Consider the following 60,948-nt stretch of genomic DNA (forward strand, 5'->3'; position numbering starts at 1 on the left):
TCAATGCAACATTTGTGCATGTCCTAGTAGAAGCATTTGTTTCTTGGGAATCAAGACTTCAAACCAGCAGAGCTCAAAGTCACAGGGATTGGAAGCAAAAACAAAAAAAAATCTGTGGGCAGACTATGAGATTTAAGAGTGAGAAGAGCCATTCTATTTCCACCTCTAATTCCCAGCCCCATGTAGTCTGGCTATGGGAAACGCAGGACTATATATTTGTTTGTGATTCAAAATGTAATCTACATCGTTTGAGGAAGAAACTCTGTCCTCTCAGGGTGTAATTTCTCAACTGGTACCATAACTGCAGTAAGTTATTGCATCTTTCTGTTAGGCCAGCTGCTTCTGGGGGGTGAAGTATGTGGTGTAATCCCATGGGCATGAACCCATTGCTGCACTTCTTTTGAAATGACTCTCTTGATCAGCAGCCATGTTGTGTACAGTACACCATATTTTGTAATCACAGATGTTTCTGGCAGAAGGTTCTTGGGCAGGAAAGCAAATATGTACTCAGAATACATGTCTCCTCCAGTGAGGAAAATTTTTTCTCCCCTGCATGACAGAAGGGGTGCAATGTAATCAACTTGCCCCTGGGGGCTGCCCCTTGGAGAGTGGTGCCATATCAGGGGCTTAGTTTAGTTGGCAAGTTAGGCATTCAGCAGCGCTGATAGTCAGAAAAGCCCTGTTTAGGGCACCCACACATAGTCCCCATCTCTGCCATTATGGCTACTTTGTACATAGGCCCATTAAGCAAGCACTGGAGCAGCTGGAGAAAGATTCTAACTGAAAGCCACAGTGTGGGTGATTTTGTCCCCCTTCAATCAAGGGACTCTTCATCTGGAACTGCCTTAGGTCTAGAAATTTGTTGAGAGGTCACTCAAGTCAGGTTTTTGGCCACTAGGCTTTTTATATAGATCAAGCAACATTTTAGTAGGCTGTCATCATTTTCATTCCTAGGTGTACCATGATCAATTAGTCCCACTAAAAATCCCTAGGTTTCAAAAGAATGATTGCCACTATGCCTCTGTTGCTTTTTATAATAAATATGGTCTTGTCTCTGGTGGCTATGTTCTGTTATTTGGCTTCTATTTTAAGGGAATGCCATCCCTCCCAGTGAAAACAGGGAGCCCAAGTTACAGAGACATCTTTCACCACTACATCTGGCTTACAGAAAACAGCCACCATGGAGTTTTTCAGAGATGCAAGTGCTACCATCAGAAATTTATTTTTCATTGTCTAAATGAATTGTCCTCTGGGCTCTCGGGTTGATGTATTGGGGGTAAGTGTGTGGATCTCATGTGATAAAGTCACTTCATTCCTTTCTCCTTAAGTCTTGAATGCTTTTCTCTACATCTTATCAGGGAAGTCCCAGCATTCCAACCTTATTAAGCATATGCCATTTTTTTTTTTTTTTTTTTTTTTTTTGCTGCATCGAGTCTTAGTTGTGGCACGCGGGATCTTCATTGAGGTATGTGGGATATTTATCGTTGCGGTGCGTGGGCTCTTCGTTGTGGCGCTCTGGTTTCTCTTTAGTTGTGGCATAAGGGTTTTCTCTTTCTAGTTGTGATGCGTGAGCTCTGTAGTTTGCAGCACGCTGGCTCTCTCGTTGAAGTGCGTGAGCTCAGTAGCTGTGGCGCACGGGCTTAGTTGCCCCACGGCATGTGGGATCTTAGTTCCCCGACCAGGGATCAAACCTGCGTCCCCTGCATTGGAAGGCGGATTCTTAACCACTGGACCACTGGGGAAGTCCCTAAGCATATGCCACTATTGAGTCCAAGGTTGAATCAGCCAACCAAGAAAATTTTAGAGCTATTTCCAGTTGTAAGGGCTAATACATTAAACGCAGAATATTTAATAAATGTACCCAATAAATTTGATTTGATAAAGTGCTATACTCTATCATCCTTAGTCTAGCACCCTTAGAATATACTCCTCCATATATTTCCCAGGTTTCTTCCAATACATATTACCAAATCTTGCACTTCTTTTAGTGTACAAACGATTTCTTCCTGAGTCAGATTTTGTACTTGTCTCCTCTAGGCAAAGCTGTGATGTGACCTTAATTCTGAGTCCGGTGGCAATAAAGAGTGGTTGGGATGGGTCTTGAGAGGAATGGGCATCTCTTTGATGGCAATTGCTCCCAGATAAAATTGCTATCAGGTTTTCAAAAGCACAGATGGGATGGCTGATTCCATACATGGCATTGCTGAGCTACAACATGCCATTCACTGATTAATCTGAGGAAATTCCTGTCAATCTCATTAGAATTGAAGAAAAGTATCTTACAAGTCATTTAATGGAAATGTGTCCTTCTCACCACCCCCAGCCCACTCCCACAGCTACCGTATTTCTTGTCTGAAGTGGTTCTCATCTGATGCACAGAGACTGCTATGGTGCCATCTAGTGGCAATTGCCCTAGAAACCTTATCTTCTCATGCTTCTGTAACAGGTGGAGAGGACACAGATTCACATTTTCTGTGAATTCTCCTAAAACTAGATCGATGCCCAGAGGTTGGGATGGGTGCATCGCAGACTTTCTCAGAGACGCAGTGAAACATAAAATCATCTTTTGAAGTTCCTACCAGAGCTGAAGACTGGACAGAAGAATGTTCTGCTCAGCTGGCCAACAGAGTCTTTCTTTGAGGCTGAGCTCAAGTGAGGACCTGAAAGGAAAAACCAGTGGAGTCCAGGCCCACAGATGGCTTTTGCAGAGACTCACGCGCACTTCCCCCCACGCTATCCAGGACCAAGTATAATTGACATTACAGATTACAAAGCCTACTGCACATAGGGATCACTCATAAGTATGTGAGGAACATTAATTATCGTGCCTTCCTCGCAATGAGAGCAAGCTTAAGATACTGAACTAGTTTGAGGTTACAGAGATACAAAATGGCAGAGACAGGCAAGCCAGTCCAGATCTTCTGCCTATGAATGCTACATCTGCCTCTCTTCACTGTTCCTTAAGGTGCCCCAAGCTGCAGGCGGAAACAGCCATGGGGGCCACCTTGAGGCACCCGTTTTCAACATACAGAAAGAGTGTTTTCTGGGAAGAGAGAGCAGTTTTCTCGCTCCCTCTAACAAGACCTACTCCTGGGTTCACAACGAGTCAGGCAAGTTTGCTTCCAGAGCCTTCTGCTTTCCTTTTCTGTCATCCAGGCACCTCGTGTGCCCCTTCATTGGCTATGCCCCTGCTCCCAGGCCTTCCTTTCTGCGGCAGCCCCTCCAGCGCCTGTAGCCTCTCTGCTACGTCTGCCCTGTCCCTTCCTTATTGTGCCACAAGGTGTCCTTAGTGTCCAGGGACCAATGTCCTGCTGCAGACACTCGTCCGGACCACCAAGCCCTCCAGGAAGGAAGCTTCACCCTCATGGCAGCAACTTCCGATTTTCTCTGTGTTTTAACCGACTGTGAGCGCTCTGGTCATGGAAGCCTAGCTGTGCCCCTCACCGTCTCCCCTCACACACTTACTTGTCTCAGTTCCAGAGCTCTCCTTGCTTAGTCTTTTGCTACCTTACCCCTACAAACACACACACACACACACACACACACACACACACGAAAGGCCCTTCTCACCTCTCCCTGATTCACTGAATTGTATCCTTCCTTCAAGGCCACAATCCCTCTGTGTGCACAGCTAATTCTGCTCTGAGCTTCTGTGTCACATCAGTCTGTATCCATTTTTTCTGGCCCTAAATCAGCAGTATATACTGAATTTGTTCATTTAACGTAGAACTTTAAAATCTGGCCCCGACTCCATTTTTTTGCATCATCTCTTTAATAAAAAAAAAAAAAATTTGCCATCACCTTAGAAATTACAATTAAATTGACTACCTCATCATCTTTCCATATATATTTATTTCTATTTAGTTGCCTCATTTCAATGTTTCTTCTCTCCTGTTCCCTAAAAATATATATTTTGCACCATTCCTATATCCCACAAAGTGCTGAGACCTGGGAATTCTGTGGTGAACAAAATAGACACAGTCCCTGCCTTCATGGGGTTCACACTCCCGGGCAAGACAGATATAACACAAGTAAACACAAGTCAATGTATGATTACAGATTGTGATTAGTGGTTTGAGATAAGGATGCCGAGAAAAATAGAAGGATGCCTATTATTAGGTTGTGAGACCAGAAAACATCTGAGGAAGGGGTGTAAGTAAGTTAAGATGCCATGAAAGAGGAGCCAGCCAAGGAGAACTGAGAGAAGAAAGATCCAAGTAGAAGGAGCAGCGTGTGTGAAGGCCCTGACAGAGGAAGGAGCTTGACACATTCAAAGAAAGAACTGATAAGTAGTTATGTGTCTGCAGTGAGGTGAGCAAAGAAAGGACAGTGGGGTCGGGGATAATGTGTGGAGGCTGAGTCTGCGCAGGCCAGGTCTTGAAAGCCATGATAAGGAGCTTGAATTTAGTCTACATGCCATACAAAATCATAAATTATTTTAAGCAAGGAAGCATGATCTGATTTACTAGCAGATGATTGAATAATATGTAGAAATGGCTTGGAAGGGTTGAGAGTGGAAAAGAAAGGCAAGTTAAGAGACTGACAGTGATCCCGATGAGAGATGATGGTGGCTTGACTAGAGGCGGTGATGGAAAGGGAACCCATTTCAGAGGTGGAACCACAGGACTTGGTGATGATTTGTACCTAACTTTAATTTATCCTTATTGTTCTGGAACACATTTTTTACCAGTTTGTTCAAGGAGTATCCTGGGAACTTTATTTTCAGAGTACACATATTATGAGTGACAGTTTGCTCAGGTATAGAATTCTTGGGTCACACAACCTCTTTCCTTCACAATTCAAGGAAGGAATTCCACTGCCTTCTAGCATTTAGAGTTAGGAGAAATCTGAGGCATATTTCTTTATAGGGTTTTGGTAATCTTTTAGATTTACAAATTCTACATGAACAGGTCTGAGAGTAGTTCTTTTATTAATCTGCCCACCATGATGTTATTTAGCCTACCCAGCATCCATTCCCTTTTCCTCTGGAGGCAGCAACCACATTATCCTCTGGGAAACTGTCTCTCCCCCACCTGCAGTCCATGTGGGCACTGGATAGAGCTGAACACCCCTCATTCTAGGAGGGGGAGTGTGCTACCAATGAAACTAATGCAACAGCACTTCTCAGACACCTGGACTGATTCAAAGGTGAGTACATGACTCAAGCCAGACCAGAATCAGTGAGAATTAACCCAAGGTTAATGTCTCAAGTATTAGAAGTAGACAAGTCTTTCCTCCCATTGGGCTTGGAAAACTAGAAGAATATAAGTCTGGAGCGATTGGGTGCCACCCCATGGCAACAACATACCCAAGAAAAAAGCCAACCCAGAGGAAAACCAGAGATGGAGAGATGGATTCCTGGTGAACCTGTGGAGTTCATTATATGAGCCAATAAAATCCCTTTTACTGTTTAAGCCAGTTTGAGCTGGGACCCTAACACAGCGCAAAGATTCTTAATTAATACGATAAGCACACTCAATTTCAAAAACAAAATTTTACTGAAGGCTAATAAATGTTCTACATATGGCTTCTGCTACAAATGATTCTGTAAATTATTTTAAGAACTCTTATTACTTGTGGGTTGGCTCTTTAATACCTGTCTTTCACAATTATTCTATTCTTTCATTTTCATTTCTTTATCTTTTGCTTTTGTGTTCTAGGAAATTTATCTTGAGCTGATCTTTTACTCACTAATTTAGTTTCCTGCAGTGTCCATTTGTAAGTCATGGCTTCCATTTTAGAGTTTAATTCAATAACCATGTTTTCCAGGCTAATAATATTTTTTTCCACTTGTATTGTTTCCTTTTCTGTAATGGCTTATTCTAGTCACACAGATGTAAACTTTTTTAAGCATCTAGCATATGGTATTTTTGATAAATAAACAAAAAATAAATGGAATTGTCATTTATTTTCCTGATCAATGATTTTTCTTATCATATTGTTTAACTTTCCTTAGCCTCTTTGTCTTTATAGCACCCACCATCTGAAATATATATATCTCCCAGGACCTTGAATAATGCCTGGCATAAGTTGACACTCAACAGTTCAACATGCTGGACATGGAAATAAATGATGTAAATGCATTAATTTGCTCACAGTATCCTTGAGAAAGTAAACTAGCACAGAAAGATAAATAACAATCCAAGACAGATAATTGAGAGCTATCAGAAATATATACATGATTAAGAGCTGAATAATTGTATGAATACTGGTGTACTCTAGAATCAGAGCCAGGTGTGGGCAGGGGACATCAGTTAGTGCTTGAATGATCCGAACAGTGTCCACAGACAAACCCAGGATTGAGTGCAACTTTGAGGAAGGGGTATGATTTGGAAAGGAAGGAAGCTGGTGGAATCTTCTTCCAGAGCATTCCTCCGGTATTCAGGTCACCCCATCCAAAGCAGTCAACACCCGTTCAGTCCTTCAAGGGCATAGCTACTTTTCCTATGGTGTAATGGAATTTCAGGGCCCAAACATATAGAGAATTTTAGGTTGAAAAAATTCTTCTTCTCCTCCACACCCCCAGTGAAGGTGCAGAAAGCAGACAAGGAGCCTGGTTCTTTGGTGGGTTGCTCTCTTGTTTGATTCCTGGGTCATTGTGTCAGGCATCTCTAGTCAGCTACACTTTTTAAACACCAAATCTCCTCCTGATTGAGCTTGTGCTGTGCCTGGAAAAATGATGACATTAATAAAAGCTTGTTATTGAGACTAAAGGTGCAACCTATGACTCAGATGATGCAAACTTGGGGAGACATCATATGCCCTAATTCCTTCTGTCTCTAGTCACTTGCAGCTTCTCACTACCCATTTGATTCCAATGAACACAACTTGGGGGTTATACACAGGTAGGGAATGGAGGTATGGAAAACAGATTAAAATCAAGAACAGAACAAGTTGAAATGGTTAACACTGAAGCCATGGAACGCCCGTGTTGGAAAGGACTTCAGGGTTCATTGGTTCTACTCTCCCAGTGCAGGTCCTCTAATCCTTGACTTGGACAGATGTCATCCTCTGTGACTTCCAGGACCTGGGAGCCCATATCCTGCAATTGTCATCTGCAAACTCAGCAGGCCGATGTAAATGACAAGCAACCCATATTTAAATATAATGAAAATTAATATATATATATTATATTCAAATGTATAAAACTCTTCTGGATTGTACACAGCTAGGTAAGTCCCTGGGCTGTCCTGTAAGAGAAATGAGAGGTAAAGCTTTTCTGAGCTTCCTGCCATGTTATGGTGGGAACGGAAAGGAAAAGACAGAGATGGAGCAAAGAAAGAAAAGGTGACTTGATATTGTAATATGTAAGCTGGAATGATTTTCCCTCTCACCTTTCTGGAGTGGCTTCCAAATGACAGTCCCTGGAGCAGTGCCAGGCCAGATGCTCCAGAATCCCCAGGGAGCTTTATATGGATTCCTAAGTCCCAGCCCTGAAAACCTGAATTTAGTAGAGCTGGGGTGAGGCCTGGACCACACTATTTTTAAAGCTTCAGATTGTTTGGCAGTGCATCCAGGTTGAAATTTACTTCCTTAGAGAAATCTGGCCTCTGTTATCCCTGGTAATAAAAAGCAAAACCCAAAATACTACAGTCCCTAAAATTCATGCAAGCAGATATCTCTTATGTCCTCTGGCAGTGTTTTCTGAAATCATATTTTTGAATCACCTAAAGCTGGTCGACTAATACTTCCCTGCTCTCCCCAACCCTGGCCATGCCCTGAAGCATCACCTGAAGCCCATATCTGGGCCTCTCCATCCCAGCTTGCCCTCTGTTGCAGGCCAGCCAAGATGCTGACAGGAACAAAAAATGACTTGTTTTTGAGAGTAAAGCTGTGACTGAGATGACGCACATGAGCTCACGGAGGGAGACTCTCACATCCGACCTACCTTCCTCCGCCCACAGAGTCACGTTGCTATTCTAACCACATCACTAATTCCGAAAGGCGGGGACTCCAACACAAGCCTCCAGGTTAATGCCTCTGACTGGGGAAGGGACCTTGAAGGCATCCAGCCCCAAGTTCCTGGCACCTCAAGTTCTCTCAACACTAACGGCTAAAGCCCATGGGTGTAACCGTGTTGTAGAATCTCTTGCTTGTTTAGCAAGTGCTTGTTTAGAAAGATAGACTCCTGGGTTTCACAAAAAAAAGCGTTCTGAAAATCTGCCTTTTGAACAAGCAGGAGCAGGTAAGTCTGAGTGAGGCTGATTTTGAACTTCACCCTTTCAGGACTAAATCCCTAAAAAGGAAAATATATGAAGACAAGAACAATTTCCCCTGCTCTCCCAAAGCCATTGCTCCATCTCTTCTGGAGATCTGGGCCAGGTCCCCTATTTTTTGACATTCCCCTCACCTTACTACCCATTATATTCCTCAGGAAAAGTTCTAATCTGCCGGAAGATTGGTCTTTTTTTTTAAGGCTAGCGGTTAACCTTGCCTGGAAGTCCAGCTCCATCCATCTGGGTAGAGGGGACAGAGCAAGGAGATAGGACAAGTGGGCAGAACTGTACAAGGAGGAAAGGACAGTGTTGGAAGAGAAGCCCAGGCTTGGAACTTGCTTATGTCAAAAAAATAATAATAATCCATACCCCTATTACGTCACTCAGAATCGAAGTATTAAGTGATGACTCACTCCTTAAGTTCTTTCCCTATGAGCTGGGTTGTGGAATCAAAAGATCTGAATTTAGTCATGGGTCCATCACTTATTGGCTCTGTGACCTCGGGGAAATTACTGAACCTCTCTGAGATTTAATTCCCTTACCTGTAAAACGGGGTTGATCATCTAACAGGGCTGCTGTAGCTTTAATGTGATAACACAATTAAAGTGCTTAACACAGGTTTTGGCATGTGATAGGCAGTCAAAAAACACTAGATATCATTAATAAAATAACTCTGTAATGTATTCCTTCCACACTTCCTTACTCTTGCTCCTCTTCACTTACTCTAGGCTCCAGCCAACCTGAATTACTAAGGCTCCCTAAGGCCCCGATAAGTCATGGGCTTTAGAGTCTAACAGAATTGGTCTAATCCCATCTCCGTCACCAACCCATGAGCTGATTGACCTTTCTGTGCCTCAGTCTCCTCCTCTGGGAATAGTAGCCCCCTCACCAAAATATTGTACAACAATGACCTAGTACAATGATGCATATGGAGCCAAGCACCATGCTTAGCACTTACCATCCTTCTCTCCTCTCCTTCCCTCCAGGCTCCCATCCTTGTCTATGCTCTCCTCCTTGGTGGCTTTGCTCATACTGCTTCTTCCACCTGTAATGCCCTTTCCTCATTTTCTGCTTGTTGGAATTCTTCCCAAAGTTGTCTTTATGCTACCCAACCCCAACAGACAAGATGCCGAGATGAACCACCCTTCATTAACAAATATAGTATTTATTGAGAGCCTGTCGTATGTCAAGTACGGTTACTAGTGCCTAGAGATACAGAGATGATTGGGGTTTAGTCCCCGAGCTCAATAAATTCAGTTGACTTAAGAACAAATAACTGTAATGCTATGAGGTAAGAGCAGTAACAGAAGTAAGTCTAAAGCGCTGGGAGAATACAGAAGAGGGAGCTCTTGGGTCAGATGGGTTGGGGAAGCCTCCACAAAGGCAAGGACCTTTGGGCTTGACCTGGAGGATGAATGATGTTTGATGAGCAGAGATGTGGAAAAAAGTTGTCTATGACTGTCCTGGAGACCTGAACATCTGAGCTAGCATGAGGGTCAGCATGGCTGGAGGCTAACTTGGAGTAGGGAGGGGATGGAAGCAGAGTTAGAAAGGTGGAAGGGGACCAGGGTGTGAACACATTGCTTTTGACCAGGGAAAGGTCCCAAGAAGTTGACCCCATTCCACCCTCGCCCAGGCATCTTGGGATAGTGGAGAACAGACCTGAGGTCCCACGAGGAACATCATCCCAGGACAGGAGCAATTTCTAGAAACCTAGCCTTCATTTTGTCATTGGCTAAGGGGTCATGGCCTGTAGGATTGTAACTCAAAGGACATGTGAGTATGGAGGCCCTCTGCTGCTGACTTTTTTAAAAAACTACAAAAGAACAGCTTTTCTTTTGATTTCTTAAAAGTCAATTGCAAAATTTAGAAAATCCCACTCCATCACAAGGGGATAAAAGTAGGAAGACTTGGTGCTTTCTGCGGAACATTGTAATTCGGGAGTGAAAATTTCATCTCTTCATCCAGCCATCTCTTCCTATGAGCCAGAGGTCAGCAGCCCCAAGGCCAGTGCAATGCTTCATTCTAGGGCCTTCTAGAGTATGTTCCTGGCCCAGAGTTGTTGCTGGTCTCCAGGCTCTGCCTGGTCCCATGCTTGAATCAGCCAACATCATTGTCCTCCAGATGCCAGGGCAGCTGCCTGTTGATATTTACCTCTCACCTCCTTGGCTTGGCACACAAGGCCAAGCAAGGTCTCTGGCCAACGTCACCATTCTTTTCCCCATGTCCCTTGTGCTCCATACACACTAAATGTCTCACCATATTCCAGAATGAGCAGCCCTTTCTTTCTTTTTTTTAATTGAAGTATAAACATTTACAATGTTGTGCTAGTTTCAGGTGTACAGCAAAGTGATTCAGATATATAAATATATATATGTGTGTGTATATATATATATTCTTTTTCAGATTCTTTTCCCTTATAAGTTATTACAAAATATTGAGTATAGTTCCCTGTGCTATACAGTAGGTCCTTGTTGGTTATCTATTTTATTTATAGAGGTGTGTATATGTTAATCCCAAACTCCTAATTTACCCCTGCCTCCCTTTCCCCCTTTAGTAACCATAAGTTTGTTTTCTATGTCTATGGGTCTATTTCCGTTTTGTAAATAAGTTCATTTGTATCATTTTTTTAGATTCCACCTATAAGCAGTATCATATGATATTTGTTTTTCTCTGTCTGGCTTACTTCACTTAGTATGATAATCTCTAGGTCCATCCATGTTGCTGCAAATGGCATTATTTCATTCTTTTTTATGGCTGAATACACAATATTCCATTGTGTATATATACCACATATTCTTTATCCATTCATCTGTCGATGGACACTTAGGTTGCTTCCATGTCTTCGCTATTGTAAATAGTGCTGCAATGAACATTGGGGTGTATGTATCTTTTCAAATTATAGTTTTCTCCGGACCAGCAGCGCTTTCATAATGCTTAAAATCTCCTTTGCATCTGCCTATGGGTCTGATCACTGTCACTCTCACCTCCCTTCCCCTGCCCCCAACCCCCCGCCAAAACACACACACACACACATACACCCCCAACTCACGCTCTCCCTGGCAAACTCCTACTCACTCTTCAAGTTCAGTCATGTGTCACGGTTCTCAGTGAAACCACCCTCAGCTACCCTCTTCTCCCCCACGTAGTAAATCACGTTCTCTTTGAAGTCTTACAGCACATCTCCTCCATCCTTTAATAACACTGTCTTGTTGTGCAGTAAAATATCTGATGATGCGTCTGTGACTCCCAAGGAAAGTAGGCTCCTTGGAGGCAGTGCTGGAGACTTACACATCTCTAGCCTTAGCACTCAGCGTAAAGTCTAGTTCCTAGAAGCACTGTTTGTTGATGGTCTCCACCACTCAGTTGGAAGCTCAGTGGGGTAAGGATTTTCTTTGTCTTGTTTGGTGCTGTAGCCAAGATGATATAGCCAAGATGGTGCCTGGTATATAGAAGGCACTCGATAAAAATTGGTTGAATGAATTGAATTTTAATCAACTCAAGACAATGTGGTGAAATAAAAGACTTGGCCAAGTTGTTTGAGTTTCTCGAAAATTTATTTATTGGGGGATTATCATGACTTCAAATGTGTATTGAGTACATGCCCAGTTTTTTTGCACAAGCTGTGAGACATGTGAAGATAAACAAGAAGCTTATAGATACGTGGGATGGGGGATAAAATGTTTATAAAAACAACACTCACACAAGGTAAGAAACAATAAGTGCTGCGGAAGAGGGCAAATAAAGTACTATGGGAACCCAGGAGAGAGACTTCTTCCATCAGATTGGTCAGTGGTCTTCATGGAGGACAACCTATTTGACTTGGGATACCATTTACGATATTTTCCCAGTGTGACCCTGGCAGCCACATGACCCTGGTCCTGGATGTAGCTGATTGGAGGGTGGCCACTTGCCCTGTGTCCCAGGAACTGGGATGGGAGACTTTAGAGAATTAACCAGTGTTTGCTGGTCCCTTGAATTAAAGACAAATAGTCTCCAGAGCAGTGTAGTTTTGGTCTTTTGCAGACTGCTCAGAGGTTCAGAGAAAACTGGCCTGGGGAGAGAACAGAATGCAGGGGCACCAAGAAAAGCAGAAAGGGGTGGTCGTGTGTCCTCAGCAAGCAAAAGGTGGAAGCCTGACTTTCTGATGACTTTTGTTCCTGGTTCCTGCCCTTGGTGACCTGCAGCAGCTCCTGCCCATAGATATTCTGAGACACCCCAGGCTCCTTACGATAAATACCTCCTTTTTGCTTCAGCTAGCCAAACTGTATCACTGTGGCCAAAAACTTTGTTGAAGTCTGTGAAGATGTGAAGAAATGGGCCACGGCCAGGATGGGGCTACTGGAGAAGGGGTGTGAGTGGAGAGCTTATTGACCTTCATGTTCACTCCACACTCCCTCACTCCCTTCAGCATCTCCCATCCAGGGGCCCTCCCCCTCCTCTAAACCTGGCCAGCAGCCCAGCAGCCAGGGACTGGCATGGCCCAGGCAAATGTGGTCTTGGCGATGTACGGGTATCTGGAAGCCAAGTCTTCCAGACCCCTAGAATAAACTGGGTATGCCTGGTCCCAGACAGTGACTCTACATCCAAGATCCCCATAACAGAAGCGACTCATCCCATGGAACAGAGTTCAGAAGTGTTTGCACACACGCATGCTTACAGACATCCACACGTGTCCATGGTAAGGACACATAGACTCGCACATAAATGCTCCCTCTGTATGTCTTCTTGGAATCCTATGAGTGCACACAAGCATCTATCTGTGGAGAAAAATCATAGAGAGTCATCATTACAAAGAAAGTAGACTCAGCTCCCACCCTCTGGTGGCTTTGAGGTCTGCAAAAGTGTTCACACAGCAACCTCTTTACAAAAACTTAACCCAGCTACTCAGAGGTGAATCACGCCTTCAGTCAAGGTTCGTACTGTGTGGGAGGGCTTCACGAGGAAAAGAAGGGTCTGTGGTGTTTCTCAGGGGGGTTGTGGGACTCTGACATTTGGCCGATCAGGTGGCGGAGGGGCAAGCCAGGTTTGATGGGGGCCCTGAGGCATATACAATTGGAGAGAGTGCTCTCTTTAAGGAAAGAAAAACATACGTACATATATATATATATATATATATATATATATATATATATATATGTATACATATATGTAATTACTAATATTAAAACTAGGTCCAGGGCTTTGGAAATGGCTGGTGCAAGTGAGAGACACTGAAGCTTTAGTTTGGAGCATGCGGGAGCTCAAACTTAAACTTCTTTCCTTTCTTCTGTCCTTGTCATCTCCATACCAACTGAAGTCCCCAGAGGACTGTGGTTCCACGAATGTAGCATATAGCACTTCCCTCATGAAGGTGATGCCTGGGTTGTGACGGGCCTTGGACAAGCCCCCTGCAGGCTAGGGAGGGTGAGCCTGGAGGGAACACCTAGCCAGATGAAGAACACCAGCAAGGCAGCTTGAGAGGGAGAGAAATGAGCCATTTTTCTCCCATTCTTGCGGCTCCTCTAACCCAGCAGTTGCCAGACTTTTTTAGCTTGATCCCTTTACTTCTACCTCTCACAGATCATTGCCCTTCCTCAACCCGCCGGACACAAAATCCCTTTCTATGCAGGGTCCAGGGGGGCGAGGGGAACTCACCTTCCATCTTGCAATTCCACCTCGAGCCGTGGCCTAGGGACGCAACGCAGCTGAGAACGTGAGCTTGGAGTCAGGCTGCCTGGGCTTGAATCACAGCCTTTTCTTAGCTGAGTGACCAAGTTATTTCAACTTTCTCTCTAACTTCCAGTTTCCTCTCTGTAAAACTGAGATAAAAATAGACTCCACCTCTTAGAGTTACTGTGCAAATAATTCAAGACAAATGTCTAACGCAGTAAATGCTTGTCAGGTTGACTCCCATGCACCATAACTCGTCAGCACTGCAGGCCAACAACAGTTGCACTTGAACGCTCTGGGCCCCCGACTTTCGTGAAGATTGTGCCCTCTTGTTGGAGAAGTCTCTTCCCTCGCCCCTCTCTCTGAAGACCTTAAATCATTTCTCAGACATACTGCCTTGGAGCAATAGTCAAGGAACTTAAGACAATTCTCCCCATTTTACAGCTCACTGAGGTAAGGCCCAGTGCTGCTAAGGGCAGGGCCAAAGCTTCAGAAAAAGCAAAAGCATGTCTACAAGTAAAACCAAAACGCCATGGCCCCTTAATATGATTCTCTGGACTGGGAAGCAGGTGGGGACTGTCCCCGTGGAAGCTTTGACTCTGCCTGGGACCCAGCTGGAGGGGCAGGGGTAGGCAGCAAGTGGTCCAGGGGCAGTCACCTGTCCCCACAGCCTGCAGCAGGTGTGTTCTGTTTCCTCCTTCAGCTCTGACACAGCACAGCCAAACATAGCAGGTTCTGGGTTCCCTGAGCCTTGATCAGCCCCTAGCTCTGCCACTGGTTTGCTCTGAGATTCAGTGCTTTTGTCTCTAAAGTCAGAGATTGGGCTTGATGACATCCAAGTTTCTTAAACTTCTCCAGAAATTGCTTCATCTCAAAGTCACTTGGAGAAAGAGTGAGAGCCCATGCCCCATAATGTTGCACTTCCTACAAACTATTACCCCATCTCTGGGCCCTCATCATGCCCCAGAGAGCTCTGATCCCTGAGGGCATATGGCTTGAAATGGCCAGCTGCCGTCATCTTTTGGCAGTGTTTGTGAGTGACAGCAGTGGGTCTGGAAGTGGCAGCAGGAAGATTGCTTAGGACTTGAGCAAGGAAAATAAAACAGGGAACTGTGGTGCTTCAAGTTGGAGGGCAATTTTTCAATTAATATTTTTTTAAGACACATAGTCTTATTTTTCAATTAATATTTTTTAAGACACATTTTTAAAGACACACAGACACCTACCCATTCCTATATTGGCAGGAAAAACACAGTGAGGGACTCAGAATCGAATTACAGTAGCAGAAATGCAGTCGTTTGCAAGAATAGCTGAACTTTCTGAGGTGTGCAATGCTGAAATGGGTGACCGCAGGTAAAAGTGGAGCTCTTTGGTGCCTCTGACTTCCATGCCTTCTGGAAGGATGGAACATCATGTAGAATATGATCCCTACCCCACCCAGCCCCCACCATGGATTCCCTTCCTTCCTGAGAATTCTAGAATTCTACATGGGTTGAGCAAGAAAGTGTAAAGGAGGATTGACTTGGCAAATGGAACAGGTTTGGCAATGAATGTGTCACAGTGTGACCCCAGACAAGTTACTTAACTTTGACCATTAAGTAAAAATCGAGGATGTTCACATCCTGTCCGGCAACAAAGCCTCTGCACTGTAGCGGGTGGGCCCTGACCCTTAGAGGTTGACCTCAGTGTAGGAGTCAAGGAAGGTTCTTCTTCCTCGAAGTTTTATCCAGCCTCACCCTCAGCACAAAGAGTCTTTGTGACCTGGGTCATCAGGCAACGCTACCCACCTCCTGGACTGTGAACTTCCCTGGGCTTGTAGCCCTGAGCTGGACGAAGGCTGATGATCCACAGGAAGAACATGATGCCTTTCAAGGGCCCCTAGAATGATGGGGGAAGCCAGCCAATGGACTCTGCCCCCCAGGAGCTGCCAGACTAATGAGGATGATAAAGAACACATTGAAATAATCCTACAGGAGCTCACGGAGAAAAAAAACGACACTAGGTGAAAATTAACATAGCTCGAGCCACCCACCTAATAAAGGATGGAGAATGAACTGAATTAATCAGAGAAGGCTTCTTGGAGAAGGTGAGTTTTAAGACTGGTAGTAGAAGGAATAAGGAGAAAGAGGCATTGATTCAGACACAATGGATAGAATGAGAGTGGGTTGTGGGGAATAACCTGAGGGAGGTCTCTGATCCCGGGATAGGCAAGTGCACAGCTATCCGTGTGTGGAGGCCATATGGGCTCACAGCAAGTTACTCCCAAGTCATGGGTCTGTCTCCCCACCTATAGAATGAGGAAGAAAGTAAACTGGTTTTTCTCTACAGCCCCTCCCAGCATTTTACAATGCTTCCCTAAAGTTTAGGGAAGAATTCATGGGTGAGTTGGGTTGGGTAGAGTAGAGAATAGGTGGGAAATAGTAGGGAATAGGCCAGGTTCTTGAGGCATCTAATCTGAGCATAATCTAGGTATATCAGCTAGGGCTGAGCAAACTCAAAGTCTACCCCGACCAAGCATCATCCAGGACTGGTCCCTGTAAAGGAGCCCCAGAGCAGAAGACAACATGCATATGTGACAGAATAAACCCAGCTGGATGCAAAGAAACTGAAATGTGTCAAGGAGGTGGGGCTGGGTCTAGCAAGGCACTACGGCTTTAAGGTGACTCATCCATCCCTTCTAACAACAGACCACTCCCCACAGACCTCTGCCAGGTAAACAGTACCAGCCCTGGAGGCCAGGGCTTACTCTAATTCTCAAATTCTTCAGTGAGCCCCAAGGTCTGGACCTAGACTGGCCCTTGTGTCTGAGCTGTTTGCACAGAGAGAAGAGAACCGCCCGAGAGAGAGGCCTCGTCCAGAGCAGGACAGCCAGGATTGCTTCAATAGCCACAGAGAGATGGGGGTGGGGTTTGGGAGGCCTTGAGTGGTCAGCAGAACACAAGGTTTGGGGGCCCCTCATCCTGCCCTGAGATTCCCAAAATTCTCCATCCCACATCACCTTTATAGGTATAGAAAGTAGGGAGTGTGGCAGGATTACAGCTTGTTAAAGCCCAAGGGGCTAGGGACAGGTCATGAAACGTGGTCCAGGGAAATCCCCAAACAGAAGTGCCCCAGCTGGTTTCCCCATCATTTTGGGTAACTTTCCATTGCCACACACCCACCCCTACGCCCTCCGTCTCTTATAAAGAACCTACTGTTCTCTTAGTGATCTGCTAAGTATAGGCATCAAAAGAGGCAATGAGCCCAGTTCCTAAACTTGAGAAACTACAGCCTGCATGGGAAGATGAACTTACATTCATGCCCCAAGTAGGGAGGAGCCAAGAGGGTATACAATAATCAAGGGCCAAACTGAAATATAAGAGGCTCAGAGAAAGGCATGTCATTGAACACTGAAGCAGTGGCAAGAGGCTCCATGGAGGAGTAGCATCTAGGGCACAGCAGCATGGCAATCAGTGAATGTCCGGAGACAAGAAGGCAGGAAGAGGGGTTTAGGGAGCAGGGGACGGAACAGACACAGAGAGAAACTGAAATGAAATAAACCACCATTTGTTGAGTGCCCACTCTATGTCACTCATTGTGCCAGGCGCTTTCCACCTGTTATTTCATTTTATCCCAACAAGAGTGGTAGTATCTTTATTTCCATTTTGCAGAGGGGGAAAATGAGGTGTTTATATGAATTTAGACTTGACCTGGTGGTCAATGAGAAGTCTCTGCCAGTGGCCAAACTGGGGAGGAGCTTGAGGGTAACAGTGATGGAGAAAGATCGGCCTGACTATGGTATCCAAGGTGCTGGAGAACATTGTCCATCTGCATCCTAAGGTCAAGAGCACATATGACCCGGAAGCCCTCTAGATGTCTCTGGGACATTGAGTGATGATCTATGACCTTGGGATTCACCCTCATGACTCAGGTGTTCTAGAATTAGCCTTCGGCCCTAGGACCTTTGCCCACACCTGGTGTCAGGCCGGCACTACTCTCCTTTGCCCGTTGCTCAGCATCTCCGTCTTGTCACCAGGCACCCTCCTCCCTTGCTCAGAGATTGGATGAGGTAAATAATCATCACTAACTAACTGTTAAGGAGGTCAACGAGGTGTTATCATCGCAGCCACCCAAACTGCTGCTATGACTAATCGAGCGGTGTCAGAGATTCAGAAAGCATTGATAATTATTATAATATTTTTCCAGCCTTTGTGTTTTTCCTATTTTTGAGGTTCCCAGTGTGAGCTGGAGAGTAAAAGGAAGGCCCAACCTTTCTTTCCCGGAATTGAGAGGGTGAGCCATTTTGTTTCAGCCTCCCACCCAGCCTTGTGGTAGGTGACTGGGTGACGGGGTGCCTGCTGGGGCCCTGCTTGACTCTCCAAGCAGCACCTTGATGGAGGTCTGAGCATCACTGAGCAATCTGGGGGCTGGGGTGAGTCAGGTCAGATGGGGGAATTGGAGGCGTTCTACCAGAGCGTGGCCGCTGGGTTGTGTCGTCGGGGAATCCCTCAAGGGAACCGTGGACCCGTGCTGACCAAAGCCGGCCTGAAGGAAAATCCTGTCTTGCTACATGACTCCTGATTCATAGCTTTCCCCTCCTGGGACTCGGCTCACGTGCTGCCTCATATTATTTTTAAAATAGTCACCCCCCAACTGCCTCAGACAACAAACTCCACCTGAGATGGGGAGACTGAAATGTCGGAAGCTAGAAAAGTCATGCGCAGAAGGCCGAGTCAGGTGCCAACTCCAGGACCTCCCAGGTGATTACCAGTGGCTTGCTTGGGCATTCCACAAGCACGTTCACAACACAAATCCTTCTGATCTGCTCTGTAATTGATCCTGAGAGCCCTTCATCCCTCTGTTGTTAGAATGCAAACCGTTCCCAACAGAGGGACAGCGAAAGGAACAAGGGAACTAACGTGAATGTGCTGAACCCCAAAGGGGCAGCCAGGGCAATCATGTTTTCATAATTACCCAGTTTTTCCCCAGGCCGGCCCGGTCCGAGAACATCCACCACTGTTGACTAAACACAGCGTTTAATGCTATGGGGAGGGGGCCGAGGCCATGCCCAGGTTGGGATTGGGGAAGGAGAAGAGGGTCCAAGGAATTCAGACCTGCCCCCCAGGCTCAGGAATACTCAGCCCCTTTCACTCCTGAAGTGGGTGGTGGGTGGGTGGTTTCCTTGTATATTATTTCCAGGGCGGACTTTTTGCTCTTTCCCAGGCTTCCTCAGAAGCTTAGAACAAACTTGGCCCTTAAAAGCCACAGATGTCACCAGGATGGGGCAATTCCAGAGAAGTAGGCATCTGCCCCATGACTGGCACTATTCATCTTTCATATTGGGAAGGGCAAATGAGACGATAAATCCAACCAGCCTGGGAAAGCCCTGGGCCTGCCCTCAAATGTGTGCACACACACACAAAGACACACACACACACACACACACAGCCAGGAACGCTCGTTTACTTAGATACCCTATGTGTGATATTACCTGTGAAAACTATATGAGCTTTCGTGGGAGGGTGAGAAATTGCAGTTATAACCTGTTTTTTAGTGTTCAGTTGGCTAATTACCTTTAAGAAAATGGGGCTTTTGTAGGAGGAGGAAAGGGAGCACCTGGTAAAGGTGAAGCTGTTGGCGAAGGAAACCACACTGAGGTTTGGAAACCACAGAGCTGAGGAGAGGGTCCCGGAGGGCTGGGCGTGGGGCACAAGAAGAGCTGGCACTCGGCACAGCATGCAGAGAACTGAAGTCAAAACCTGGGGACCCCCTGGATACAGCCGGCAGCAGGGCTGCTGGGAATTTGCCCAGCCTTGCCCTAATCATGAACAAACGTTCACTGATTAATTCTCTCTATCCAGTACTATAACCGTCCCTGGAAACAGTCTTCTTCTTCCCAAGGAGGAAGTGGAAGAGGTCAACCTGGCCCTCCAATTGGAATCTGACTGTTGCTGGATGTGACAGGTGATCAGCAGATGAGATGGTAAATCCAACCAGCCCTGGAAAAGCCCTCCTGTCCACAGAAGTCTCTCACACACAAGCACCGCACAGGAGAGAACAGCTTAGCAAGAAGGAGTGAGGAAAGATAGCAAATGTCATCTGTCAAGTCCCCTTAAACTTTCTGAAATGCATTCTAAGAGAAACCCCTATGCAATCCAGGCTCCTGCCTTCTGTTTTGCCAGCTCTGCCTTCAGGCTGCAGGCACATGCTAAGGGGATTCTGGAGACGGTAAAACCCGACCTCCCTTCCACAGCTCCAACTGCTTCTGTCCCAGCTGGTCTGGCCATGTCAGGGAGGGAGGGGGAGGGGAGGTGGGGCGAGAGGATGAGGTGTCAGAGGCCAGAGATGGGCATGTAAACCCCCAGACACCTGCCAGAGCCCTAAACCTGCGTCAGAGTCTGTCTCCAGCGAAAGGAAAGAAAGCAAGTGTGCCGCAACCAAATCACAGTAGCCAAAGTGGAAAATACAGCTCTGCCACAGGCCGTTGGCTCTGGGGAAAATTCTGCCGATGAACCATGTTGAGGCTCAACGTTGTTTATCTTCTATGGTTGCCGAGCTTGGGGTTTTTTTCTTACTCTTTTTCTATTTGGGAGGTGGCACGTATTTTCCTTTCACTGCAGTGGAGGGGGCTGCTGTTACATGCCTTTGGGCAGGCCGCAACCAGAGAAGGAGGCTGCCTAGAACCAGTGATGAAATCTCATGGAGCTCGGGTTTTCTTCCGGGATACTGAGAGGATGGTGGGAGGGGAGGACCACAGCCTTGTGACATTTTTTCTTTTTTCTCTCTTTTTTTTTTTTCATTTTATTGGAGTATAGTTGATTAACAATGTTGTGTTAGTTTCAGGTGTAGAACAAAGTGATTCAGTTGTGCATTTATATATATTCATTCTTTTTCAGATTCTTTTCCTGACATTTTTTCAAACTGACATATAACATCATATTAGTTTCATATGATGTTTCAGGTGTAATGGCATTTTTTAATTTTCTAAAATTATTGAAGCTACATTATTTATCTCAGTAGGGTGATATGGGTAAAGAAATGAACTGATTAGACCAAACTTCTAAATCCTACTCTGCCACTCAGGCAGATTCTTTAAACGCTCTGAACTCCATTTTCCTCATCTGTAAAAGGAGAAGATTAATATAGAAATAAACTAGAAAATAAACTCCAAAATCCCTCCCAGCTCTAATAGTTCTAAGCATTTAGAGTCAAGCCTTAACTGTATGCTTCCTGGCTATCTGACTCTGGGCAAGTCAGCTAACTTCTCTAAGCCATAGTTTCTTCATCTGTAAAACTGCACTAAGAACCCTGGCTTTGCCTTCCTCCTAGGGTGGCTGGGAGGACCAGATGATACTATACCTATAAGGGCATTTTGTAAACCTTTACACTCTAGACATGTTCAGACTGTTTGTATAATTTCCACTTACCAGGGCAAATAGTAGTAGAAGGTTTTAGTTATCTGCACCTCTTGGTGCTCCATGAAGCTAGCAACAGGCTTATAGAAAGCAGGAGAGGGGGTTTGTTGGACTGAAGAAAATTTTCTGAGCACCGGGATCACTGGACACTATGGAATCTTTTCTGAAAGGCCTCAGGAAAAGAATAGACAAGGATTGGTGCCAGGTTGCTTGGTTACGCCTTGAAAGCAAGGACTTAGGCTAGACGACTCCTACTTCTCTTCCAGTATAAGAATTTTTAAGTCTCCTACATAAGGTTTAGGCTGGGAAAATCGTCTACATGGACAATGGCCCTTTGGATTTAAACTGGACCATTTTTGATCTCTACAGCTTACTGGAATCGGAGAGAGGCTTCCTAGAAGATGCTTTTAGAGGGTGTGAGTACACGGGCAATGCTTTCTGAAGCAATGGGTTGGGAGGGTGGTTGGAGTGGGAGTGAATGAGGTTTAGAAGAAATGTAGAGGAATAGTTTAATGGTTTCCCAAAAGAAGTTGAGTGAGCAGGTATGGCTACTTTGAGAAAATTCTTACTCTTATTAAGAATCTACATAGTATAATTTTGTTTTTTTTTAAGGTCTAAGTTTTGGGGTCAAATATGGGTTCACAATTCTGCCTCAATCACTATGAACTCTATAACCTAGGGTGAGCCTCATTTTACTCTTCTTTAAAATAGGATTGATAACTGGATAACCTCTTGAGGTTGTTGTGAAACTTAAAGTGAAATAATATTAATAAAATGCCTGGCACATAGTAAGGTATCAAAGAGTAATAAAGGAAAACCAATTAGGCCAGGTAGCAGTCAACTGTGGGCATCAGCAGGGGTCCAAGGGCTCTTGGCCTTAGGTCAGGCTATGTCAAGTCCATGGCACACAGTAGACACACACTAGATGGTAGCAGGCATCTGGCATCAGTTAGACACAAAAGAGCTTCACAGAGTCACATACCCGCACAAGCACACACTCACGTTCACAGCAGATAAGATTGCTTAAGCTCACCATCTCCGGATTGAGAAGATGAATAAGAGGTCTGCAGACCAGTGTGTTTCCCCAGCCATGTCACAAGAAGGAAGGTCCTCAGTATCCCTGGGAACCCTGGGCAGAGGGGGATTTTAGAAGGAAGCTCTCTGAAAAACTCAGATTTCCATGGCTGTAAAGTGGTTGTATAAAGGAAAGTGAGGCCTGACAGACTGCACCACACAGGGCAGTGGGAAGGCTAAAGCCCAGGAAAGGGCTGTGGGGCTTGGTGGTTTGGGGCCTGGCTAGGGAGAAGACAGTCCTGGATCTGACTACTGCTGCTGGTTCTAAAAGCCAGCAGGGCCTCCCTCCTTGAGTCAAGGATAAGACCACAAAGGAGCTAACTCTTCCATGTCTTTGGCTATTTCATAACCTTAAAGTATTTCAACCTATTGGCAGGCCTCTTTGATCCTCTGCAAGGGAGGAGTCTCCCCATTGCACAGAGACAGAAACTGAGGCTCACTGAAGTTGGAAGACATCTCCATAACCACACAGAAGAAAGGCTAAAACGTAAACAGATCTCCTTCTCCTGGGCCCAGATCTCTACCATTTGAGAATCTAAAACCCAACTGCTAGCCAAAATGAGCAAAGTATTTACCCCAAGCTAGATTGTCTCCTCCCCATCCGTGGCATATGTGAAACATGGGTCCAGGCCCCCAGGACAAAATACACACAAACACACACAAATACATACATAGGAAAAGACGCTTCACAACTCTAGGTGGTGGTATACACCAAGTGTGGCCAAGTATGGTCATAAGCAGTGGAGGATTGCAAGGAAGGAAGGAAGGAAGGAAGGAAGGAAGGAAGGAAGGAAGGAAGGAAGGAAGGAAGGAAGGAAGGAAGGAAGGAAGGAAGGAAGGAAGGAAGGAAGGAAGGAAGGAAGAAAGAAAGAAAGAAAGAAAGAAAGAAAGAAAGAAAGAAAGAAAGAAAGAAAGAAAGAAAGAAAGAAAGAAAGAAAGAAAGAAAGAAAGAAAGAAAGAAAGAAAGAGAGAGAAAGGGAGGGAGGGAGGGAAGGAGAAAGGAAAAAAGCTCAGTGGGACCAGATTGGTAAAGAAAGTCTCATGGAAGAGTTGGCTCTGGAGGATTCTGTTGGATGAAAGCGTGGAGGCATGCAGTCATTGCAGACCAGTAAAGCCGCGAGTGGAAGCAAGATGCTGAGAGAGAACAGGGCATCTTCTGACAACAGGTGAGAGCCCTCTTGTTTTGGCAGCAACCTTGTGCAGAAAATCTGTGGGAGAGAAGGCTGCAAAGGCATTTGGAAGTGTGAATGCCAAGCTTGGGTGGCTGGGGTCTGTTCAGAAGGAACTGGGCAGCCACTGAAGGTTCCTGCAAATGGGACTTTGGTGATGATACTGGTGCATTAGGAAGATGAGCCTGTGGTCTGGAGAAATCGAAAATGACATAAAGAAGGCCTTCTGGCGTTCCTGGGGTTGAAGGGAACAACCGGAATAAAGAGTTAATTGGCTGTCCTTAGAATGGTAATGGCAGTAACTACCGGCTACAGCTGAGCCTCCATGTGGCCTTTAGCTCAGCTAGGGTAGGAAGCACCAGGGACCAGGGGTGGGGTCAATGTGAAGAACTCAGCAGCCTCACCATTTCTGCAGCCCTAAACCTCAGCTGCAGTGGCCCCAGAAGCCTCAACCCCAACTTTCCCAGCACTGCAGCCTACACAGGAGCAAGCTCTGGCTCCCTGTGGTCTCTTACATGCTATGCAGCTCCTCCTCCTCACCTCCAGTTTACTCTAAAGCCCTCTGATTTTACCTGAAATGAAACAGAAGCCCCAGCTGTGATCATAGTGACCAGAAGCTCCCATGCGCTTCTACCCAGCTCATCTCCCTCCACCAAGGGCTCTGCCTCCTTAGTCCCCTGCAGCCCGCACCCGCTCCACTTGCACCACTCTTTGGATGTTCAAAGTCATTTCAAGACGCCCAGAAGGGAAAGCACAATTGTGGTAGTATCAACAGTCATAGCTGTTCTGGTAGTCATGGTGTGGTAGGTGTAACATAGTTATATGGAAGCCGTGGATTGTCCGCCAGGTAATGGTCGTTGAGTACTCACTACGTGCCAGACACTGTGACAAGCTTTTATCCCATTGTATTCTCATGACCAGGAGATGGGTATTACTATTTCTTCTGTCTTACAGATATGATAGGGTTTCCTTGGTAGACATATATATGGGGCTCTGGATTCCAGTGGCAGAGACACCCGGCCAGTTTGCCCATGACAGCCCGCTGAGGATGTCCAGTTATCCCTTCCTTTCCACGTGCCCAGCCCCAAGCCCCCATCACCATCCCTTCCCAACACACAGTCAAACTTTGCAGCCACTTTGACCGGGTATGTGTTTGTGCAGGTAGCTTTTGCCTGAGGCACAGATGTTTGTAAGTCACTGTTTTGGAACCTGGAACAATGTCTTCATAGAAACTCCTTTTAAAAATGCTTTGTTCTTGGCCTATGATACAACTGTGTTATACTATAAATAGCACCAACCTCAGCTCAGGTTCTTGGGAGCTGGGGTCTGCAAGATTAACAAAAGGGAGTTTCTTTCTCCTACTGGATATATGACCAGCCTTAGGCAACATTTGAAATAGACAAAGTTGTCTTGGGTCACCTCTTATCACACTCTACTCCCTCTCCCTGAGACCCCTCTCTGGGAAGCCCCTGTCACTTTCCCCTCTGAGGGGACCCTCACTTGAAACCCCTCTATTGAAACCCCTGCCTTCTGCCCTGCTTGACCCAGAGCTCCCAGGTGATCTACTCTCCTGTCCACCTGTCCCAACTCACAACCCAGCCCTACACAGAGCCTGGCCTCTGGGGTCAGCACACCTAAGTGTTCTGCTTCTTTTCCATTGCTTCTTCCCCGCCTCTGAATCTGACGCCAGCGGCCCTCTAGAAGTTAGTGGTTACTTCATAAAGGATCTCTCCGAAGCAGAATCCTGAAGTAAGGGGTTCCTTACTCAGAAGGGTAAGAATGAACCAATGGCTGCCATTTGAGGCTATAGAAATGGGCATTTGTAAGTTAGGGGTGGCCTGTATGTGCTTTGCACCATCTACATGTTTGTGTCCAGTGGGGCTTCAGTCCACTGATCCGCGGAGCTTCCTTCATTGGCTCCATGAATCTGCGGCTCTGGCGCCTGCACGAGGTGAGTGTTCCTCCACAACGGTTTCCACACGATGGTCATATGTCCTGTTTCCAGCACTGGTCATTCCCCACTCTCTCCTCTCCTTTTCCCCGTGAGATATGACCAAGGGGCTGAAGGACCTCCTCATTGCTTCAAAGCCTGCAGCCCTGGCAAACCACAGCCTGAGGCAGCCCCCGACCTGGCTTGCCGTGCTCTGCCATGGGGATCCAGCACCCACACCACCGTCACCAAGCAAACCTGTTATCTGAGACTCAGGTCGTGAGCCAGCCACATGCAGAGCGCCTCCTCCTTGGCCATGGCCTGCTCCTGACCAACACCAAAACGACAGACATTTTACCTCCTGGTGCAGATAATTTCTTGAGAACGTGAAGGCCCTTCTGAAAGAGATGTGAAGCGATCTCTAGGGCTTTCCAGTAATATTCTTTCCTCCCAGAGACCGTCACTGTGAGAAATCCACTTCCGGAAGGTGCTCACCTCCATCCCACGCCCCCGCCGCCCCCCAGGCCTCGCTCTTGAGGAAAAGGTAGCATCATGTCCTCCCCGACCAGCGGAGGCCCCTCTCATTTCCACTGCTCTCAGCAGCTCTGACTCACAACGAAACTGCAACCTCAAGAACACTGGGGGCCAGGATTGCGAGAAGGAAATACAGGTGAACACACGCAAAGCTGCCCGAGGAAAAGGTTTTTGTTCCTCTTACAGAATGGCACTTCCAGGGCTGGGCAGCATCTCTGCACTAGAAACGGCCAGGGGGCCCCACGTCGCGCTGACTTCGTGGCTTTGACAAGGGGGAAAGGTGTGCATCGGAGTCACTCATGCCAGCTAACTCTTGCCAGGGAGGGTAGATGGGGCGGGGGAGGGGACCAAGAACACCACTCTGTCAAGCCTCCCACTTATAGATGCAGAAAGCAAGGCCGAGGGATGGAAAGGATGTGTCCAGGATTTCACAGGGGAGGCCAGGGCTGGAAGCCGTCCTCCTGGACGCCAGAGCCAGAACTCTTTCTATTATGGGGTTGACTTCTCTGCCCCCCTGGGACGTCCTCAGGGTATTGGGGTGGAGAACCTGTCCTGTTCCCAGACTTTAGGTCCACAAAGAGATACCTCCGGCTCTAGCAGCTGCACCTTCCCACGGAAAGGCGTGGACCACTGCAACTCAGGTATACTGACGGCTTGTTAAGTGCCGGGCACTCACCTAGGCACCTGTGTACGTGCACTATTTCACTCGGTCCCTACAATAGCCCCACAGCGCCAGTCATCATCTCCAGCTGGAGATACTGCAGCTCAGGGAAGCTCGGTAACTTGCCCGGGGTCACACCAATGGTAAGGGGCAGAGCTGGGTCGCAAATTCAGTCTGACTCGAGGGCCTACACATTTAACCACCACACTCTCCTGCAAAGACCAGCCCAAAGGCAGGGCACCATCATGTGGTTTCCAGTAACTGAATACTTGGACCCAGGGGGCTGTGGGGTGGCAAGTGAGGAAGATGAGTGCTTTGCTGTCAAAGATTCAGCCTTTGCTGTCAGAGGTCATATGAGTTCTGCCACCCAAGGGAAGCTTGAGTGCACAATTCTTAGCCACTCTTTCGTGAAACCGATCAGTCAACTACTTTATATCCAACTTTGTGCTTGAGGCACCTGACTAGGAACAGTCCCGAACCACCCAAAAGCCAGGCACAACGAGATCTTGTTCAATTTTTTTAAAGAATAATGTTTTTTTGGTTTTGGGGGGTTTTTTAACATCTTTATTGGAGTATAAATGCTTTACAATGGTGTGTTAGTTTCTGCTGTATAACAAAGTGAATCAGCTGTACATATACCTATATCCCCATATCTCCTCCCTCTTGCGTCTCCCTCCCACCCTCCCTTATCGCACCCCTCTAGGTGGTCACAAAGCACTGAGCTGATCTCCCTGTGCTATGCGGCTGCTTCCCACTAGCCATCTATTTTACATTTGGTAGTGTATATATGTCCATGCCACTCTCTCACTTCGTCCCAGCTTACCCTTCCCTCTCCCCGTGTCCTCAAGTCCATTCTCTACATCTGTGTCTTTATTCCTGTCCTGCCCCTAGGTTCTTCAGAACCATTTTTTTTTTCTTTTTTTTTTAGATTCCATATATATGTGTTAGCATACGGTATTTGTTTTTCTCTTTCTGACTTACTTCACTCTGTATGACAGACTCAAGCATTGATATATGTAATCATCAAGAGTATCAGAACCTTGCTGGGCTTCCTTAAATTTATTTTATAGTTTACTGATATGTTATTTTGAACTACATTTGAAGGTTGAAGCATCTTAGGGCCTCTTAGTCCAGCTCTGTTAAAAAAAAGAACTTGTTTCCACTCAGTGCATAGAATCTCCCATAGTCAGACGGGCAACCTGGGATCAAGCTTTAATTTGAACGTACCATGTCTGACCCAGTTCCTAAAAGGGTGCCCACGTTTCAAAGTGATTTCTGAATTAGCCAGATCAATCAAAGCCCACTGACTGTATCTGCCACTCAACTCTGCAGGCGGACAGAAGAGAATGGAAAGCAAATTGTATTGATTTGACTGGATTAATCCTGACCTGTTAGACTGGGAAATGTCTGCTTTTCTTTTCTTTTCTTTTTTTTTTTTTTTTTGAATTTTATTTATTTTTATATACAGCAGACTCTATGACTTATCTATTTTATACATATTAGTGTATATATGTCAATCCCAATCTCCTAATATTTTATTTTCAAGGTTTTTCTGAAAACTGAGAAAGCACAAGGCTAGCCAAAGAGAAAGCAGGTTTATTAACTGCCCCTCAGAATTGAAGGAGAGAGCAAGAGAGCGAGAGCGAGAACGAGAGAAGAATTAAAAGTGGAAATGGAAAGTAGAACCAAAAATAAGTCTGCAGTAGAGCCCCTCCCACAGCCCGGTGCCCCCTGACCGCCCCAGCCCTGAAACCTGATCCTGGGCCCAGGCCGGGCCCCTTGGAGAAGGGGATTTACAGTAACAGGTAGAGCACTGCAAATCAGCCCCCAAACTCCCTTGGGTTCTGACTTGAAACTACAAATTGGGCGTGTGAGGCACTGCAGCTTCCATGACACACGTGATGCTCACAGAAGCAGCTGCATCGTGAGCCGCTATAGGACCACACAGGCTATTGGGAAACTCTGAATAAAGGAGACGGCAGTGAAGCTATGGGCTTCTCCCTTCTCCCTGCAGGACAGGTGCCTGAGCGTACATCCTCCACCCCTTCCTTGGAAGCTAAACTTTGATCACCTTTCTCCCATTCATCCTCACCCAGACATTTTTGTTAAACGCTTAAGCCAATGGTTCTCAAAGTGTGGTCCAAGGACGCCTAGGAGGACCTCCCTCTTCCAACCATATACCTCTAGGAGGCTGGATTTTCTCACACGCTTCAACCCCAAAAACCTATCACAACAGATTGGCTGTAGGAGCAGATGTAAGAATGTAAGTTCCTCTATTAAACCAGATATTTAAAGAACTTTGCGACAGATGTCAAACTGTGCACTCTTCTCACTAAATGTGTTCCGACTTGGAAAATACAGTTATTTCTCATTAAAAATATGTTATTTATGTTAAGATGTAGTGGGTTTTTAAATTATTATTCCTTTAGAATATCATAAATTTTTTTTTTTTTTTTAAAGTTACTTGCCTTTCTTTTATTTATTTATTTATTTATTTATCTATTTATTTATGGCTGTGTTGGGTCTTAGTTTCTGTGCGAGGGCTTTCTCTAGCTGCGGCGAGCGGGGGCCACTCTTCATCGCGGTGCGCCGGCCTCTCACTGTCGCGGCCCCTCTTGTTGCGAAGCATAGGCTCCAGACGCGCAGGCTCAGCAATTGTGGCTCACGGGCCCAGTTGCTCCGCGGCATGTGGGATCTTCCCAGACCAGGGCTCGAACCCGTGTCCCCTGCATTGGCAGGCAGATTCTCAACCACTGCGCCACCAGGGAAGCCCTATCATAAATTTTTTAAAAAATTTCTCAGTTTTCCTTTCTAATATGATGAATATTGATAGATATAACCCAACAAAGTAGAAGCTCTTTGGGGTCTTCAACAATTTTCAAGACTGTAAAAGGGTCCTGAATCCAAATAGTTTGAGAAGAGCTGACTAAGGGAATCTAGGGCCACACTGAACACAGTGGCACACTCCCACTCCCTGCCCTGGAGAGTATATGACCTCGGGCTGGTATGTAAATGACACACTCACAGTAGAAGTGATGTGAGTCCAGGATGGAGGAAGCAGCTGGCTCTTCCCATGTCATGCAGTTATGCACCTAAGCACACGTGGAGTGGGGCTGAGGATTTACAGTCAGGGGTACATCTTAGGGATAGAGATCAGAATAGGCAAGATAAAGGGAAATCCTCAGCTCTCTGTTCTCTTGAATGAGGTTTCATGGAGGAGATGGTGCTTTAGGGGTACCGTGGTGGGAGAGCATACCAAACTATGCCCTTAATATCACTGCAGTTGTGTCTTAGAGACAGACAAAATACAGGAGAAACTCCTTTCTGTCTGCAAATATTCGAAGGCTTGAAATATTTCCCTAAGACAAAAATATCTAAGCAACACTCACCCCATCTCCAGCTTCTAATCATAGGGCTATGCATCCTGCAAGTACATAATAGATTCATAATTGTTTTATGGAGGAAAAACTTATTTTCACAGACTTTCAACTTCTCCTCACCACTGCTGCCCCACATGCTGTTCACGTCTTAGGCAACTGCCCCCAGTTTTTGGTGCTGCATGAGAATTCAGTGACTTAACACTCATCTGAGTCAAGGAATTAGGTACTGATCTGAGAAGAATAATACAAAAGGAATTGAGTTCTGAGTTCACCTTTGTCATTAACTGTCTCTAGTGCCTGGGAAAGTCACTTTCTTTTCTGGGCCTCAGTTTGCCCACCTGTAAAATAAAAGGTATGGATTAGATAATGTCTAAAGTCCTTCCTCTTCTGACATCTTCTGACACAGGACCTTTTTAATGTTCCAACAACCGTGAGGGATTTGGTTAACATCTGCCAGGAAGAGTATAGATTAGTAATAATATTGATATTTTAAACATGGAAAAGCTAAATGGGAATAGACATAGAGTTTGTGAGGGTAGGTGCTTCCCCAGGTGAATTCACCCTCTGCTTTATATGAGATAGAAGACAAACGTAGCCGTTTTACAGCTACAAAAGGTTTAGGAAGCACACACTCAGTCATGCAATCCATCAACAAATATTTAGTGTGAACCTTGGATGTCCCCAGAATTGTGCTAAGTACTAGGCAAACAACGATGATCAAAAACAGACGTGAGCCCTGCCCTAGTGGAGGGCAGTCTAATGGGAGAGATGGAGATCAATCAAGTGACCACATAGCCACGTGTGTAATTACAAACTGACATCAGTACTATAAAGAAAAGGAGCAAGGTGTCCTGAGGAGATATACCCAAATGACCTGACCTTGACTGCGGAATAAGGAAAAACTCATATGAGAAAGTAAGATCTAAGCTGAGAACCGAAGGATGAAGAGAGGGGGAAGCACAATCCAGAAAGGAGAAACTGCATGTGCAAAGCCCCCGTGGTAGGAGAGAGAGCATGGATCATTTGGGAAAAAACAAAAGAGGAAAGCCAATAAGGCTGGAATGCAGAGGGAAGTGGAGAACGCTGGAAGTTGAGGCAGAAGAAATAGTCAAGGTCAGATAATAAAGGGAGTTGTAAACAGTATTAAGAATGTGGGTCCTTATTTTACCCTGAGAGGGAAAGTGACACGTCATTGAAGGGTTTAAGCAAGGGGAGAGTCATGATCAGATTGGTGTTTGAAAATAATCACTTGGGATACAAAGTGGAGAACAGTTTGGAGAATGGATCTTAGAATATCAACAAGGCGCTTGTTCGGAGCCCAGGAGAGACAAGATGGAAGCTTGAACCAGAGAGTTGCTGCTGCTGCTGCTGATGCAAATGGAGAGAAGTTAGCAGATTACAAAGATGTTTATGAAGAAAAATCTGGAAGACCTGCTGATAGATTGGACATAGGTTGGTAAGGGAGAGGGAGGAACCAACAAGTTACTTCTAGGTGTCTGGCTTGTATGTTAGGTTAGATGGTGGTCCCCTTGCTGAGTTAGGGTGCCATGTCACTGGATGAAGCTGAGACGAGAGAAAGAAGATGATGAGTTTAGTCTCCAATAAAAAATCAATTACATAAATTGGGGGCCCAGTGCAAAATGAAAATGTGGAGCCTCTTGTTCAACAATTGTTAAGAATTTCAAGACAGTGACAACAGAGCAAAGGCAGGGCCCTTCCAATCATGGGGCCCTCTGAGTGACTACACAGATCACATGTCCTGCTCGGACACACTAGGTTTAATGTGTCAGCCATCCAGGGAAATTTGAGTAAACTAAATCCCATCAGAGGGACAGCCCTGGAGCTGAAGGAATCTATCTGTGCCCCAGGCTCAGGAACCCACTAGTTATTCTAGGTAGTCATGCAGACAGAGCAGAGACAGCTGTATCCTCTGGGTGGCAAGGACTCCAACACCTGGTGTCCTGGCCCCTGTAGCCAAATCTCTCACATGAGAAGTTACAGAGCACAGTGTCTGTCCCCTAAGGAAAATCCAAACTGCTTGATATGGCGCCACCGTCGTACAAAGGGGAATTCCACATTGGCTGTCCAAAGATCAGCCCTTCCGCTGTGGTTTGCAGCATCTGCCGGCCACAGTCCTCGGAAGGGCACCCACTCCAGTTTGCATAACCCTTGCTTGATTCGGCCTAGGGGCCAGCCCCAACTCAGGCTCCTTTTAAGGCTCTGACCCACCAGGACTTTATTCTGAAGCACCTCAACCACAAGGCCAAAGTCAAAGACAGAACCCTGTCCCCTGGGGTCCCACCCGGCCCCACTTGGGGGGGTGTGATGCCACACTCTGTGCTCTTGACCAGGCCTGTTGCAGCAGAGCCCCTGAGGAAGCCTCGGTCCAGGGAGCTGAGGAAACCTCGGTCCAGGGAGCTGAGGAAGGTTATTCAAGGGAATACTAGAAATTTCAAGCTGGGGAAACTATCGTACGTTCTAGATGTCCTGAAGAAGAAGAAATGAAACTCCCATTATCAGCCTTAAAATAATGATTACAAATGAGCACACAGGAGCCAAGCCCCCAAGGGATTCTTCATTGAGACAGTCAGCTCCCTTGTCCTGGGTGGGCACCTTCCCACCTGCTCTGCCTGCATCACTGACCTGCCTGCTACGCTTGTGGTGGCCCTGTTGACAGGCAAGCTGGCTGAACCCTGAGTCCAGCAAGCTCAGATTCCATAGCCTTCTCTTTGTGACTCCAGTGCAGCCCCACAGGGCTCCCAGTCTGTTCCCCACTCTTGGGTCTGAGCGGCAGAATTGTTGCAAGATACAGGACAGTTATACCAAGAAGGCTGCCATTTTGCTGAGCATGAGGTTAGCTGCGAGGTGATTCCTTATAAGCTCTTGTGCATTGTAGACCGCACCCTCCAAAATCTGTTCACAATTCTTGTCTGCCCGGAGTCGTCTGCAGCTAAAGTGGTGAAACTCATAAATGGAGCTTTCCAGAAAAATTATTAGGATCTGCCAGGCTGATATGCCTTTGGACCTTTAGCCTCTACCCAAGTCCCTCCTCCCTGACATCCTACAACAATTCATAGAAAAGCAGGAAGGCAGAAAAGCTGGGTTCTGGATGACATTGGAGTGCTGTACTAGCCTTGGACTGCCTACCTCTGAACTTCTTGTCATGGAAGACCAAAAAATAATATCCCTTTCCTTTTTAAGCCATGGTGAGTCAGACTTTCTTTCTTTTGCAGCTGAATATGAACATTAGGGAATATTCTGGAGCAGGGATGGAAGAGAAGAGGTATTTCCCCTCCCACACTTTCCTCTGATTTCCCAGTGAGTCCCCAAGGAAAAAAATTCATTTAAATTCAATTGAATAGGCATGTGTTGGACACTTGCTATGATTCTAGATCTGAGGGAAAATTGGGCTCAGACCATTTGCTCTCAAGGAGCTCACAGTCTAACGAGTGGCATTTGTGTTCTCTTGAAATCCACAGGGCCAAATGGTGCCCAGACTGACATATCATCCATCCACAGGTGCCTGCTCGCTCACTTTCTTCCCTACTTGGGCTCTTCCCTTGGACTGAAACCCCAACTCAAATCTAACATGCAGACTGTTGACATTTATGTCACATGACCTATGAGTTTGGGACTTTTCCCAGTGAATCCTAACGACTTTTCAGATGAATGGTACCTTCACAGTCTTGAGAAATAGGAATCATCTTTGTTGTTCTTGTTGTTTGGTCAATATATAAGCAAAGGGTCTTAACTTTTCCCAAGATGTTCACACGTATTCTCCTGTGTCAGCTTGACATCAGTCCTATGAGATATGTGGATAGGGAAGATATTGTTATCTCCATTTCTAAATTAAGTAATTGCATCAAGGAAGTTGCCTAAATGGTCTCTGACCATTTAGATTCTGAAAATTTTGAGATGAGAGAGGACAACAATTTCAAATCAACAGAGAAAGGATGAAAAATTCAACAAATGGCTTGAGGTAATTGGCAACATTTACCAAACATTCCAAAACAAATAAGGAAGTCAGAGCCTAACCCTTACCCTACCTAATAGCTTATGGAATAAAGAAAGATAGAAATGGCTCTTGCCCACCTCCCTTCTCCTGCCATTATGTGCATGTGTGCGTGCATGCGTGTCTCTGTGTGTGTGTGTGTGTGTGTGTGTATTTAATATTTCAAATTGTAAGAAGAAAGTGGAAGAGATACTGCCTGCCTTCCTGAGTTGCTCTGAGTGTTTGCCCACGCCCAGACCAGCCCTGGTCCAGGCTCACAGGGTACTCTGCTATGCCCGTCCCAACAGAGAAAAAAGGAAGTTGTGTCCCTGGCACCTTCCACGGGCCAGACCCTGTACTCGGCTCCAGATACACAAAAGATAATGAAACAGTGCCCTGTTTCAGGGAGCTCACAGCTGATTGGCTGAGGCAGTTGTGCACATGGATGACAGCGACATTTGTTGTAGACGTAGTAGTGGAGAAAAGCACATGGCACAGTGGCAAACAAAGGTAAGAGGGGGATCTGTGCTGCCTGGGTCCAGAAGTAGGGCCTCGTAGTCTGCCCTGGGTTTGGGTCCTCTGGCCTGACTGGTCGGCCAGACTGAGTCGGTACCCAGAACACCCAGCTCAGAGAGGGGTCAGCCCTACAGGCTGAAGCAGACACAGCCCAGAAAACCCAGGAGCCAAGAGGGAAGGAGTAGGGTGGAAGGGGTGCAAAACCCAGCGCCTGACCCCTTCCCTCTTCTTTCTCGTGGCAAAACTCAGAACTCCTGCCAGCCTTGAGTATCAACCCAGTGTAAATCTGGCAGGAGCAGCAATTCCTGAGTCAGTCACAACTATTTCTTTTTTTTTTTTTTTTAATTTGATTTAAGTACAGTTGATTTATAATGTGTTAATTTCTGCTGTACAGCAAAGTGATTCAGTTATACATATATGTATACTTTTTCATATTCTTTTCCATTATGGTTTATCACAGGATACTGAATATAGTTCCCTTCCACGCCTATTTCTAAAGGTTCTTTCTCCCTTTGTGATTCTTAGGCTTCTGCATCAACACTCCCCAAAGGGTTGGGAAGAGAGACTACAGTCCCCTGATCCTGACCCACAAAGTACATCCGCAGCCTGGGCTCTCTGCCTCCTCCCTCCCACTCCCTCCAGCCCAGCCCCAGAATGTCTGCCCCCCTCGTCTGGTGCAGTGAGCTTCTTTAATGGGGCACGTTCAGAGCCCAGGGCCACATGAGGTATCCCAGTGCTGATGCAAGAAGGCAAGAAAATAACAGAAACACTGGAGATATCCTACTTCTGGATCCACTTGTTACCTCCGCAGGCCCCATCCCATGTGAAGCCCAAAGGTCCCCAGCAGACAGAAGGCAGGTACTGCTGTCCCCTTGGGATAGATGGAAAACAGACACAGGGAGGTCAGGTGACTTGCCCTGGGTTTGAGTGGCAGAGCCCCAGCCTCCTGTCCCCCCAGATCAGAGCTATTCAGTGGGGCAGTGGGAGGAGCCCCTGCAGAAGGGGGAGGTCAAGGCACAATCAAAGGACTCCCAGACTTTCTTCATATCTGTAGAAGTAATGTCACCACACCATCCTTTCCTTCTAGCGGTAGTGCAACATTCCTCACCATATCTGGCTACTCTGCCCCTATACACATACACACACACGCACACACACACACACACACACACGCTTACATGTGCAAATCCAAAGCAAGACAACTAAGGCTTCTTTGGAAGGAGGACAAGGGATAGGTAAGAGGGGAGAAAAGGGCCTCCTGTCCAGCCTTCATGGAATCCCAACTTATTTTCTTTGTTATTTTTACTTCTTCCTCCCCATCTTTCAAATGTAAGTCTCCAGCCACTGAAACTCACAACCCAGAAGAAACCTAGTGACTCTTTAATCCAAATTTTCCATTCTGCACACTGGGGTCAGTGTAGAATAGGGAAAGGAGCACAGCCTGAGTATCAGGCAGGCCTGGGTGCAAATTCTGGCTCCCTCACTCAGCATCCATGTGCAGGGTACTTAATATCTGTGTGCCTCGGTTTGCTCACTGTAAAATGGAGATGAGGGTCATGGTGACTGGCAGGTACAGCTTCCAGTAAGCGTGGACTACTCTTACTAATTCCCCCTGAGGACGTGGCTAGCCAAGGAGGTTGGAGACATGGATCTGAGAGTCTAAATGAATCCAGGGCCAGAGAAGGAACCTGGAGCACATCTGACACCCTTGCCTGTCCTGTGGGAAGCTGGCCTCTTTAAGGAGTAGTCTTGGAACATAAAATGAAAGAACCAGAAGGCAGCTTTGAGGATATTTAGCTCACGCTCCTGTTTTCATTTGGGGAAGCTGAGGCCTGGAGAGCTGAGGTGACTTCCCAATCCAGTAAGGAGAAGCCTTGAGTATCAACCCAGGTTGGGGAGGGGGACCCAGTTATTTCTCAATCTCAGTGTATTCTGGAATGGCCAATTTGTCCACGTCATTGTGACCTAGGAACACGTGAATGGAACCCACAACTGTGGGTCCCTGCGCACAGAACAGCTGTTCACCCCAGGAAATCAACTTTTTTTTTTTTATTATTAAGAGAAGCTGAAAAATTATTTTAAAAGGGAGAGAGAGGTAGCGTCTCCTAAAAATAGCCATATGCAGAAGTTCATTTTTCAACCATCTCTTTTGCTTACGATGCAAAATTAAAAACTTTGAGTAAGAGTTTCAACGAATGCAAAGTTGGAGAGGTCTAGGGAAGGGAGGGGCTTTAATCAGAAGAAACTTTTGCCAGGAAATCTGTGACACTGTGGCTTTTTATGAATGGCGAGGCCCCACAATATAAAAGGGGGACACAGTAGGTGAAGGTCTACACAACAGGGGCTTGCTCTTGCAAAACCAAACCACAAGCCCGACTGAACGAAGAAGGCAGAACTCCACAATGCCCAGCTCAGCACTGCTCTGTTGCCTGATCTTCCTGGCCGGGGTGGCGGCCAGCCAACACCAAGGCACCCAGTCTAAGGACAGCTGCATCCACTTCCCAGACAGCCTGCCCCACATGCTCCGGGAGCTCCGAGCTGCCTTCAGCAACGTGAAGACTTTCTTTGTGAGTATGATGCCCTCCTGTCCTTCCTTCCTCCCTGGGACTGCCTGACAAGGCATTCTGCCGGAGCTTATAAAACCTCCTTTTCATTCACCTCCACCCCCAACACCCATTCCCCCCAAACTGAAATTCTTAAGAGTCCTTGGTCAAGCTGTGGGTTCAGTGAGTCAGTCTAAGCCCTGGTGCTGCAGTAAATTGTGCAGGAAAAGCTCACTTCAAAAAGGTATCTCTACCATCTCTCCTATGCTCGGAAATTTGTATAAGAATTCTCTGGAGCTCAATACTTCATAGGCTGGGAGAGATCGCGAAGGGTCTGATTGGAGGTGAAGATGTTCCCCATACCCTGTGGCAGGAAACATAAGTTGCCTCAGCTTAGAGGGCTTCCAGAACCTGAAAGACTGATGGTTTGGGGTAGCACCATACAGGGGGAAACCTGCATTAGGAGATGGTTCCCACTCCCAGAGAATTTTCAGCGCTGCAGCTGGATGTCGGCAGCGGGTAGACAGAAAAGCAAAGGGCGCCAAGGGGTTGGTATGGGGACCCTTGCCCATGTGACACAGTTTTGCAGAAAGAGCAGGACCCAGGCAAGCTTCTGCCTTGCCTTCAAAATCAGCCAGATTTTTTAAAGAACTTGATCCCAGGGGGAAGGACTTGATTTAACTAAGAGTTCCAGCACCATTGAATGTCCTGTTTTGAAAGCTCTCTTTTCCATTTTGGGGCCAGGTCTGCATTGATTAAAAAATCAAAAACTCTATAAATAAAAGGGCATGAGAAAAACAGTCATTTTCAGTATTTCCCCAAACCTTGGGTTCATTCTCCTTGTGTTCTTCTTGCAGCAAATGAATGACCAGCTGGACAACTCGTTGTTGAGCCAGTCTCTGCTGGAGGACTTTAAGGTGAGGGCTGGGTGGGGACGAGGGTGCGGTGTGCAGCATGATTAAGGGCGGCTCTGCTTCTTGCCTGCAAGGAGCTGGGTCCGCTTCCCTCACTTTGAAAAGGAGAAGTGGGAAGATCTTAACTCAGCACATAGCCAGTAGCTGGAGGGGGCTTGTTACCAAGGGCTTGGTCCTGGGGGGAGGTGGCTACTTAAGAAGGTCCCCGGGGACAAAGCCGTCCTCTCAAGCAGTAGATCTTCCTCCCGGGTCACCACCCACCCTGGCTTCCGCCCTTAGGGTTACCTGGGTTGCCAAGCCTTGTCGGAGATGATCCAGTTTTACCTGGAGGAGGTGATGCCACAGGCTGAGAACCATGGCCCCAACATCAAGGAGCACGTGAACTCCCTGGGGGAGAAGCTGAAGACCCTCAGGCTGAGGCTGAGGCGCTGTGTGAGTAGCAGGCCAGCTCTTTCCCTTGCAGGCGGCTCTCTCTCCTCTGGGGTCTTCCGGAAACATCCTCCCCAAACCCGGTTCCCACCCGGAGACACAAAGACACAGGCCGGCAGGCGCCCTCTCCCTCCGGCCAGGCGCCAAAGTCGCATCACTTGCTCATTTCTCTCTGAGCAGGGGGTGGGGTGGCTGCTAGGCATTTACATGTGAAGGTTTGCAATAGCTTTCCTGTTATTTGTGAGTCATTTGTGGGTTATTAGCTATTCCCCTCTCTCTACATGAAAGGGGCCCAGAGCTTCAGTCAGGCCTCCCTCGTCCTTGGGGACCTAGGACCTGGGCCCCGCAGGAGGGGCCAGAGGTAAGGGTCCCGGGAGAGGAAACTCCACTTCCCTCTTCTTCTTAACCTTTTGAGAGCAGAACTTCAAGTGGAGTCCAAATGACTGACAGGATTTTCTCTGGCATTTTAGAGGGGCCGGGGGCTACTCGGCCCCAAGCTACTGTCTGTGAATAATCCCCCAGGATCATTTATTTCTCCAACTGAAATGATACCCTCACCACTGGTTTCCTTTGTTCCCTCACTGGTGTTGAGAAATCATTTGGGCTGTATTTGTAGAAGAGGACCATGCAACGGGTTTGGCCGGCAGGGCTGAGACTGTGTCTCTGCTCCTCGGACACTTAGAAATGGTCCTCGGGGCTGGGACATAAGGAGAGGGACAGGACAAAAGCAGGAAAGGACAGAAGGGCTGGCTCAGGCTCTGCTCGGCGCTGGGACGTGCCAGGGAAGGAACCTCCAAGACCTGGGTGTTTGATGCAGCCTTGTAAGCGGCTGGGAGCAGCTCCTAGGGAAACATAAGTAATCTGCCTGGGCTGTGTTTCTTCTCTGTCTGGTGGGGAAAGAGGAGGTAGGCCATAGTCCTCACAGGAGCTGTGGAGAGTAGCCATCCAAGATGAGTCTGGCCTCTTCCTGCTCCCGGGTTGTCCCCCAAGCACAATGGACCCAGGACCCAGGCGCCAGTGTTGTTCACACTTTCTCTTTCCTTCCACAGCATCGATTTCTGCCCTGTGAAAACAAGAGCAAGGCAGTGGAGCAGGTGAAGAGTGTCTTCAATAAGGTGAGCCTGGGCTGCTGGCAGGGAGGGTCTGGGGACCATGACCTCTGCCCACTCCCGAGGGGCTGAGGTTGGCAGGTGCTCAGCAGGCCCTGAACTTCCCTCGGAGGGAGTGTGGGAACCCGAAAAATGGTGTGACCTCCTCAGCCAGTGAGGAGCTGCCATCTCAGTTCTGTTTGTTTTCTGTGAAGTGTTTTGGGGGGTTTCTAAATGACTACTCCCCGCCTTTGCAGGCCTGCGGGTTGGGCTGGCCAGCCAGCTGTGAACACAGTGAGCTGGGTGCTGGGGAGAGTGACAGAGGAAACAGAAAGTAGCTTGTTGGGAATCAAGTCTGAAGCCACACGTGCAGGAAGCCGACACATGAACGTGCACTTACAAACACACCCAGGGGTGCAGCCTGAACTCCCCCAAACTCAGAGCAGGAAGCAGAGTTCTCCCTTATGTGGACTTGGTCCCCCTCTCTTTCCACCTGCCAGTCATAGCTCCCAAGGTGCCTGAGAATGTCAGCTCTCAAACCAAGTGGGGTTTCACTCTTCCAACTGTCCATGAATTCTTCTACCACATTTCCCAGAAGCCATGGGACCTATGTCCTCTTCATGGGCTGGACACAGACACTGGGCAGGGTTCCAACATCAGGGGGCATGAATCCCCCGACAGTAGGCCAGAGCAGCAGGGCTGGATCTTCTCAATCCAGGGGTGAGGGAACATAAACACAAAAAAGGCTCCCTTCTCTCCTTCTCTCAATGTCTTGCTTTCAAAGTGGTTCCTCTAATGTCTTTTCATCAAATTTTGAATAAGCATCACGTGAGCACATGACCTTTAAAATTGTTGAAAAGGCACCATTTGAAAGACTGTGCTTTGCAAAAGTGAATGTTCCTCTTGCTGCCTACTGGCCATGGTCCAGGCCAATGCACAGCCTTTCCTGACAGCGGGGCATATCTTCAGGTCCCCAGGGTCTGTCCTTCATCTCCCAACACAAGGGAGCTGGTACAGCTTCTGGGTCCCAGGGTCATGACCATCCAAGCGGAGGACCCACTTACTTGCTCAGATGGGGTTTTCACTAAACATTTCTTACCTCCCTACACAGCTCCAAGAGAAGGGTGTCTACAAAGCCATGAGTGAATTTGACATCTTCATCAACTACATAGAAGCCTACATGACAACAAAGATGAAAAACTGAAGCATTCTAGTGAAGAAAACATCCAGGATGGCGACTCTACTAGACTCTAGGGCATAAACTGAAGATCTTCGAAATCTGATCCAGGGTTCTGGGAGAGCAGAACCAGCTCCCTGGAAAACCCTTTTGTACCTCTCTCCTAGAATATTTATTACCTCTGATACCTCAACTCCCATTTCTATTTATTTACTGAGCTTCTCTGTGAAATATTTAGAAAGAAGCCCAATATTATACATTTTTTTCAATATTTATTATTTTCACCTGTGTTTAAGCTGTTTCCATAGGGTGATACCCTATGGTATTCGAGTGTTTTAAGAGAAATTGTAAGTTATATAAGGAAAAAAAATTGTTCCTTGTGGAGTCAACTGCAGCTTCATTTCCAAGCCTAACCACACTTGACAGCTGTTGGGCTATTTTCCCTGATCTCCCTCTAATTTCTCTTGTCCCTGGGCCTGGGGCTCCCGGAGTGTTACAAAGACTCTTATGCTCGTAAGAAGAGAAACTAGGGAGCCCCTTTGACAATTAATATTCCAGTGGCTCTGAGGGATTCCCCTGACCTCATTCCCCAGCCGCTTCATTCTTGAAAGCTGTGGCCGGCTTGTTATTTATAACAACCTAAAATTGGTTCTAATAGAACTCAGTCTGAACTAGAAGCAATTCAATTCCTCTGGGAATGTTACATTGTTTGTCTGTCTTCATAGCAGATTTTAATTTTGAATAAATAAATGGGTCTTATTAAAATCATGTTATGGTGTCAGTTGACTTCTGTCTGGCTAAAAATATTCTCTCAGAGTTTCCAAGATAGAAGAGAGTAGATGAATGAATTCTACATTCCAGAGAAAGAAAGCCAGCTACCCTCTCCCAGAAAACAGGAAACCTCCAAATCTGATCAGGGAAAAGCTGTTACCCCTTCAAAAGTCAATAGCAAAGACCACCATATTCCTCCCCTAAACTCAGTCCTTTAAAGAATCATCCTTCATGATCATGCTGATTTTCAAGGCTAAGGATGAGATTCTGTACATACCAAAATTAAAAAGTAAGGCAGAGGAAGTTTTTCAGTGTGTTTTAGGTTTTGGTGGTTATTTTGTTTGTCTTCTTTTTTGTTATCGTTGTTTGCTCCTTCAAGTTCCAAAGTTCCAGGGGTGAATATTAATTTGCCTGTGTTATTGTGAGGATTAAGATAAAGTGCTGCATGTCTCCGGACTCTAGGAGATGGCCCTAGTGCACACAGTTGGCTGTTATTAGTATTCACACCTAAAATCTTCACCAAATCCTCCTGGAGCTGAGCAGAGGCAACAGGTTGGACCTAATAGAGTGGAATATAAGCAAATGAGCCCACTTGATAGGCTACACAAGGATTAAAGCTGCTGCATTTCTGTTCTCTCCTTGAGCCGCCAGACAAATGTGAGATAGACTGCTGACTGCGGTCTGTTAGGCGGGGCATGGTGGCTGGGGAAGCCCTACTCAAAGCCCTATGACTTGAGGTGGAGAGGGGAAAGAATGGGCTGAGTAAACACTGATCCCCCTCACACTCTGCCCAGGCAACCCTGGTCTGGGGAAGGGTGGGAGCCGAGTGGCTGTGGTCAGTTTTTCAGTAAGACCTGACTCACTTCGGTTAAAGCAACCATAGGAAGGAAGTGGGAAGCATCAAAGCTGAAATTCTGAGATAAAAGATTAGGGTTAAGAATGGAGGCTAGCTGAAGACAGTGAGAGAGGGAGGAAAGTTCTCTATACTGAAATGGAGAAGAAGCCATGAGCCCCTCAGCCGGGAAGGTTTAGGCGGTTAGGGGTCTCTGGCAGGCAATGTACGTTGACTTTGGTTTGAGGTTGGCACCTCACGTGAGGGATGTGGGCATCTGAAACCAATAGACAGAAACTCACCTGGAGAAGCCGCACAGCTGACAAGATGCTGACAAAAACTACAATTTCTTGAGCACTTATTTTGAGCGAGTCAGTACTAGGCATGAATGTATCAGTTATACTATATGGTATCTTATTGGTATTTTCTGTAAGAGGGAACTGATGCTCAGAAATGTTGATAGGGCTCGGCCATGTGGGTGATGTGGAGAAGGGACAAGTGAGACTAGCAGCATAAAACGCCTTTCCCTTTGTATCAATTATCTATTGTTGCCCTGCAAATTTAGCAGCTTAAAACCATAAACGTTTATTATCTCACAGTTTCTTTAAGTCAGGAATCTTGGAGCAACAAGGGTCTCTAATGAGGCTGTAGTCAAAATGACTGCCAGGGCGGCAATCATTTGAAGTCTCGACTGGGACTGGACAATTCACATCCACGATGGCACATTCACAGGGCTGTTGGCAGGAGACCTCAGTCCCTCACTGGCCATTGGCAGGTAGCCTTGGCTCCTTGTCACATGAGCTTCTCTGCATGGCTTCTTGAGTGTCTTCACGACATGGCAGCTGTCTTCCTGAGCCAATGATCCAAGAGACATGGCAAGGGGGAAGTCATGGTATCTTTTAGACCTAATCTCAGAAATCTCATACCATCATTTCTGCCACATTCCATTTGTTAGAAGGGCATTGATAAGGATAGCCCATATTCCAGGGGAGAGGAATTAGATTCCACCTTTTGAAGGGAAGAGTATCAAAGAATCTGTGGACATGTTTTAAAACTACTACACCCTTCTAAGTATTCAGAAGAAATGGCTTTGAGCTGGTTGGCACATCAGACTCCTTGATTGGTGAGGAGAAGGGGAAGATTTGGGTAGGCATCAGAGTGCATGGACGGGTCAGCATCATGGACACTGCCCTCCTTCAGTTCTCTCTTATAGGTTCAGTCTAATATAGTTACTTCTCTGAGCCTCAGTGTCTCATCTGGAAAACTAGCAAAACTTCTTTCCCTTTTTCCAGTGTTATGGACTGAATGTGTCGCCTCAAAATTCATATGTTAAAGCCCTAACCCCCAGTGTGATGGTATTTGGAGATGGGTCCTTTGGGAGGTACTTAGGATTAGATGAGGTCATAAGGGTGGGGTACTCATGATGGGATTAGTGCCCTTATAAGGAGAGACGTAGAGAGCTCACACATGTGTGCTCTCTCTCTCTTTCCCCCCACCTGCCCCTCCCCCCATCATCCCAAGCACAAAAAGGGAGATTGCGTGAGAACACAGTAAGATGTCTGTACCCACCTGCCAAAAGAACAGGCTTCAGAAGGAAACCTACCTTGCCAGCACCTTAATCTTGAACTTCCAGCCTCTAGAACTGTGAGAAAATTAATTTCTCTTGTTTAAGACTCTCAGCCTCTGGTATTTTGTTATGGCACCCTGAGCTGACTGATAAGCCAGATGTCATATAAGAGTCAAATGGAGTGTCAGGTATGAAGGTGTACATGTGTTTTGGATAGGAAGTGTACAGATGAGGTTTGGATGCGGATTTTTTTTCAAATCTTTATTCTCTAAGAAGAGCAACCACCTCATTTCCTCCCTTGTCCATCGGTCCCCTCAAGCAGAGTTTGGTTGTCAGTGGAGAAAGAGAATTTCTGTCTGTGGTCCCAGTTGCTGAAGTGAGGAGGGTGGGACCAGTAAGAGGAGCTCCCCTAATCTATGATGACAGAATGGTTACCCTATCTGACCACTGGCAGAATCAGACAGAGAGAAAGCAAATGAGTTCTTCCATCCTGGGAGTGAGGCACAATCTGGAAGGAAGGGAATGAGATCAGAGACAGAAAGAAAGAGGAAAGAGGAGGACTGGCCAGATGGCAGAAGCTGCCCATTCCACGGCATGTTTCCCCTCAAAACACTTGTGTGAGTGTATTTAATTGTGGAACATGGGAACCAGCTCTAGGCCTAGGGTGAATTAGGAAAATCAGACATAGCACTACAAGGAAATAGGAGCTGGAGCATAAGAACATATACCCAGAATTTAAAATGGCAGGAAGATCTTTGGACTCGCATAAGCTACAGAACCGGCTACAGAATGAACCTGTCAACTCTGTGTCTCTGAGTGGTTGGTGGGTCCCAGGTGATATGTATCCCATTATTCATATCTTTTTTAAAAAAAAAAGAAGCTAGTTTTTAAAATTTTTTACTTATTTATTTATTTAAAGCAGCTAGGTTTTTAAAAATATATTTATTTATTCATTTATTTATTTTTGGCTGCCTTGGGTCTTCGTTGCTGCACGCAGGCTTTCTCTAGTTGTGGCGAGCAGGGGCTACTCTTCTTTGTGGCGCACGAGCTTCTCATTGCGGTGTCTTCTCTTGCAGAGCACGGGCTCTAGGCGCGTGGGCTTCGGTAGTTATGGCACGCGGGCTCTAGAGCGCAGGCTCTGTAGTTGTGGCGCACAGGTTTTGTTGCCCTGCGGCATGTGGGATCTTCCCGGACCAGGGATCGAACCCATGTCCCCTGCATTGGCAGGCGGATTCTTAATCACTGTGCCACCAGGGAAGTCCCATTCAATACTCTTTTTAAGCACTAACTCACTTGATGACTTTGGAAATTTTACATGCCCTCAGTTTCCTCAATAATAAAGTAAGGATCTAGGTCTAGATCAATGGTTTCCAACTGGGGCCATTCACGTGGGTTCTTGAAGGCATTCATGGGGAGGGTGAGGATTGTTTTTGAATAATTTCTAAAATATGAAAAAGCCTAGTAAGAACCATACATTTGTCACCCCTACCTCCCATAAGTCTGTACAGGCTCAAAAAAAGAACTGCTACATACTGGGCTGAAGTAATAGCCACTTTGTATGGAAAAACAGGTTACCTCTTGCTGATTGGAAGCTCTCCTTGGTAGTCATATATCACATCTTTGATTAACAAAATCAGAAAATGGAATTTTTTCCTTAAAAAAATTTAACCAGCCAAAATAGCTTAAAATAGACTCAGGAAAATTGCAGTCCCTTGTGATCAAAAGCTTTAAAACCACTAAGTTCCCTTCAAGCCCACAGTTCCTAATTCCAGCATCAGATTCCTTCAGTCAGCCAGACCCATTCCCACCTGGACCCTCCTCCAGGACATATTCCTGTGTCTACAAGGTCTGCACTGGGCATTTTCCAAACAGCTTCCCAGTCATCTGCATGTCATCAGCAACTCCCCTCTCCAAGCAGGGTTGAGCAGCCACAGAGCACTGAGCTTCCAGAAGCTTGACACTCTGGCTGGAGAGGATCTGGGGGAGATAAAAGACCTGAGGGAAAGTAACACAGATTACCTCTTATTCCACAGCACAGGGACGAGGTGTACAGGCTCTGGAATCTGCCGAACCTTGGCTCTAATCTACATGACCTTGAGATATCACCTGCTTCTACTATTCTCTATAACATAGAGAGAGTAATCATTCTTTCAAGGTGTTGTTGTCATAAGAAATAAAGGCATAAATACACATAAAGCACAGAGTAAAAAATTAAAGCAGCTCTATTCCTTAGACATTTGGAAAAATGCTCAAGTGGAACCATAAGGTAAGATCAGTGCTAACACCATAAAAAAACAGCTGGACGCAACTTGTGTGCCAATCACTAGACCTGGACTTTCATTATAACACCTTCTGCCTCCTTACTCACCATTTCTAAGTGGAAAGCAAAAATGGACCATCTCCGCACTTGAGAGGGAAAAAGGGAAATGATATTTTTTTGAGTGCCTGAAGTTGGTCTCAGAAATACTTTGCTTGATGATTTTTTTAAAATATACATATGAATTACAACCCACTGCTTAACATAAATGCCTAATTCCATTCAGAGCAATAATTGTTGCACATAACCTTAAATATAGATTAGATTAACTATGTAGAAGGCTTTATTTGATTACAACACTGAGCGTTGTTCATACATGTTCATTATCCATCATTGTTGCTTATGTGCTAACAACCTGAAAAACGAGACAGCCTACTACCCTTCTTTTTCCCTTACCATTATTCAAGAAAAATATCTTTTTTTTCCACGATCAAGAAGCCATTGTATAATAAAGCCTAGAATTTGTCCCATATAAAACCCGGAATGTCATGTCTATTTGAAGACATCTTTCTGGATTACATAGAGGAGGGGGATATCATTTCCCAAACCGGATACTATCATATGTCTCCACCAGGGCTGTGTTAGTAAATAAGGTTAGTATGCAACATAAATAACTAATCAGTCTCCTTACAGAATAATCTCTACTTGCATATGTAATGAGGATGAGATCCAAATAAAAACAGAGGCAACCAAGAGCCCGTGCTCCACAACAAGAGAAGCCACCGCAATGAGAAGCCCGCGCGCCACAATGAAGAGTAGACCCCGCTCGCTGCAACTAGAGAAAGCCGGTGCGCAGCAACGAAGACCCAATGCAGCCAAAAATAAATAAATAAAATAATTAAATTTAAAAAAAACAGAGGCAGACTGGCTTCTCCCTGGACTTTGCCTCAAATCAGAGTCATTATGAGATGTACATTTATTCATTCAGAACCTACTATGCTCTAAGTACTATGTTGAGTGCTGAAGAAAAAGCAGTAAATAAGCAGTAAATATGTTGTAAATAAGCAGTAAATATGTCGGGTGCTGAAGAAAAAGCAGTAAATAAGCAGACATGGATTCTACCTTCACAGATTTCATAGCTAGGAGTGGAAAGAGACATTACAAAGTTAACGACACAATTTTATTATAATTGTGATATCTACTAAATGAGAAGTAGGAGCTTTTAAGAGAGCAACTCACCTAGACTGAAGGTTAGGGGGAGACTTCCATGAGAAGGTGACACTCAGCTAGATATGGAGGATGAGTGGGAGTTGGACAACAAAGAGGGAGGTGATGAGAACTTTAGCAGAGAGCCACATATTTAAAGCCCCCTTAGAACTGCAAAGAACAGGGGGAGGGCGTGTCTCTGAAGCAAGGGTAGATTTGTACTGGTACTAATTTGTATTGATAGCCAGGCCCTGGGCCCTCTTCAGGACCCTCTGACCTCTCCATCCCCTCTCATGTTCTGAGGCCTGGAAGTAGGACAGAACTTAAACTGTTTAAGGAAATAAAAAGTGAAGCACAGCAAGAGAGGGAAAACATGCATGAGATTTAAGATGAGCTTGAAGCAATGGGCAGGGTTAAAATTTTTAGACTTTAACCTAAGAGCAAAGGGAGCCCGCCGCGGGCGCCGGCCCAGCCGCAGGAAGCGCGGCACGATGAGCGCGGGCGACGCCCTGTGCACGGGCTGGCTCGTCAAGTCGCCCCCCCCCCCCCCCCGAGAGGAAGCTGCAGCGCTACGCCTGGCGCAGGCGCTGGTTCGTGCTGCGGCGGGGCCGCCTGAGCGGCGACCGCGACGTCCTGGAGTACTACCGCAGCCAGCGCGCCCGCAAGCCCATCCGCGCCATCGACCTCAGCGAGTGCGCCGTCTGGAAGCACGCGGGCCCGGGCTTCCTTCGTAAGGAATTCCAGAACCATTTTGTGTTCGTTGTCAAGACTGCATCTCGCACGTTCTATCTGGTGGCCAAGACGGAGGAGGAAATGCAGGTGTGGGTGCACAGCATCAGTCAGGTGTGCAACCTCGGCCACCTGGATGACAGAGCAGATTCTGTGGAGAGTGGCTCGCGCGCGCCTTTCCGCGTGCAGCCCTCCGCCGCCAGCTCCCTTCACACCGCCCCTGCTGTCAGCTCCCTGCCAAGAGATGACCCGAGCACTAGTACGGTAGCCACTGAGAAAACCGGAAGTGAGTCAGGGTTTCTCTTCCTTCCTGATTATCTGATTCTGTCCAACTGCGAGACGGGAAGACTGCACCACGCCAGTCTCCCCACCAGATGTGACAGCTGGTCCAACTCGGAGCGCTCACTGGAACAGGCGTCCTTCGACGACGTTTTTGTGGACGGCCCGCAGCCACTGCCCTCCGGGAACCTGGCCTGCCCCTCACGCCCTGGGAACAGTTCTCAAGAGGTCCCTTCCACGAGGCCCCAGGCTGCCCTGATCTGGACAAGAGATGTCAATGGCCCGTCCAGGGACCACTTTTCTTTACCAGTGCTGGAAACTTCCTTAAATTCCACCGTCCAGGGAGATCAAAACCAAGCTTCCTTGCCCTATGGGGTAAAAGGACTAGATGTTATGTCCAACACGCCACCTCCCCGCCGCCCTAAGCCGAGCCATCTCTCTGAACGGTGCCACGAGGAGCAGCTCCCGTGTGGTGGGCCCAGTGGCATCAAGAAGCCAGAAGGCGCTGTGGTACCGAGAAGAATCTCTCTCTCCTGTTTAGATAACATGAGAACCTGGAAAGGTGATGTAGAAGGCCAATCTTTAAGACACCGAGATAAGTGGCTAAGTTTAAATTTGCCGTGCAGGTTCTTCCCAATGTCCCTTCCGGCTTCCACCAGCACTGAGGACAGCTACGTGCCCATGGGCCCCCAGGCCATTGCCTCTGCTCTCGGACCCCACTGCAGCCCTGACGACTATATCCCAATGAGCTCAGGAAGCATCTCCAGCCCATTGCCTGAGCTCCCGGCGGACCTGGAGCCTCCCCCCGTGAATAGAGATCTCAAGCCTCAGAGGAAACCACGGTCACCTCCCCTGGACCTGAAAAGCCTCTCCACCATCCGGGAACACACGTCTCTCACCAGAACCCGCACTGTGCCTTGCAATCGAACCAGCTTTCTCTCTCCAGAAAGAAATGGTATTAATTCTGCAAGATTTTTTGCCAATTCTGTTTCCAGAGAAGAGGAACAAAGCTACATGCAAATGGAGGAGCACGGAGAAGCCAACTTGCTGAGCAGTGGAGCCCTGACGTGGACGAGGAAATTCAGCCTGGATTATTTAGCCCTGGACTTCAACTCAGCATCACCAGCCCCTGTGCAGCAGAAACTCCTCTTCTCAGAGGAGCAGAGAGTAGACTACGTGCAAGTGGACGAGCAGAAGACGCAAGCTCTGCAGAGCACAAAGCAGGACTGGACGGACGAGAGGCAGTCCAAAGCGTGACGGCGCTGGGCTGCGGGCAGGGGCTCTGAGGGGGGCCGGCCCTCGTCAGCGGCCGCGCTCGCCCCTGCCAAGCCTCAGGCCAGTGCGCCGGGACGTAGACAGCTCCATCCCGGCAGGGTGGGAGCCACCAAAGCAAAAGAGGCGTCAGAAATCTTCTCCAGTGGAGCCTTTGACGTGCAGATTGGAGCCAACGGGATGACATCTTTTGACTCCAGCGCCTGAAGGCTCGACCTCTGTCCTGTGCTTCCGCTGGAATCATGAATGATCCGAGGAGAGACGCGCCTGGACACCGTCTTGTCCCCACCCCTGAGGACACAGTGCAAGACACCAAGCCTAGGGATGGTGGCAGGAAGACAATGCGAGTGACAGGAGCATTGAGTCCCGAGGTCAGGCATGAGCATATCAGATGACCCCGGTGGCTCTAGGGACATCGTTGTGCTAAGCAGCCGCCTGTGGCCGGGTGTCCCTTTGCTGTTGGCCTTTTCCCGGCATGCTTTCACACGCACCGTCTCATCTCTTCCCCTCAAAGGCCTCGGAAGCTAGGCTTGGCGGCGATCACTGCTCCCACTTCGAGGAAAACAATACCAAGAACCAGAGAAGGGAACGCTTGGCCCAGGATGACTCATGGAGTGAGACAGCGAGTCCGGCTCCTTCCGCCGTCTAATGCTGCCTCAGTCACTTAGGGTAACTTCGGAGACGCGTGGGAGACACGTGCAGACACGGGATGACTCATCAGCTCCTCTCCCTTTCATAGGATTTTGAGCAGGTGCTTTTCCACTTGAAAGGTATGCCTGTCGAGCCAGGGTTTCTTTGTGTGGTGTCCAAACGGGGCACTCTAGCGTAATCAGCAGTTACCATTAGAGACACCTCCCGACAATCAGTGTGAAATCCATGCTTGGTTCACATGGTCCCCTTGCCATGTGTGTCCCATGAGCTGGCTAGTGCTGGCAGAAGAACCTTTGCCACCCCGGGGAAAGCTATCCCTGGCCACACTGTGCTGGACTCAAGCTTCTGAGTGATTGTTATGACCCAAAAAACAACAACAAACAAACCAAACAAAAACCGGTGACTTCAAGTCTCGGGTTTCCTGGCTAATGTTTCCCTTCTGCTTTAGTGGTGACTAGCTCTGGAGCGTGCACATGTTCCCACCATGCAATGAGGGCATCTTGTCACCCCTTCCTTCGTGGGGCACTGGGGTTCAGGGGACCCAGACGACAGGCTCGATTGGGCACGGAGTTTTACTTAATGCCCCTACCTGATCCTTCTGAGCACCTGCAGCCAGAAGACAAATCTGAACAACTGGGTAGTCGGCAGGTTCTGGCCCACTGTTCGGCCACGGTGTCTCATATACGGGGATGGATCACATAGGCGGGCAGGTCTGCGGCAGCCAGGGTTAGGCAGGGCAACTGTAGGCTTTGCTGTAGGGTTTCAGGGTCTCGAACTGCTCCGAAGGTAAGTGCCAAAATCTTGGTTTTTCAGACCAGAAAAGAAGTAATTTTGATGTTCAAAGCAGCACGGTCTGGTGACATCATTTTCTTCCCAGAGCAAGACGGGGGGCAATTGCCAAGGGCTTTGACTAAGTTAAGAGTCCTTAGTGAGCCTGGATGGAGCCACGAGAGGGCTCCCTGAGCCCACGGCCTGCTCCACGGCCAGAGCCTGTAAGGAGCTGCCTTCTTCCTTCTGTGACTTGCAAGGAGTCACAGAGCCTCAGGCAGGAATCCAGGGCTACGGACTGCCAGTTCCCATAGGTGGTGGCTTCCCTATGTGTGGGCCACCTGTGTTTAGGTCACTGATTGCCTGACAAAGGCCAGTGCAGAAAAACTGTACATCCACGTGTCAAGTACCTCAGCAGATTGAGGATAGATTGGAATAGTAAAGGCAGCTGAAATTTTGTCGGCAGTGAAATGTCGTCCAGTTGACCAAAAAACAAAAATCTGTTTCTACAAAACGTTTCCAGGGACATACTTACTGCACGAAACAATAGACACTTGAGCAGTGTGACTTGTTTGGAAGTGATTAGGGATTTAAAAAAATATCACTTCACCAGGGCGTGTGGGATTATGTCTTGGGTGTATGGGATTCCCAGGGTGTATGGGATTATGTCTTGCTTTGATAAAACTGCTAATGGATGGCTACACAAAGGCATAATGATTGAGGGACACAAAATACAGGTAGTTTTGAGCTGACGGCAGCATATGCTCCTGAGAAAGGCACCGTAAATCACAACGATGCCGGCCAAATCTTGTTTTCCGGCAGAGGTAATCCACGTGTAATGGAGGGCTATGATTCTGATGGGGTCTGAGGGATTTTTGTTTTTTTTAACAGAAATGATCCCAGATACCACTCCAAGTCAAGTACACATGGCATGTCTGTACACTGCGCAGAGTACACCTTTCTAGAAGATCTGAGAATCAACAGGACAGTGCAGCAATTAATCTCGCATTATTTTCTGTAGCTCCTTTTTGCTCCGTTTCCTTCCGTCTCCTTTCATTAGGAAATACTTCCAGATCAGGGGTTTTCTCATGCAGAAAGGGGGACCAAAGGGTCTCAAGCCTAAGTCCACAGGCCCAGAAACGTTGGGAGTTAAGCTTTCCTTGGGGAGGGAGGAGCCCTGAGGCCCAGCACACAGCCTGGCTACAAGCGCATGGTGTGACCCTGGGGACTCAGTGCCCAGGCCACTTCACCACGCAGCAAGCAGCAGCTGAGTCGTGGCCGTTGGGTCCGGGTCGAGACTGATGGCTCCCCTTAGGCCTGGCTTCCGCCCTCTCAAGGCCTCCTCCTCGGGCCCCGTTCAAACCACGTTTGTATCCACAACCGTGCAGATGTTTAACAATTCACTACGCTTTTACTATTTCATGTCTGGCATTAATAAAAGTCTTATAAGGAGAGGAAAAAAAAAATAGCAAAGGGAAACCATTGAAGGCTATTAAGTAGAGAGGAAAATATGTATTTTCTGAATACATATTTAGGGACCATTTGCTAGCAGTCCAGACAAGAGGAAATTGCAGTCTGAACTAAGGTGGTAAGAAATAGGAATTGAGAGAAGTGCAAGTGATCAGATATTCAGCAACTACTTAGATGAGAGTGGTGATGGCAGGTGATGACCAAAATGAACCTCAGGTTTCTGGCCTGAACAACTGGGTAGAGAAGAAGCCAGTTTGGAGGGGAAGGTACACTCTACACTGGCCCCATTGAATTAGAGGTGCCTCTGAGACTTTGAGTGAATATGTCCAGAGTGGTCAGCTGGACAGAGAGATGTAGTCTGGAGATAAAGCACAGTAGATTGGGTGTCATTGCTATAGAGGTGGAAAGTGAAATCCTGGGGCTGGAGAAAATCACCAAGGGGAAGAGTGTAGAGTGACAAGAGAAGAGAGCTTGGAACCAAGCCCCAGAAAAGCCAGATATTTATAATTCAGAGCAGGAGATGCTGTAAAAACAACCTGAAAGAGTGACCTGAGTGGTAAAGAGAAATACCAGGAGAGAGTGGTATCCCTGAGGACAAGGAAAGAAGCTATTTCTAAGAAAAAGGATTGGTTGGCTGGATAAAATGCTATTGGGAGGTGAAATAAGATCAAGACAAAATAGCCCCTACTGAATATAGCAAGTAGGGGCACTGGTGACATTATCAAGAATAGTGCAGGGGAATAGTGGGAGATGGGAGATAGATGGTTGTATAAATGGGAGGTGGAAAAGTGGGATGACATGTGTGGACAGCTCTTTCAAGATGTTGGGCCAATAGAGGAGGAAAAGAAGTTGAAGACAGAGGAGAGAGATGAGAGAACTGATAAAGACAGATTCTTCAGAAAGCAGGAAAGGTAGGATGCAGGTAAAAGGAAGGGGGGCTCTTGAAAGGAGGAGGAACTCCTTCATTGAATAACAGGAAGGAAGTAGGGACAGTGGGTACAGAAGCAGTTTGGTTTGAAGATTTGTTGTCAGGAAGTTGAGGTTGTTTCCATCAGATGGTTTCTATTTTCTCTGACAAAAGTCAGTAAGGACGAGAGAATGCAAGGAAGTTTGAGGAGAGAAACAAAGATTTGAAATGATGTTGGCAAAAATGTGGAATGCAAACAACTCTCGAGAAATGTGGCAGATTTCCAGGCAGTGCTGAGCTCAGTTGAAATAGGTGAGCATGAATTGAAGTGGTCTGCCAGGTTATGTAATCTTTCTCAGGATTCTCTTGGCAGCCTGGGGTGAGCATAGAGAAGGTAGAATTGTTTTGCCCCATGAATATCACAAAAGGACAAAGGGAAGAGGGCGTTGAGAATACAGGTAAGAGCCTGATTGGAAAGATGGATCCAGGATTCAAAGTTGAATAATGAGGGAAACAAAGACAGGAGAGAACTGATAAAAAGAGGTAATGTAGATAAGCCAGGCAATGGACTGGAGGTTCTGCTGAGAATGAAAGGGAGAAGTGGAAGATGTTTGAGCATCCTGGAGCGCCTGGTGGATTCTTATTTCCACATACGTACAGTTCTCAGAGTTTCATACACTGGACACATGATCATTTTAGATTTTCCAAATCTTAGAGGACAAGAGATCTACATTTCTTAGAAGAGTCCCTAATATAGATTTCTTGGACTTTCCTAATAAATAAAAGGACCCATATATTTGTAAATATATCTCACCAGATTGAAGTCATTTTTATGTCAGAAAAATAACGATGTTCAAGTATTAACCACACACAACCCTAGAGTCACTCAAATCAAGAAGCGTATATTTTTTTGCCAAGATGAATCATCATCCAATGACACATCCAACTGGGAACCTCCAAACACAGATCTTTCCTCTGGTGTGCACGTTCTTTACCCCCTCAGGGTCTCTTCTATCTCACATATTATCATTGTGTATCAATTTTTCCTACACAACAGGAGGACAGAAAATCACCATCAAGAAAGTGTTTTCCCAAGTATAATTTGTCTGTTGATGAAAAGTGAAGGCCCCATGAAAACAACAGTGCAAAATCTAATCTCTTCCTCTGATGTTTGGCTCAACTGTACAACCAGTAATTCTCCCATCCTCATCTTGGCTGAGGCCTCCAAGCATCAAACATTCTGAGTTGCAGTCTAGGAAAGAGAATGGAGGCAGAAAGCTGTCTAAATCAGTGCTGCTCTGGGTGACCTGAAGACCGTTGTCGGTCTACCAACAGTGACCAGACTGTGGCAAGGGAAGAAAAGAAATGAAGAGTAAGTGCTTAAAAAACTTCATAGCAATTTGACAGGGTATTTTTTTGTTTGCTAGATTGAATCATTGAAAATAGGGTTTGTATTTTGTATGTTTTTTATAACTTTTTAATTTCATTTTCCTAGTAATTCTTGTTATTGTATTTTGTAAAAATGTTGATCCATAATGGATTGGAATTTATTCTTCAATCTGGTTCTTAGCCTAAGACACTTTGAGAAGCAAGGTTCTAAATCACACACAGACAAGCTTATTCCCAGACTCATGGAAACTCTAAATTAGAAGAAAGAGGTAGTAAGATACAAATGGTAGAAATATAAGATACATGCACCCCAGTGTTCACAGCAGCATTATTTAAAATTGCCAAGACATGGAAACAACCTAGGTGTCCATCAACAGACGAATGGATAAAGAAGATGTGGTGTGTGTGTGTGTGTGTATATATATATATATATATATATATATATATATATATATACACACACACACACACACACACACACACACACAATGGACTACTATTCAGCCATAAAAAAGAATAAAATAATACGATTCATAGCAACACGGATGGACATAGAGATTAGCATACTAAGTAAAGTAAGTCAGACAGAGAAAGACAAATATTATATGATATCACTTCTATGTGGAATCTAAAATGGAAATACAAATGAATTTATTTACAAAACAGACTCACAAACATAGAAAACAAACTTATGGTTACCAAAGAGGAAAGCGGAGAGGGAGGGATAAATTAGGAATTTGGGATTAACAGATACACACTACTGTATATAATATAGATAAATAACAAGAGCCTACTGGGAATTCTCTGGCAGTCCAGTGGTTAGGACTCAGTGCTTTCACTGCTGGGGGCCAGATTCAATCCCTGGTCAGGGAACTAAGATCCTACAAGCTGCGTGGCATGGCCAAAAATATATATATAACGAGGGCCTACTGTATAGCACAGGGAATTATATTCAATAGCTTGTAATAACCTATAATGGAAAAGAATCTGAAAAAAAAAAAAAAAAAAAAAAAAATATATATATATATATATATAACTGAATCTCTTTGCTATATACCTGAAACTAATACAATACTGTAAATCAACTATACTTCTATTTAAAAATATATATATATATACATATATTATACTTAGACTAACCTGATTTCAAATCCCCACTCTACCACTTACTGTTGACCTTGGGTAAATTGGCTAATCTCAATTCCTTATCTGAAGGTAGGGAAAATAGTCCTTGATTTGCATATTAAGATGAGGATTATGTGAAATACTGTGCTAGTGGCCTAGCACAATACCAGGCCCACAGTAAGGACTGTGAGTTGCCTTAAAGACCATGGGGTTGAACCCACAACCCATTGCTCCAATTAGAATCTCAGGCCCCAACAATGTCCCAACCACAGGTACCTAGCATAGGCAGCATATCCTGACAAGGAACCCAGCTCAGGCAAGCCAAGTTGTACCGGCCAGGTCATCTCTCCCTTTTCTCCATTAAACTGAAAGAACTTAACATCCTAACCAGGAAGGAAATGTGGCAGCTACCGTTGGCTGTCATTCTTCCCTTCTCTCTTGATAAAGAACCTTTATTTTGTTCAGATGTCAGGCATCTGTGTGCTTCAAGGGAGCTGGGCCCCTCCCATGGTAATTTTATTTCCCCTGTCCAGTAACTGATTAAGAAAAGGGTCTGTGATATAACTTGGTCAAAGAAATATGAGGTTGGCTGAGGGACTACAGGGACATGTGTTTCTCACTCTTTTTTATTTTTTATTTTTGATTAATCCCTAGAATAAGTTACCAAAGGGAATGTGTTCCCTCAGCCTCTACAATAACCCAGGCTTTATTTGTAGGAATGGGATAATAAATTCTGTGCCTATTCATTTTTTTTTTCCTCTTTCCTTTTATTTTTTAATTTTTATTTTTAACATCTTTATTGGAGTATAATTCCTTTACAATGTTGTGTTAGTTTCTGCTGTATAACAAAGTGAATCAGCTATATGCATACGTATATCCCCATATCTCCTCCCTCTTGAGTCTCCCTCCCACCCTCCCTATCCCACCCCTCTAGGTGGTCACAAAGCACCGAGCTGATCTTCCTGTGCTATGCGGCTGCTTCCCACTAGCTATCTGTTTTACATTTGGTAGTGTAAATATGTCCATGCCACTCTCTCACTTCATCCCAGCTTACCCTTCCCCATCCCCGTGTCCTCAAGTCCATTCTCTACGTCTGCGTCTTTATTCCTGTCCTGCCCCTAGGTTCATCAGAACCTTTTTTTTCCTTTTAAGATTCCATGTATATGTGTTAGCATACGGTATTTGTTTTTCTCTTTCTGACTTACTTCACTCTGTATGTCAGACTCTAGGTCCATGCACCTCACTACAAACAGTTCAATTTCTTTTCTTTTTATGGCTGAGTAATATTCCATTGTATATATGTGTCACATCTTCTTTATCCATTCATCTGTCGATGGACACTTAGGTTGCTTCCATGTCCTGGCTATTGTAAATAGAGCTGCAATGAACATTTTGGTACATGACTCTTTTTTTTTTTTGAAATCTCCATGACCACCTTTATTTATTTATTTATTTTTAACATCTTTATTGGAATATAATTGCTTTACAATGGTCTGTTAGTTTCTGCTTTATAACAAAGTGAATCAGTTATACATATACATATGTTCCCATATCTCTTCCCTCTTGTGTCTCCCTCCCTCCCACCCTCCCCATCCCACCCCTCTAGGTGGTCACAAAGCACCGAGCTGATCTCCCTGTGCTATGCGGCTGCTTCCCACTAGCTATCTATTTTACATTTGGTAGTGTATATATGTCCATGCCACTCTCTCACCCTGTCACATCTTACCCCTCCCCCTCCCCATATCCTCAAGTCCATTCTCTAGTAGGTCTGTGTCTTTATTCCTGTCTTGCCACTAGGTTCTTCATGACCTTTTTTTTTTTTCCTTAGATTCCATATATATGTGTTAGCATACTGTATTTGTTTTTCTCTTTCTGACTTACTTCACTCTGTATGACAGACTCTAACTCCATCCACCTCACTACAAATACCTCCATTTCGTTTCTTTTTATGGCTGAGTAATATTCCATTGTATATATGTGCCACATCTTCTTTATCCATTCATCCAATGATGGACACTTAGGTTGCTTCCATGTCCTGGCTATTGTAAATAGAGCTGCAATGAACATTTTGGTACATGACTCTTTTTGAATTATGGTTTTCTAGGGTATATGCCCAGTAGTGGGATTGCTGGGTCATATGGTAGTTCTATTTTTAGTTTTTTAAGGAACCTCCATACTGTTCTCCAGAGTGGCTGTATCAATTTACATTCCACCAACAGTGCAAGAGGGTTCCCTCTTCTCCACACCCTCTCCAGCGTTTATTGTTTGTAGATTTTTTGATGATGGCCATTCTGACCCGTGTGAGGTGATACCTCATTGTAGTTTTGATTTGCATTTCTCTAATGATTAATGATGTTGAGCATCCTTTTATGTGTTTGTTGGCAATCTGTGTGTCTTCTCTGGAGAAATATCTATTTAGGTCTTCTGCTCATTTTTGGATTGGGTTGTTTTTTTGATATTGAGCTGCATGAGCTGCTTGTGTATTTTGGAGATTAATCCTTTGTCCGTTGCTTCATCTGCAAATATTTTATCCTATTCTGAGGGTTGTCTTTTCATCTTGTTTATGGTTTCCTTTGCTGTGCAAAAGCTTTTAAGTTTCATTAGGTCCCATTTGTTTATTTTGGTTTTTATTTCCATTACTCTAGGAGGTGGGTCAAAAAGGACCTTGCTGTGATTTATGTCAAAGAGTGTTCTGCCTATGTTTTCCTCTAAGAGTTTTATAGTGTCTGGCCTTACATTAAGGTCTTTAATCCATTTTGTGTTTATTTTTGTGTATGGTGTTAGAGAGTGTTCTAATTTCATTCTTTTACATGTAGCTGTCCAGTTTTCCCAGCACCACTTATTGAAGAGGCTGTCTTTTCTCCATTGTATATCCTTGCCTCCTTTATCAAGGATAAGGTGACCATATGTGTGTGGGTTTATCTCTGGGCTTTCTATCCTGTTCCAATAATCTATATTTCTATTTTTGCGCCAGTACCACACTGTCTGGATGACTGTATCTTACATTTAAAAGCAAGAAAACTGGGTTTTTTCTGCCTCTGGTTGTTGTCCACATTTGCAGCCTGGAATATCTGAGCCCTTCCTGAGACCAAGAGGGGACTCAGCCTAAGAGGATAAATCAACAAGCAGAAAATAGCAAACAGAATAATGGAAAGAACTAGGTCCTTGATGACTTTGTTAAATCCATGAATTAACCAATCGATCAATTAACCAATTAAATTCTGGGAACTACTTCAGAATTTTCAATATGTGAGATAATAATTTTCCTTTTGACTAAGTCACTGTTATTTGGGTTTTAGGTTACTTGCAGCCAAAATCTGTATGAAAAATATGCATGAACTCGTGCTATAAACAGTTCAGCCACTTCAATCTTGAGGCTCCCCTTATCCCCTTCAATCTTGAGGCTTCCTCTTTATGGGTGGCTAAGTCACCTCTGACTCATCCACTGAACCCCCAATATTTGACGGAGTTCAGGATAGGCAAGGAGTTCATTCCCTTTCACCACAGGACATGAATCCTGAGTTTTAGCAAATTTTTAAGCCAGCCCTCATCCCACCTTCTGACTGCTTTCATCTAAGGAAACCAGAGCTCTGCAGAGCTAAGTCCACACTCTGATGCCAGGAATGAAATGTGTGAGGAGCACCAGCTTATGTATCTTGCCCACATCTGCCTTTCTCACAGGGCTCTACCATCTCACCTCCTTTCTCCTGAGGTGGAACCTCCTTTACAGCTCTTTCCCATCCTCTAAGGGCATTTTCAGATGATTCTTCTTCTATGAAGCCTTCTACCACAATGGAAGACCACACTCTTACTCCACTCATTGACCAAACCTCTGTATCACATGTTTAGACAACTGATGATAGTCTGAAAGATTTTGTCTTCTAGTTATTTCCTATAAACTTGACATTGTTCCTCCAACCTGACTGTGAACTTTTGAGTGCAGGGTCTTGACAGTCCTATATCCCCAACAGCGTCAAGCACAGAGAAAGCATTAAATAAATGCTTGTGTTCAATGAAAAAGAAAACTTTCTCTTTAGTCATAAAATCACAAACATTTTGAGTTACACCTTCAAAGGCTCTCTTGTCCAACTGCCCAACTGCCACCCACATTGATCCTAACAGATGGACCTCAAGCTTATTCTTCAACATTTGCAATAAGGCAGAACCCATCACTTTGTGTGCCATCTGTTTCATTTCTGGACAGCTCTCATTATTGAAAAGTTATTTGAATTTTATTATCAGGCCCAAATTTGTTTCCCCATAACTTGCCTTCAGTTGTTTCACTTTTATTTTCTGGGATAAAATAGAATAAACATATTTCATCTTCACATGGATAGCCTTTCAAATATTGAAGGCAGCTATTCTACCTGTTCTAGTCTTAATTTCTTCAGGCTAACTATCTTCAGTTACTCAAATTATTCTGTAAAAGTTGTGGTTTTCAGGATCTTTTCCATTCCCACTTTTTTTTCTTGTATTCACTCACTAAGACAGTCATTTCTCTCTTACACCTCATTTATTAATTCAACAAGTATTGATTGAGTTCTTCCTGTGTGCCAGGCATATAGCAGAGAATCAGACATGGAGCTTGCAGCCTCAGGAGGGAAGACAAGTAAAAAATGACACTGAGGAACCAAGTGTGTGTGCCTGGTCACTGCATTGCACAATGTTGGGGGCACCATTCACACATAATACAACACAAATTTCACCCCTTGGAGTTGTGCAATGGGGTAGACTAGTCACTGATGGGAGCAAGAGTGCATCAGGAAAGGCCTCCCTACAAGAAAGTATATTTAAACTGAGACCTGAAATATGAGTATAAGTTAATTAGGCAAAGAGAGAAAGGAACAGTGTGCTGTGCTGAGGGAACGGCAGGTACAAAGACGTGGAGGAGAAGGAGGAAGGTGTGAGAGTCAGAGGCAATAGAGAAAAATGAATCTTGAGAAGTAAGCAAGGGTCAGGCCATACATTTTCTATGAGACCATGTTGGGGAGGTTGACTCACATCCTAAAGAGGGTGGGAATCCTTTGAAGGGTTTTAAGCAGGGAAATAACATGATA

At 45.9% G+C, this 60,948-nt stretch overlaps 1 protein-coding gene and 1 pseudogene across 3 annotated transcripts; both read left to right on the forward strand.

Moving 5' to 3' along the window:
* Positions 1–32,413: 32,413 nt before the first annotated feature.
* On the forward strand, positions 32,414–42,850 carry IL10 (interleukin 10). Of its 2 annotated transcripts, XM_082463920.1 has the most exons (5): positions 32,414–37,084; positions 37,918–37,977; positions 38,254–38,406; positions 39,453–39,518; positions 40,603–42,850. In XM_082463920.1, the coding sequence occupies exons 1-5, from the start codon at positions 36,920–36,922 to the stop codon at positions 40,693–40,695; spliced, it is 537 nt and encodes a 178-aa protein (XP_082320046.1). In that variant the 5' UTR covers positions 32,414–36,919; the 3' UTR covers positions 40,696–42,850. The 2 variants fall into 2 exon arrangements, with proteins under 2 accessions (XP_082320046.1, XP_082320045.1); XM_082463919.1 differs by lacking the exons at positions 39,453–39,518; positions 40,603–42,850 and having other exon boundaries at positions 38,254–39,342.
* LOC309660410 (GRB2-associated-binding protein 3 pseudogene) lies at positions 42,849–49,964 on the forward strand (annotated as a pseudogene). Its single transcript has one exon. The product of its transcript is annotated as a GRB2-associated-binding protein 3 pseudogene (transcript).
* The last annotated feature ends 10,984 nt before the right edge of the window (positions 49,965–60,948 follow it).

Source organism: Balaenoptera physalus (assembly GCF_965194825.1).
Source record: "Balaenoptera physalus genome assembly, chromosome: 1".
NCBI classification, from domain to species: domain Eukaryota; kingdom Metazoa; phylum Chordata; class Mammalia; order Artiodactyla; family Balaenopteridae; genus Balaenoptera; species Balaenoptera physalus.

Bases quoted from the DNA above. Each gene is read 5' to 3' on its own strand.
- IL10 (XM_082463919.1), top strand. From the start codon at position 36,920: ATGCCCAGCTCAGCACTGCTCTGTTGCCTGATCTTCCTGGCCGGGGTG. The intron at 37,085-37,917 runs GTGAGTATGATG...TTCTTCTTGCAG, and splicing joins GCAACGTGAAGACTTTCTTT to CAAATGAATGACCAGCTGGA. The intron at 37,978-38,253 runs GTGAGGGCTGGG...TTCCGCCCTTAG, and splicing joins CTCTGCTGGAGGACTTTAAG to GGTTACCTGGGTTGCCAAGC.